At 46.9% G+C, this 63,059-nt stretch overlaps 3 protein-coding genes across 3 annotated transcripts in view; 1 reads left to right on the top strand and 2 right to left on the bottom strand.

Annotated features, from left to right (window-relative positions):
- LOC144144691 (ribosome assembly protein METTL17, mitochondrial) overlaps positions 1–8,899 on the bottom strand; it is a 36,916-nt gene extending 28,017 nt beyond the window's left edge. The window contains exons 1-4 of the mRNA XM_077676222.1: positions 8,742–8,899; positions 8,329–8,488; positions 4,973–5,104; positions 3,200–3,305 (exon numbers count right to left, since the gene is read on the bottom strand). Coding sequence (XP_077532348.1) covers positions 3,200–3,305; positions 4,973–5,104; positions 8,329–8,488; positions 8,742–8,819 — 476 coding nt within the window. The 5' untranslated portion in view covers positions 8,820–8,899. The remainder of the gene's footprint in view (positions 1–3,199; positions 3,306–4,972; positions 5,105–8,328; positions 8,489–8,741) is intronic.
- A 44,114-nt stretch (positions 8,900–53,013) lies between these two features.
- Positions 53,014–54,279, bottom strand: LOC144144694 (uncharacterized). The gene has a single exon (XM_077676224.1). The coding sequence runs from the start codon at positions 54,190–54,192 to the stop codon at positions 53,179–53,181; it is 1,014 nt and encodes a 337-aa protein (XP_077532350.1). The 5' UTR covers positions 54,193–54,279; the 3' UTR covers positions 53,014–53,178.
- A 1,855-nt stretch (positions 54,280–56,134) lies between these two features.
- On the top strand, positions 56,135–60,149 carry LOC144147310 (uncharacterized). Its single transcript, XM_077679417.1, has 2 exons — positions 56,135–56,345; positions 59,941–60,149. Exons 1-2 carry the CDS (start codon positions 56,135–56,137, stop codon positions 60,147–60,149), a joined length of 420 nt encoding a protein of 139 aa, XP_077535543.1.
- The last annotated feature ends 2,910 nt before the right edge of the window (positions 60,150–63,059 follow it).

The following is a 63,059-nucleotide window of genomic DNA, read 5'->3' on the forward strand; positions in this document are numbered from 1 at the left end:
TTTTTTGACATGGCATCTCCCAAAGTGGGTGTGCCGGGGACGTTGGACAGTCGTCGTGAGGCACGCACACACGAGTGCTCAGCATTCTCTTGTTTTTGCTAACCACGGGCGGTCGCTGAAATCTTGGCCAATCTTTTTAGTGGGTACGCTTGGCTTGACAAACGTGTGCAGGGGATGCTGGGCGGTCATTGCAAGGCACGCACTGTTACGAATCGGCGTTCTGACCGTTACCACTTTTGGGTATAAATAGAGCTGCCCAAGCGCTGTAATCCATTCCTGTTAGGGCAGCGAGTCCATGCTGTCGCTCTGCTCGAGTCCTGTATTGTAACCTCGCCCGTCAGGACATTGTTTTTTGGCTTCGGCTCACCTCTCGCTATGAAGTAAACAGTTACGTTAGCCGACGGCTTCTGGACTTCTTCACGGCTGCAACAGTGGCTGGCCGCTCGCATCATACACGCTACTACTCGTATGTCGGAGGCCTCGGAGCTCGGATCGGGTGCCCCCTCCTGGTCGCAACAATTGGTGTCAGCGCTGGGATGACACGGTTGCAACAGCACACACAAGCGATTAGCATTTTCTTGTTTTCGTTAACTGTCGGGTGGTAGCTGCGAGGCCTGCGTGCATGTGCGCATGCTGGGCAATTTCTTTATATTTTTAACTGCGGACACAAAAAATTACGATTTGCTAAACAGCTTCGCTGTTAATAAAAAAAGTGATAAGCACACGCATTGATTCCGAGATTTGCACGCAGCTTGCAATCTTTGAGATTTCAACGCCGCTTGTTCAAACTTCTTTCCACATAACCAGGTGGCAAGAGGTCCAACCAGCTGCCGCTGCTCTCACATTGTGCCCGTGTTTAGTTCCTCAGCTGCGCATTTCAAATGGGTCCGTCGGAGCAGTGGGTGGTCTAGCAAGAGCAGGGGCGGTATTCTTGAGTTTTGTCCCTTTTGCGTTCCTTTCAGAAGTGTTCCTTTTGGCGAGTCCTGATTGGCTAAAAGCCAACAACCGGAAGTGACGTAACGCGAGCGCGGCAAACCTCCTGCCAATCTTTCTCCATGCTGCCAACGTCCACCTCTTAACCGGAAGTTACGTCACGATGAAAGGGACGCAAAAGGGACGTTTTCAAAAAGGACAGTTACGAGAATACCGCCCCAGTGGGCGATGAAGTAGACTAATGTGTGAATTTGGGCTAACTGGTCGAAAAAGAGTGCACAGAAATGGAACGAAAGACAAGAGACAAATACGGGTGCCGACTCACAACTGAATAAATTTTATAGTGCGCAGGCAATACAAGAAAAGGCAGAAAGAACACAAAAAGAAGAAAAGTTAAAATGGCAGATTATGAAGCACTTTCACAAGATTATGAAGCATTTTCAATGCACGAGCGAGCAGGCATATGAGCCAGTAACTTGATGCCCAAGTTTACTTGTAACCCGAGGAGATAGTATGTCTGACATCTTAACTTTTCTTATTTTAAAGCAAGGTTTTACTACTTTCGTCCAGCGGTTTTGCAGCGGATGCGCAAGTTCACCTTTTGACCTCAGACACACCCCCTGCGACACATCCCTTGAAGCGTATCGCGTGATCCGCCGGGCACGCTTTTGGCGCTGCGCACAAGGCCCCATTTTCAGTCATTCTGCTCAGCTGATCAGCAGCCAACCAACACCACCGCCTCCCACGCATGTGCCACCGGGTCGTCTCGGGCTACCTGACCCCTCTTGCGCCCAGCGAAGGGGAACACTGCGTTCGCCGCGAATGAAAGCGAGGCAGGCCTCCTCCTGTGAGCGTTGCGCGGGACCGAATGGTGCCGAGCCATGGCCGGCAACACAGCTAGATCAAAGGTTAACCAAGCGAAACCAAGGCTCAAACAGACTAAGCCAAGCTTTTACTTTGCATATCCGAGGTTAGCTGAGCTGAGCCACAGCCATTTTTTGAGTTGTTTCTCCCTTTTCTTATATTGCCTGCGGGCAATATTATTAAATTTATTCACACTTGTTAGACAGCACCCATGTTCGTCTCTTTCTTGTCTTCCATTCCATTTCTGTGCGCCGTTTCTGTGCGCTGTTTTTCGCCATAGTGAAGTGGAGTAGTGGACGGCATTCCTAATGCCCCCTGCTGCGGGGAAAACACTGGCTCTGTTTTACCGAAATGTGCATGATGGATTTCTGGTACTTCCCTACCCCCTATGTGCTCTTTCTGATAAACCAATTACCGACAAAAAGATGCATGAACCGCCTAACATGCAAAATTACTGAAGCAGAGCTAACCAACAGGCGGAAATGCAGATGAGTGAGCTCTTATTCAATCGCCCTGCCAAAGAAAGAGCCCAGTTTCACGTGCATGCGCTGCTGACAACTGATCGTAACTTTTTAGTTTTGCACTGCTCTTATGTGTAGATGTATTTTTTTCCAAAATAAAACTGCTGGTTCAGCACTCTTGTGTGCTTCCTTCTTCAGCCCTTGTTCCTGCTGGTCTGTTTTTTTCTGTTTTTGTTGTTGTTAAATATGTTTCACCAGCCCATCCAAATAGCCAATTTAGAAGATGAGGTTCTCCATATCACAGGGAGCGAGCAGGAAAAAATAGTTCACCTCCTCCCCATTGCATGCACACGTCAGAAAATCCGCAGGGAAGGCTGCAACGATATGACGACAAAATGGCGGCTTTCATCAGCCACATTCGTCAATGAAGCAGTTAGCCCATACACTTGTGTAAATGTGCGAACATGGGACGGAATTCCTGAAACCACAAAATTTCATATTTGTATGCTGCAGAGAGATCTGTCACTTCAATCACCTGCCGCCATTATGGCTGACAGTGTCCAATTCGTACTTGTCCTGGCTTTTGACATGGCTTCTTGTGGCTCACGATGACACATGTAAGAGCAGGGGGTAATCTCTTCTTTCTTCACGTTGCACACCGCTTTAAAAATTCCTGATGGAGAAGATTTTTTTATCGGCTGTACTTCGAACTGATAAAACAACTTTACGTATCTTTTAACAGCAATATTCCTGTTTTTGAGCTTGTTCACAGGCCATGCCAAGTAAAAATAAACAGCTTTCAGCGGTCAGATATGCCACACTCATAGCAGTGTGGCTCATCTGGCTGAACACTACTGCCAGATTTCCTTGTAATACACTGTAGTACGGAACTTTCTGATTGAAACTGCATGAAGCAGCAATGTGAAACACGCTGCACTCACTTGATTGGCTTCCACAGCCTGATTCGCTTCTTCAACTTCTCAAACACTATTCTTTTCACGTCCTCTTCGATGTATTCTCTTTCCTCTGGGCTCATCCTTTCGAGGGCTGGAAATAAGGATGCAACGAAGTTAGCCCCTTGCACATCCGTCAAAGAATGCAATTCGTGAAGGCACCTCAGCTGTCCCAAATGACAGAGAAATACAAACGAGAAGCAGCCGCAGTGAACAGCTCTGAATGCCATAAAAGGTGCTGTCAGTCATGGAGCAGTTGGAGTGGCCTAAACTACCCAATTTATAATGAAATGATGCCGATTTTAAACGACAATTGATAGACTGTCACGGCAGCAGGTATTCAGGCAGTGAAAGCCCACATATTTCAAACTACCTTTTTAAACGAATAGGGTGTTGCGTTACCCCAAGGCTCACTTTAAGTGACCTCCATTGTGCCAGTATATCTTTTCACTTGTTGCCATATTTTATTCCTGAAACACCAAGACCCCTAAGTTTACAAGCTGAAAGCAAGCATCAACAAAATAGTGTGTTTGCGCTACTACAGCAAATCAGTGACACAAAATGAGCTGGACACATGCAATTGCCAACCGGCCGTCAAATCTTTGCATTAAATGTCTAGCCTAATTCCACTTCTTCTCTTTGACTTCCCTCATAACCACAGCTCATAGCCGCAGCCGGCTGTTCCGCCGCGCAGCACGAGTGCGCTACTGTGAGTACTTTGAACATGAAGTAAGTCATTTCCACGACTTTCTGAGACTTAATCTTCTCGACGACAAACAAACTATGCAATACAAAAGCAGACGATTTCATGCATTCAGCGCAATATCCTTTCAAAACGCATGCACACATTGACGTCTGGCTCCCTTGTTTCTGCAGAGTGGTAAACTGCATGAGCTGTGGCCGTTCTTCACTCGTACCTGGGTATAGCAGTCTGCCAATGCTTAAGGGAGAACTGACATGAAAATTTTATGATTCATTTTTATTGCTTTTATCGATCTCTAATGTTCTGGCAAACCCGACACAGCACTTTAAATACTTCAGTGCGCGATAATTCATTACACTGGACGGCTTGAAAATCGTTTATTTCAATTTCCCGCGCTTTCAGCCCGGAAGGCACATATGACAGAATCCCGGTATGACCTCACCGCTTAGTGCGGGCGTCAAAACACTGCGGAGGCCGGTGGGGGAATTGTTTCGACTGTGCCGCCGCTGGAGCTGAACAGCTGAGATGCCCGAAGGTGCTAGGCGAAAATTCGATGACCGCTTTCAATAAAAGTCCCGATGGCGACTTCTATTGCGATTCCGGGCTATATTATCGCTTCCTTTCCAGTGTGTGGAACTTTGCCTACAGTGCCTTTCTGGGCAGCAGTTATGCCTGTAGCTCTGGCTACGTGCACCTGTTTGTGAACGCGCCAGCCGCTCGAGTTTTTGACAAGCGGTGTCTGCGTCACTTCTTTTGGCTACCACAGGATGATGTCACGCTGATGTCCATTTGCTGAGTGCCGCTCTACGTGCTGTTCCGTCGGCGTGATAAATGAGATCCAATTAAAGTATGTTCTTCACGTCGCAGGCCGCTCATATTTCAGCCAGGGTATTCTGTTGAGCAAAGGAAGCGAACTGTGCAATAATATTAACGCCAAAAATTGGTGTCAGTACTCCTTTAAAGATTAATGTTTCTGATCGTCGCGCACATAAACATTTACAAGTCCCATACGGGAGTTTGGTTAGCCCCCGTGAAACAGCAGGGGTTGGGCAGCTTACAGTTTCCCAGGAGCTCCCGTTCGATGCTCATAGCCCTGGAGCGGACCTCCTCGTGTTCGGTGGGCAGGTGCCGAGACCAAAGCTGATTCCGGATCAGCAGTGCTGCCTCGCGCAACTGGCTCATGTCTTCAGCTTTGGTGGAGGAACAAACAGGTGCGACACCAAATTAGACACACACAGGACAATCTAAGACTTACCTCCTCGGATTACGATAAGGCTATCAACTGACTGTTCTATTTCTGCTGAGAAACTGAACGAGGCTTGACTTCTACCATCTTAGTAATTCTTGTCTTATGAAACCAAAGTGGCGACTTTCAAATGCCTTGGAACTGAAAAAAGTTTGATTCGGGCTGAAATTAGTGCTTTTCTATTCGGAGGACTATAATCAAGCTTTGGTGAACTTGAATAGACCCTTGAGACTTTGTTGTATTACGTACTATTAATGGGTAGATTATTTCTATTGATATTTAACATTTTCTGAAAGCTGAGCCAAGGGGTATGTCAACAATATTAATAAGCTAGGCTTGTTTTTGCAGGTTCAATAAAGCAAAAAGAAATAATTTTGTACAGATTTATGAAATGGCAAGCAGACTTTCTAGGAACCATCGACATTTTTCTTAAAAAAGGATTCTGATGTATTTATCAGATAATTGCCTCACTGATCACAGACGACTTTTTAAAATATTTTTTATATTGTATACCTGAAACACGGCTCATCCACGTGGCAATTCATCTGCCCGGTACACAATTAAAGACCACCAAATGAATATGCAAAATGTGGAGACATTTCAACAGCTGAAGTCCTTAATAACACACTAGAAAAAAATCAAAGTAACACTTTGGGAGCTCCTTTCCTTCCTTATGGAAGTTTCAGCAGCACATAATATTACCCCAGACATCCAGGCCAGAGCAAAGCCCATCAAACACAAGTATGGTTCAATCCCCAGCAATGTGTGCATAATAGAGCAATACATACACAGCTTGAAACTTTTAAATACGTCTTTTTTTAAGTTGTGGCCAGCATTCCATCCAGTTGGAACGATAGCCACCACACAAGTTCCACTCTGCCACACAATACAGTTAAAACCCAATCTGACAAGTCACCAGGAACACTGAAGAACTCCGCAGTTGTTGACTCCATAAACTCTATGTCTAAAGGGATGCCCACCCCAGCAGCTACCATGACACTGTATTTGCAGTGGCCACCACGCTCGCCTGCCAATAATTCAGCAACAAGCTAAAAAAAGTGTGTGGTGAAAATAATAACAATAAAACGCTAGGCGTTCTGGGAGAAACAAATTTGTCTTGGCAAAAAAAAAAAAAAAAAGACCGCGATTTCTGCCTGCATGCACTTCGTTAGCATTGGGAGGACAGTTTCTCGTTTTTGTAACACGCAAGTGTGTTCAATGCGTCCTCTGTTCTTTCGCAAGTCCCAGCAAAGCAAGTCAGTTGCGTCCGTGACCTGGCCTGGAGCGGGTACAGGAGCATCAGCAGTTTCTGAATTGTCAGCATCCTTTGACACCTCTGGTGCACCGGAAACTAACTGTACGATTTCTTCATCGTTCAAAACCTCCGTCGTGTCAGCGTCCACGTCGGTGCTCAAATAGTCGTAGAAGCTCGGATCTGCTGCCACATCATTAAGCCAACGAAACTGTTTCCAGGAACTGGGCGCAATTTCTTTCTCTTGCTCGTGTTGAGGGATGGCGGAACTCGAAAAACTTCATTAAATCTGAAATGCACTGATTCTATTTGGTTAGTTCGAGTTCATAAAACCATCGAGCCGTATAGGCACCTACGGGGAATCTAAATTTGTTTATTAGATAGGAAGTTCGTAAGATCAGGTTTTGTTAAATTGAGTTTTGACTGTAGTGACGCAGCAACCAAACCCAAAGTTACCACACTAAACTACTTTTCGAACCATTTGCGCCAAATGCGAGAATCGCATTAAGGGTACGGAGCAAGAACATGTGGGAGCGGAAACAACCCATTGTCGCTGGTGCGGACAAGCGACCAGATAGCGTCCCAATGAAAATCAACGTGAAGTACAAAGCGTCGTGGCTGCCACGGCGAAGGAATGGGTAGCAGCATCTGATGGACGAAATAATGGCCGCAATTGATTCCGGGCCTATGCAGTGAACTGCCGATCCTGGCCAGGCCGCGCTGTTACATGCCAGATGCTGCTTGACCAAGCGCTTGTGACGTTTTCTGGTTGCACAAGGAAGCTTCGCTTCCCCTCCCGTCCTGCCTCAATGATTCTTTGGGTGAAACAACAACCAAAAGCAAATGGTGTGATTTTGGTGAGTGACCTTATAAGCGTAGTTCAATACAACACAGAAAGGCCAATTGGCAGTGTACTAATTTTGCCGCTTGTCACTGTCATGCACGCTACATGTTTGCTGCACCCATTGAATTACACTTGTTGCGTCGCTCACAAAAAATCATTCTGTGTGGTTACCCAGCCGCACAACAGAAAAATAAACGAGAGAGAGAAGAATAGTTAAGAATTGCCTACCATAGATGGACTGATTGCGGTGTTTAATGCGCCGACGCTTCAGGCGATGAGGCGCCTTAGTGGAGGGCTCCGGATTAATTTTGACCACCTGGGGATCTGCAATGCACGCCAAAATATCGTAGGCACGGGCGTTTTTGCTTTTTGCCTCCATCTGAAAAGCGGCTGCCGCAGTCGGGAATCGAACCCGCATCCATCCTCGTGCTCAGCAGCACGTCTCTGCCAAGGAGCCACCGCGGCGGGTAATTGCCTGCCATAACCCCACTCAGCTCAAAGCAGTGGCATAGTATGACACCTTTATGGAATGCTGCCAAGTAGGGACTTGTAGGCAAACCAATGCATGATGAACAGAAACTTGGACAGAAATGGTAAATGTTAAATAAAAAAAAATGTAACGGGGATCGGAACTGGCCTCTCTTTGTCAAAGAGCAGAGACGTAATTAGTGCATCGCAGACTAGCGAAGATGGAGGGTGCTGTCAGTGTTATTTGATGCGGGTTTCGCTCCACCAAAAGCCCACCCCTTACTGCCCTCGTCCGCCGCCGCCGCGACAGAAGGGTTCCAGCTCCGCCTAGATGGAGCTCTAAAAGCAGTTTATGGCACCCTAGACATTTCCCTTCATCTGACAAAGGCGAACTGTGTGACGTGCAAATTCACCCGGCATCTTACGGCAAACTCATGGAATATTGGCCAACCAACTCTTTCCCCCATGAAGAAAACTGACTGACTGTGCTGGTAATAACAGTTTCGGTTTTGCAGGCTTGCTCGTACAACGTTCCAATGTACTGAAATTTCTTCCAATTGTTGCAAGCAACTTTTCGCCACCAGAGAGAAAATAAGGAACTTACATTCAAGGACTTTACTGGCAGCCGCAAGCAGTTTCTCCGGTAGCTTGACTTGCAACCGCTTTCGTACACCGGGATGCTGTCGGTGTTTGATCTCGGATGCTTCAAAAGCGTCGTTGAGGTCACTCGGAAGTGAGACGGCATTGCTCGCCCTCGTGATTGACTATGCAAAACAACGAACGGGTGGATAAGACAACGTTTTAAAGCAGTTTATCTGAAAGCACTCAAACACGGTCTCACTCTTTAACGCCGGACTCACTTACTTCATTAGTAAAATTTCAAAAACTATTAACGCGATAAAAAAATTTTTACAGAGGACAAGTAGTCCAACAACGTAGTGCGTGTCAGAAGAAACCGTAAGAAATGCGTAAAGAGCTTAAACGGCTTCAAAATAATCGCCAAAATAAGGAACCTACCCTAACGAGGCAGATACACGAAGGTGTTCTGACGCACTTCACTAGAGTCTGGAAGTGATTCATAGCTAACGTCTTCATTAACGAACAGCGAGAACCAGCAGCACAAAAATCACACACCACGCCATAAGCACGCTGAAGACAACGAGATTTTAATACTGGATTATTTTGGATTGGCTTTGGCTCGTGCAAAGTATTTTTTGTTTCAGTTTCGGAATTGATTTCACACAGGCTGAATAGTTGGTGCGTAAAGATCAACGAAATACGCAATGTGCCACCCAAGAACTTTTGCATTCGGAACCTTCGTATTATCTGACACTAAAAAAAAACTAATATTGAAAACCATTGGCCAGAGTAATGGTAGAGTGTACTAGAAGGAGTTGAGTGTAGGCAGACCTGTGCGCCGCCGCGCCGCGCCGCCGCCGTAGCTTCTTTTTGGCGCGCCGACTGCGCCGCCGCCGAAGTTCCCGGAATGCGCACGCCGCCGCCGCCGCCGAGCAAAAATTGCGGCGCGCCGCCGGCACCGCGGTATTTCTTTTCTTTGAGGGGGGCTCGCTGAAGGGCGATTCTTCGGAAGGACGAGGGAATGCGTCACTCCACTGGAAGTTGTCGTTTCTCCCTCTTAAGCAACTCACCATGGATGAACAGATAATTTGTAGTGGCTGCCTCGAACCAGTCATTATGCTGCTCATGTAGGAGAGATTTCTATGGGAGTGCTCCCCAAGTAAAGGCGGTTCTCCCTTCTTTCTCCTTCCCCCTCTTCTCCCGTCCGCGCCCCACCAGTCTTACCGGTCCTACGAACCTTCCATGCGTACCGCGACGACGCGACCTTGTTAACAAAGGATAAATGCGTGATTGTCACCGTCTTGACCGGCTTGACTCAAAATCCTCTTGACGCGCCCAGGCTTGCGCCGCCGCCACACAAGCGCCACATATCTTTCTTGTTTTCTCCGCTTTCTTAGAAACTCTAAAATGACAGCAAGTGAATTCGTTCCTGTCCAGGCACCAACCGGTTACCTGGTCTCTCTGTGCCCAACCAACAACCTTGTTCCCCTCTCTTCTCCAAAGGGGCATGGGGACGAAGACAGGAGCAAAAGAATGACCGAAAGTCTTTGACTTCCTTCATTCTTGAGAAAGGCCGGTCTCCCGGCGTGTTTATAACATCGTCATTCAACGGCGATAAAAGTATACATTGCAAGAAAAACAAAACACTAACACAAAAGATGCGGTAGCAGAGAAACTGACAAGAATAAATGCGTTTGAAAGAGAACGACCGGAGTACACAAGTCTCCGAAATCAGCGTGTTAGCTCGCGACACTGCCGATTCTCGCAGAGAGATAAGCAAACCAGTACATTAGAGGAACGCCGCTAATATATAGGAATGAAACAAGATAATCAACACGGGAACAGTGTTGATTATCGCAGTAGCAGTAGCTATATATCGCAGATTATCGCAATAGCGCGCAAGCTTGAATGGACGCAGATTTCAATAAATCACATGTGCAGATACACGGGCCATTGAAAGCGCAGTTAGGATGTCCGGAAGTGTGGGCCTGGCTCAAGCATTCACAACTCATTAACGTCAGCAACTTGTTACTTAACGAACGTGAAATTTATCCGCATCACTTCAGCTATCCAATGTCATAGCTGACCACTGTAATAAAATAGCGTCCCCGATGTCAGAGGTTCTGCGCTGGAGGACAGTGAACAGAGAGAACTAGAGAGAGCCAGTGAACATTTTGAGAAAAACAAAACAAAGGAAATGGTGAAAGGTACCATAAAAAATTTGCAGAAATTCAGAGGGTTGTCTACTACAGCGTAGTATTCTTACGTATCCTGCCTTCGTTGCGAGTTCTTTACAGCAATATTTGGCTGAGTGTCCAAACATGCTGAGTTTTTTTTATTGTTTTAAAGATCTTTTATTTTTTTTCGCCATTGAGGCACATTTACACTGTGATCGCAATTGGGCTTCGTAACTTCGCCAATTATGCATTTTTCCGCAGATGAAAGGCTGGCCCATTTTCGCAATTTCATGTTTTCGCCGATCTTTTCCGGCTTTTGTTGTCGTTGTTTTCGGTTCCAGAAATTGGGCGCCAGTGTAAGAGCAAATAAAAAACGCAAGTGCGATCTGACGGGTTTGAACCCACGTCTTCACAGCCTTCGCACGTTGAGAACAAAAATTGTCGTTCCTTTCTTCGTGACACATACACTTTTGGCCAGGAATTGATAGCTTTGAGCGGCATGTGCGCGCTTCACACGATTTGAAACGTAAAAGTTGTAATTAATGACGCGTGCTGCGGGACTGGATGCATGATTGATTGATTGCGGGGTTTAAAGCGCCGAAGCTACACATATATGGGCTATATGAGAGAGAAAAAGAATAAACGTTTTTATTAGCAAAAAATTTCGGAATGGTGTTCTCAATGCAGGACGCCATTCGGGGTGCCAGCTGTGACGGCCCTTTCCACCAACCGAAGCTGGTCATCCGGACTGTAACTGATGATCAGAAGTAATCAGGAGTACCTCGTAGCCCATTCGTTTTTATCAAAAAACACGGGCTCCGGATTAGTTTTGATCACCTGAGGTTTTTAACATGCACTGAAATCTCGACACACGGGCGTTTTCTCTTTTCGCCTCCATCAGAAAAGCGGCCACCGCTGCCGGGATTGAACCCGCGTCCTTAAGTGGGCTCTGCAGCACAACGCCATAGCCACTGAGCCACCGCGGCGGGTCACACCTGAAAATGATATTATGTGACTACAACACGTGAATACCAGCCGCGCAGAATCCTTTTCTAAGGAAGCTGTGGCGTGTCTCAGTTAGGGTTACCAACCATCTCGAATGTTCATACAATGTCCCTAGTTAACATTTTTCATGTTGTACAACGCACGCCCAACAAGGCGCGTCATGATACGGAACACGTCCGAACTTGTCTGGGCAGATCCTTCAGGTAAAGCAAGCTTAACTTCTGCACAAAGGGCGACAACTTATTCTAGAGCAAGAGAAAGTGTTGCGAGCAGCACGTAGACAGCTGAAGTACCATTTCAAGAGGCCGCAAAAATAAAGAAACAATGGATTTGTCTGGATACAGCAATAAAGGAAACTGATTTTGTCCGATCCCTAAGTTAGTGCCCCCCCCCCCCCCCGCCACTCATCCTGACTTCCTTCATTTAAAAATTGGTAACCGTAGTCCGAGTCTGCTGGCTGACGTAATTAGCACCGTAAGATAGACAAGCGAAAGCGAAGAAAGAAACGCATACAAGGTGTAGCTTGCTTTCTACATGCTTTCATTTCGTACTGACAGAAAACGGATTCCATGGATTGTCGTGCCAAACGCTAAAGAAACGAAAGCCAAGAAACAATCCAAATGCGATGTTGCCAAGTGCTGCAACCTTTTCGCTATTAAAAAACTGGAGCAGACTTAACAGCTAGCCTGCGGGGATTGTTTTGTCTCGGATCCGGACATTTCGATGCAGGACATTTCGGTGCAGGACGTTTCGGTGCGGAAATTTCGGTTTACTGAATGTCCCAGGCATTCCTTAACATTGTAGCATTAATAGTTTCACTTCGTCAGGTACGAGACCATTTTAGCATTCGAGAGTTGTGCGTCGGCCGCACTGCGCGGAAGCGAAAAGTAAACCTATCCGGAGAATCCCTGCCTCAACCCACGTTTTGACGGCAGATGTAATAATTACGGTGGTTCATTTACTCGCGTTTAAGTTCTTTTTATTATTTTTATTATTCATCTGAACAGCCCCAATCCTTTAATCAAAGAGTTGCTGAAGCGCTTTGAATACGCTTCCCGACACCCAAACAGTTGCGAGAAAACGAAAGGAAGGACACCAAGCTAGCTTTTAAGCACGTGTGCATACCCCTTTAATGATTTTCTGTATTACCCTCGTCGTTGCATTCGGTGTCGGTTCTATTTAAAAATAATCAGCGATCGCACCTGCAGTGGCCGAAAACTGAAAGACGACTGCTGCAGCTCTCGCCACACTAGACTATTCAAATTTTCCTCCAATTATAATCCAAGAAGGCGAGGACAATTCTGCAACCAACAATGTCCGCAGTGTCGATGTGCGGGGCTTGAAGAGTTAATTGCCGATGGGGCAACCGGGGGCGAAGAAGGAGCGATTCCTAAAGATAGGCCGCCGTCGGTATGACTGCGACGCGCGAAAGGGTGCAGCGAGCCAGCTTGTTCCTCGAGGGGGTGTCGCAGGGGCCAACGAGAATGGTCATTGTGTCCTCTGGGGCCTCTTCAGTGGCTTTTTATTGAGCACAAGAGAGATTAACGTTTAACAAAAGCAAAGACACAAGCCGCTATAGTACAACTCTATTGTGTGAGCTCATGAGAATGTATAGCTTTTCTTGCGTCTTTGCGGTGACGCGTCCGAGGCCGTGAACTCCACTCGGCCTGTCATATTTGCAAAGGAAATCGAAAATAATACACTGAAAAGAAATCTGGGGGAGATTGAAATTTGAAGAAGGGGGCTGACTGCTGGGACGAACAATTATGATGAGATGAAAGTAAGCGTGAAAATATGCATTGAAGGTTCGTGTAGAAGACCTATCTCTACAGATGAAGTCTTGTGAGGGGGGATGGGACCCAGGAATCCTACTACGTATGAGACAATCGAGCCGTCGCAGTTTTTTTGAGTTACACTCTCCGTGCGAACACGACGATCCGTAAAAAAGGAAACTGCTAACAACAGCTGATGAGCACAACCCATACAAAACAATTCGTAATATTTTATGCATTACGGGAGCAACAGCGCATTTTTAAAAGCTGCTTTCATTGAATAGTTGGAATGTGCTTTAATTTTAAAAAAAAGTTATAGAATGCATTATACGTACCATCCTAAACATCGACTGATGGGCGCTTAGCAAAAAAAGAGCGATTGTAGATTAACATAAATTAAGAATATCCGCAAAAGAATGTAATTAGTTGGTTGAATAACACGAGTTTTCTGAACGGAGTTTTCTGAACGAGGCATCAATCTAAATATGCCATCAGTGGATTGTTTTTCATAACCCACACTACGCGGAAATGAAGGCGTAACGGCTGTTTCAGACAATCAAGCACACGTGCACGCGATAATCCGTTTGCCGAAAACTCTGTTCACGAAAATGTTCGCGCACCGAAATGTCTGTGCACTGAAATGTCCGTACACCGAAAAGTCCGTACACCGATATGTCCGTGCTCCGAAATGTCCGCACCGAAACGTCTTCCACCGAAACGTTCGGCACCGAAATGTCCTAGACCCATTTTGTCTACTTTCTGTGGAGAGATGTGTGTGATGGACATGTTTGATTTGGTAATTAAGTTAACTTTTGTAATTTTCTAGTTATTATATTTTTGCCCTATTTGGTTTCTTGAGATTTAGTGCGACCAAGTATCTTCATTCACGTGATTATAACAATTAAATTAATCATTTTTGTGTAAACGCAGAGTGGTACGCGCTTGGTCCGTTTTCACGATTGTTGTTCTCGATTCCCCGTTTTTTGCTCTTTTTTTAATTTTCGCCTTCGTATTTGGAGGGACGCGTAAAAGATGTCGCCCACAAAGACCGGAATACCAGCCCCTCAAGCGCATGAATCATGTTTCACCGAATGCTGGCTGAGCCGCTTGCAATTGAACTATCTTCGAGCGCTCGTCGGCAGTGGGAGAAACGTGAACCGTGGCGTCGGCTGGAAGTCTTTGTTTTAGCTTTCCTTAAGTTTATGTTTTTCTAGTCGCCATGGTCAGGGACATAAGATCAATGTTTTTTATTACGTAACTTCCATATTTTTTTCGCAGTGTCTAGAGTTACGTCCGACGGAACCCAAAATTGAAAACTAGAGTTACGTCCGACGGAACTTTAAGCCAGTTTCTAAAGTTACGTCCGACGGAACCCAGAATTGGGTTACGTCCGACGTAACTTTAAGCCAGTTTCTAGAGTTACGTCTGACGTAACCCAAAATTGAAAACTAAAGTTACGTCCGACGGAACTATAAGCCAGTTTCTAGAGTTACGTCCGACGGAACCCAAAATTGAAAACTAGAGCTACGTCCGACGTAACTTTAAGCCAGTTTCTAGAGTTACGTCCGACGGAACTTTAGGCCAATGTTTTGAGTTACGTCCGGCGAACGTAAAGCATTAAAAAAACGCAGTGTCTAGAGTTACGTCCGACGGAACCCAAAATCGAAAACTAGAGTTACGTCCGACGGAACTTTAAGCCCGTTTCTAGAGTTACGTCCAACGGAACTTTAAGCTGGTTTCTAGAGTTACGTCTGACAGAATACCAAATTGAAAACTAAAGTTACGTCCGATAGAACTTTAGGCCAATGTTTTGAGTTACGTCCGGCATAACATAAAGCACAAAAAATTTACAGCTCTTGAGGACTCTTGAACCAATTTACACGGTTCAAGAGTAATTAATAGGGTTGGGTGTCAGTTAATATTTCAACTCGATTAATTGGCATCGATTAATTCGATTATACATGGATTATTTTGTTGTGTGGTTTTTTTAGAAAAAAATGACCAAAAATAATTATGTAGGAGTACATATCAGATCAATATGCTCATACACTTGTTCAGACACATTCCGTATGAGGTAAGTACGTCATCATCACGGCGCATGATGCGGACGCGACGCTTATCAGCTCGTTCGTCACTCACATTTTTTTCTCACGCCGCGCTTTGTCTTCGGCACGAACAGAGGCAAGGGGCATCTGAACAGGCGAAAAGCATCTAAGAGCCGGATTTCCGGATTACAATGTTCTCAGTTTCTTTTACTTGTATTTTCTTATATATTATCTGCGGATGAATCGTGACCGCCGCACGCAAATGGCGGCAGTTCTCGGCCACACTCGGCAAGCATGATGCCAACTCCCATTTGGGCGGGCGAGAAAGTTCAATGAAAACTACTCCCCTTGCATCTGTTCGTGCAGAAGAAAAAGCACGGCGTGCGCGTGACGTGTACAGCTCTGAGTGCCATGAGCGCGTGGGCGTGGCTTTGCGGCGCTCAGCTCCCGCACGGAGCCCGCTGTGCGCATCTGGAGAGCTGAGGTTCTGAGCGCTGTGGCTCTGCACGCAATTACAATTTCAAAAATCTAATTATCGATATCGGATGGACTCATGATCCTTTACAATTTCCCTATTACAACCAAGCACCTAACTAGAATAAATAGAAAGTTAATTAATAACTTCTAGTTAAGTATGCCATGGCACTTGAAACCGTTTTATAGCTCCCGCCACGGTTCCTGTTCACTTGGCGCAATTAAAACAATTTTAGCTCCGAAAGCCTATTTTTAAAAATTACTTCGTCTTCCCGGAAACACCCAGTATATATATCCGCCGCTGAAAATCGTTCGTCTGCGTCCACGGGGACGACCTGCTGTATCCTAGCGATATACAGTTTCGATCTAAAAAACAAACGCACGGGGAATAAGATGAATACTTGACGTGTTGAACCCTCGATTTGCTACAATAAAGGCAAGAAAAAAATGCTGGTCATACACGACATGTTAAAGCGAAGCTTTTTATGGACACGCGAAAGGAACATCCGGCGCTGCCGTGTACGCAGAAAACTCCGCCGGCGCAACCGCATGCCATACGCTAAAAAAGAAATACAGGCTGGAGAGGAGTTAGAAGTAAGGGGAGAAAGATTGGCTGAGTTTGTAGATGACGTAGCTATACTATCGCTTCTACCGACCCTAAGTGGGAACGGCGCATCGGACGGAGCGGAAACGAGTCTCTCTGGAAGCAGAGCGCGAGCGCAGCGCGCTATCTACGTGAAGCGCAGCTCAAGCGACAACGGCGGGTAGGTTGTAATAAATAAAAAAAATGAATTATTTAATTGAAAAATCCATCAACCCAGCTGGGATTCGAACCCACAGCACTGCATCGTACATCGTACGTCGTGTATCGTACAAGTGACAGATTACACCTATGGAGCGGGGAGGTTCCCGTTTGAACCCATTCCCATTTCACCCTTCCCGCTTGTTCCGTCCCGTTTCAACCCGGCGCAAAACGACCTTCCCGTTTCGTCCTTTCCCACTTGGCCCGTTCCCGTTTGAACCCGTTCCCATTTTAACCTTCCCGTTTGTTCCTTCCCATTTCAACCCGGGCGAAAGAACCTTCCCGTTTCACATTTTCCCGTTTAGCCCCTTCCCGGAATAACGTACCCAGTTTATGAAACGTTATAAAACATTTTCATATTGTTTTTCATTTATTTCCGTTTGTTCACAGCCGCTGCGATAGCATGCTCAGTACATCCAGAGTCCTCAATTGACTGCTTTTCAAACGTGGGCTTCACTTTTTGAATCTAGAGACGACGACATTTGGTTACAATTCGTCATACCAATTCACAAATCTTTTAAATTAACAAAGCCTAACAAACAAAGTAACAATTAACAAATTAATAAACAAATCTTTTAAATTAACAAACAAGTCTTTTAAACTAACAAACCAAAAAATGATAAAATAAAAAAGCCAAGAAAAGCGCCGCGGAAGCACAAATAAAAAATCGCAAAAACACCCTCACTTTGAAAGAAATCGTATTTGGCGGACTAACACATGTAATCGTTATAATAGCGCAAGTGTACATCAATGTCGAAAAGAAACACATGAAAACTATAAAAGATAAAAAGATGTATAAAAATAAAGTAACCCTATGTATCTGGATACATATGCCACATCTGGCTATAAAAAATCGCAGTCATGAGAAGCGGCGAAAAATATAAACTTAGCTTTGCGTTTTATTGATTCTGTTTATTCCCGTCACTCCGGCGTACTCAGTTTGCATAGTAGGGCAAACCATCAAAAACTTAAGCAGCGCAGGGTCGTCTCTAGCCTAAATTTTCTTTACTAGAGAAACTTAAAATTGTCGCGGGAATACTACCTCTAAGGGCCTTTCAGACGTTCAGCGAGAAGACATCATAGTAAGACTATTAGGCAGCCAACCAGCTGAACGGGAAGGTCGTTTCGGGAACTGGCGCACACGGGACGGGTCAAGCGGGAAGGGCGTTTCGGGAATGGGTTCAAACGGCAAGGGGTCAAACGGGAATGGGTTCTTTCGGGCTACACCCATTGATTGTGGCTTGCTTTGGATTTCTGCCTCAGTCTTAAGGCGAGCTGCAACCAGTTTTGTGAAGCGCATATCGCCACTTTGGATGCAGATAAGCCCGGACTGAGCACTTCTGCAGTGCAGCCTCAGAATTGCTTCACCTCGTATACGTTCATATGCCTTTGTAGATATATGGGGCTGAGAACAACACAGCGACAAGTTGTTTCCTCGGACCATGTCGGCCTTACTTTCTTAAAATTCCTTACTTGTTCAAGCAAGAATAATGCGGAAGACACGTTTTCAGCGGCCTTTTGCCGTATGTACGAAAGGTCCGCACTGAAGGAATCCTCTCTCAGCTGTTGCAGCGGTTTAGTCGCACAATTTGACTCATGAGGTCGCTTTCCTTCCTCTTCCACTTAACTTTTTCTGTAGTCAACAAGGTTGACGCCGATCTGCTGTCAATATAAACACCTCCATCATGCTTGTCTTCAAGGATCACCGCTCCAGGCTGTCCCGAATATCCATCTGGTAGCGTGCCCACGGGGGTGTCGTCAGGCAGGGTTTCTGTTGTGGCAGCACACGGAAGCGGGATAGAGCGAGATGTAACAGCTGACGAAGCGTCAGCGCACCCTGCGTCCCCAAAACGAGCCCTTTTATTCGAGCGCTCTTGATGTTCCGGCGAGCTCCAGTCCGGTGCTCTGGCTGCAGAAAATTGCATGCAGATGACAACGAACGCGAAAAAACGATGAGAATCAGAGCTCTTCGCCTTTCCCATTTCCCCTGTTCCCATTTGAACCTTCTCGTTTGTTCCCTGCCGCTTCAACCCGGTACAAAACGCCCTTCCCGTTTCGTATTTTCCCATTTAGCCCCTTCCCGGAATAACGCACCCAGTTTCGACTCAGGTGACTCGAACCGAGGCGTGCGATTTTTAAAATTAAAGTTGCGTCCGACTGTATTTTAACCTCATGTTTTGAGTTACGTTCGACGTAACCGAAAGTCAGAAACTTGCGCCCGCCGTAACCTGAAAATTAAATTGAAGTTACGTCAAACGTATTTCACCGTAAAAAAAACGTTACGGCTGGCGGAGCCAAAGTATGAAGACGCCCTATGAACCTGCAGCCTTTTTGCAATGGTCCGTTTTACGATACGCGGCGCCAATTAAAAAAAATCGCGCCAATCCACCCCGTGAATGTGGTTGGAAAGCAAAGCTGTAAACGGCACCCATAACGATTACCCATGCGACGTCACTTAAATTCACTCACATCGCTCTACAAATAGCAAAGCCAGAGAGAAGTGAAATGCACTTAACCACACCATTTATTACTTCAAAGAGACATTATTGTTACGGTTAAATCAATGCATGAAGCATGAACGGTGTTTGGTTGAGTTGTATTGGTGTAGCACAAGAGTGGAAACTTTTTTTATAAAATTAAAGTAAGCTCCAACCCGGTGTTAGACGATCTGTCTTCTCCGTCTCTGCGCCGCGGACGGAGGCGACGAGATTTGCGGCAGAGAAGGAGGAGGGGGAAGAAATACTTCTGTTCAGATTTCTGAACGGCCCAGAGTGCAGCCCTGGGGAGTGATTCCTTCTTCCGTGGGGCCCATATGCAGTCCGCGCGCCTGTGTTCTGTCCACCCACTGAAGCTGGGTAGGTAAATAGGGCCTGGAGAGCAGCATCTCCCATTGCTCTGGTTGGGTAGTTGACGGAAAGAGAGGAGGGTGCTCAAGGCTAAAGCCGCACACCCCGATTACGGGGCGGAGTGTTCCTACTTCTGAGCAAAATTTACATTCAGCGTCGTAGCGATTCGGATGCGTTAAGTGAAGACGCGTTGGCTGTGGGATGGAGCCCGGATTGTATAAGCCGTAGGGTAGTTTGTTGTTCTCTGGAAAGGTCAGGGTAAGGCGAAGGTACGGTCTGTCTCAGAATGCGATAATGCTGGGTTATCTCCCTGAACGTGACAAGCGGGTGACTGACCTCGTGCAGCTCCATAGCATGGGAGGTAAAAGCACAGGCTTGTTGGGTGGGCGTATTTGTTGTCCTCCATTGAAGTGTGAGGGGGGTGTCCAGATGAGCTGAATGAAACCGTTTGGGGAGTGGTTTTTTAGCACGCGCAGTGCAGGTCAGGACACCCAACCCTACAGGTAATTCCAGTAGGTTTGCTGGGAATCAATGACTACCCTCCGAACCCCTGGTTGAGCGAGAGCCAAGGTGATGGCTGCCTCTTCTGCTGGCGTCATTTCTTGGGTCCTAAGAGAGGTACACGCAAGGAGGTTGGTTCTGAAGGTAGCCACGATAATGGCGTATCGCTGCCCGCGATGTTTGGAGGCGTCTGTGTAGATAACTGCATGATTCCCATCGAGGGTGGTGTTTAGCGCTTGAGCCCGTGCTTTTCGGTGACCCTCGTCATGTGAGGGGTTCATATTTCTAAGCAAAGGGAGCATCTTTAGTTTTACTTTCCAAGAGTCTGGGAGTACGTCAAGCGGAGTGACATTCTGGGCTGCCCAGCCAATCTGGTGAAGCATGCGGTTACCCATCGCAGTTCTGAGTCGGACCTTATGGTTAGAAAGATGGCCTTATATCAGCTCTTCCACTGTGTTGTGGAGCCCCGTGCTAAGCAGCGTCTGTGTGGACGCACTCATAAGAAGACCAATGGCCTGCTCGACCGCCTTTCTAATCATTATATAAAGCGTCTCTATGTCTTCCTTGTCTAGAAGAAGACAGGGGGTTGACGTAAGTAACTCTCGAGAGGACAAAAGCTTCAATTAATCGAAAGGTACCGGATTCCTTTAGGCCTCGCTTCTTGGTGGCAACTCGCCTGATCATGTGTATGATTTGATTAATGCTGTTTTTGAGGCGCTGCAAGGAGACGTCACTCCTGATGTTAGCCTCGAGATGTAGGCCCAGCTAGGATCTTGATGCTGGGGCTTGGAGTGATGGCCTGGCCATCAAGGATTATTTGAGTGTATTCCTTGGTTTGGCGTGAGGGCGGATGACAAGGAGCTGTGATTGTTTACGTGAACACTGGATGCCACAGGCTTTAGCACATTGGCGTAGTAGAAGTGAGATGTCATGCATTGGTGTGAGCTTCCTTTAATTTTTGTAACTCTTAGCACATGGGTTAGGTGCGCACAGGGCCGCTAGATGGGCGTCACTGGTCGCGTGACGCTTTCACGTGGCATTCAGCGAGAACGCAGGGGGTAAACCCGTAGATGTGCTTGGTTAGTACACCACCTGTCTTCCCAGTCTTCGTGTGGGCTCGTAGCTAAATCGGTAAGACAACGGGCTCTCGCTTTGTTAGTCTATTAGTTCCAGGTTCGATTCCCGGCGTTGCCAGTAAATTCTTTTATTTGTTAGCTGGAGTTTTCTGGTGACACCAACGGTCGCGAAAGAACCCTTGGGGGGTAGAGGTAAAAAGCTTTGCTTTAAAACAACACGTACGTTGCTGCGTTACGTCCGACCCGGTACAGCACACCTTCCGTCTGCTTCTGCGTTGGTCGAGCGCGGTCTGGAACGTGTTACTCGCATGCGTACGCCGCGGCAGCAGTGATGGTGCCAGTCCGTACGGTTGCATAAACGAATGCACTTATATGCAACGCACACAAAAAAAGAAAGAGCGAGAATTAACAAAATAGAACCTTTCCGCCGTCGCAGTGCCAGTCTGTAGCGCCCGCAGCTCTTCTCAAGAATGAAGTTGGGGTTTTAACAAATGCAACTATTAATTTATTAGGGGTAGTACAGGTATACTGTTTTATTTGCAGGAAAAAGATATCGCGAAATATTATTACCAAATCTTAACTAACTACAGAAAAAACTTATTTTATGAAAACGAGAAAGGGCCAAGCCATGGTGGTACGATCCATTTTAATGTGTACGTCGCTAACGGTCACTTTATATGCAAATGTCTTAAATGCAAATGCAAAAGACAGCTACGCCGCAGTGCCAGCCGCAGGATGGCACGAAGGCGGCAGCTGTCTTTCAACAAGCCCACAGTAAGACAGCTACGCCGCAGTGCCAGCCGCAGGATGGCACGAAGGCGGCAGCTGTCTTTCAACAAGCCCACAGTAAGACAGCTACGCCGCAGTGCCAGCCGCAGGATGGCACGAAGGCGGCAGCTGTCTTTCAACAAGCCCACAGTAAGACAGCTACGCCGCAGTGCCAGCCGCAGGATGGCACGAAGGCGGCAGCTGTCTTTCAACAAGCCCACAGTAAGACAGCTACGCCGCAGTGCCAGCCGCAGGATGGCACGAAGGCGGCAGCTGTCTTTCAACAAGCCCACAGTAAGACAGCTACGCCGCAGTGCCAGCCGCAGGATGGCACGAAGGCGGCAGCTGTCTTTCAACAAGCCCACAGTAAGACAGCTACGCCGCAGTGCCAGCCGCAGGATGGCACGAAGGCGGCAGCTGTCTTTCAACAAGCCCACAGTAAGACAGCTACGCCGCAGTGCCAGCCGCAGGATGGCACGAAGGCGGCAGCTGTCTTTCAACAAGCCCACAGTAAGACAGCTACGCCGCAGTGCCAGCCGCAGGATGGCACGAAGGCGGCAGCTGTCTTTCAACAAGCCCACAGTAAGACAGCTACGCCGCAGTGCCAGCCGCAGGATGGCACGAAGGCGGCAGCTGTCTTTCAACAAGCCCACAGTAAGACAGCTACGCCGCAGTGCCAGCCGCAGGATGGCACGAAGGCGGCAGCTGTCTTTCAACAAGCCCACAGTAAGACAGCTACGCCGCAGCGCCAGCCGCAGGATGGCACGAAGGCGGCAGCTGTCTTTCAACAAGCCCACAGTAAGACAGCTACGCCGCAGCGCCAGCCGCAGGATGGCACGAAGGCGGCAGCTGTCTTTCAACAAGCCCACAGTAAGACAGCTACGCCGCAGTGCCAGCCGCAGGATGGCACGAAGGCGGCAGCTGTCTTTCAACAAGCCCACAGTAAGACAGCTACGCCGCAGTGCCAGCCGCAGGATGGCACGAAGGCGGCAGCTGTCTTTCAACAAGCCCACAGTAAGACAGCTACGCCGCAGTGCCAGCCGCAGGATGGCACGAAGTTGTAGTTGTAGTTGTAGTTGTAGTTGTACCAGGAACGCCACCGTCCCCCGTCGGTCAACAGCTGCGTTGGCGACGAGGTCCTTCCGCAGCATCCCCAGGGCACGGCTCAGCAGCTCGACGACATGAATGTGAGGAGCACCATTCACCGTTCTTCGCTCTCCCGGTTGCAATCAAGACGTCTGGCGGAGCAGCAGCCGCATGTGGTGGCGCTCACACCTACCCCGCCCAGAGAACGAAGTGAGGACGGGTCCTACCACTTTTCAGACATCACGACGCCCACATCCTTGAACAAAGATAACGTGAGCCTTGGAATGGAGCCCTGCAAGAACTCCAAGGTGCCGGTGAAAGACCACATTCCGCTTACCACGATGGGTAACATGAACTACCCCAGGAAGAGAATCTTGTGCCGACCAGAAGGCAAAAAGACGACCGATACCAACATCTTGGGAAACTCATCCACAAACGTTTATGAAGAATCCATTGAGGATCAGGACATCGTTTCAGCTAAAAATGATGAGGCCGAAGCCAGCGGCGAGGTAGCATCAAACGCCCGAACGAAAGATGAAAAGCACGAAGAACATAAGGATACACCTGCTACAGACAAGGATGCTTTTGCGACAATTACCGATACCGACAACAAAAATCTTGAAGGCAAGCACGTGGACAAAAGACGGACTTACGCATAAATGAAAACGAGAACCAAATGACCATGAGAGGGAGGAATACCTTCAAACAAACGGACAGCATTGACAGCAGAACACGCCGCTTAGAAACGCCGGAGAGGATCTTTCTGGAATATGCAGTGAAGAATTCCTCATCAATGGAAACAAGCTTGAGAACCGAACCACGAGACATAACCAACGGGAAGAGACCTGTAACGGACTCTTTAGCCTTTCGTGGGTCTGTCGAGACAGAGCCAGGGGCCCACGCAAACAGCTCGGTGGTGCACCTCTTTGCAGTGTGGCCGAGTGTAGAGACGTAAAACAGCAAGCAAAAAGCTGAGACCTAGGTCACCGGCCAATCCACTACCAAACCGAGGAGGACAGCCGCCGAGTGGAAGTGAAGGAAGAAGCGGGGAATCCGTCCTGGGGAGAACAAACATGGCGTCTTGAGAATCTGACGTGGTGTTATATATATATATATATATATATATATACATACATATACATATATACACATATACATATACATATACACATATATATAGTAGGATTCTACATTTCACACACTAGTTATTTCCCACCCCGCAGCCATCCGCGCTCAGCAAACATGCCTTGCGAGCGCCGGCTGCGTACGGGTCCGTTGTTTGCGGAGGCAGACGAAGGCAGGAGGCGGAGAGGGCAAAACACCATATGGCAGCATTTATTGCAAAGTGCAAATCAAATATACTGCATACAGACTACTCGTAGGCCATAACGGTAACACTGGGAGCGTGGCATTAAACAACGCTAGAGATCGAGATGGTTTGAATCACCTGGCATACCGGAGCAGCGGAGCGCTGCGCGTGCGAGCGCGGTCGCAGTCTCCCAGCTCGCCCGGACACGTCCCATTGTGGCGCGTTTCCCAGGTCCGGACTGGCCGCCGAAACGTCCGCGCGCCACCGCATCCCCAAGACAAGAGAGCGTCCTCTCGTCATGCGACAACCCACCAGACCTCGCCATTTGGTGGCGCTAGTGCCGAGGAAGAACTGGTTCTCAGGTAAGGCAGAGGGGAAAAGGGTCAACGCCTCCACCCTGGCGACAACGAAGACTCCGGTCGCTGGCGCCCTCTCGTATGGTTCCCGTCGCGCGAGTGAGGCGCATTGTGCAACGCCAGCCGCGATGGGAAGCTAGCCAGAAAGGGGTTCGCGTGAAAGTCGCGATCCCCACATCCCTCCGTCCTAAATTTCTTGCGTACGCCGGCGAGAGCTGACTACAGGACTAGAGGCGACGGAAAGTTCGTTCGTCGATTAAATCGTTAGTCACTGCATAGCGTTCCCTACTCCGGCTTCCGCTTGCCCAATGCCACCGCTGGCAATGTTCCAGCAGGTGCGGTCATCACCCGCTGATGTCTGCAGGCAGGTAGATCCATGAAGAATCGCACCAGCCAGCCCAAGCAAGCGTTGCTAAGGTGGCGGTGCATCCGTGATGGCCCGTGGCCGCAAAGTAGAGACTGCCGACTCCCTCGGCCAGGCTGCACCACTCCGCTTCAGCAGGCTCGCCAGCTGCAGACGACCCGTCGTCCGGCGCAGTAGTCAGCAGCATAAACACGCTCCATCATGTGGTCCAAGCCTGGGTGGCTCAGCTGCACAAAGAAACTCCCCGCACCTTCAGTGTAGGGCAGAAAAATAGCTCTCCGAACGCACCGCCTTTGTGGCGCGATGCTAATGACAACTGCCAGGTTGTCAGCATTGTCATCGCTCTGTTAATGTCAACAAAACCTAATAAATTGTCCAAACCCTAAAATGTATACGGCGGGAAAAAACAGGACCGCGTAGCCCCGTAGGAAAAGGGCGCGTGCGCAGGTCGCTATTCATAAAGCCGGTCGTGCTCCGGCACACCGCGCACTCCGGCGCCGCTAGAGCCATCTTATTGGCCGGCGAGTCCTATGCCGTGCGTGCAATGCTTTTACTTTTTTTTTATTAATGCGTGCTCGATTCGAAGACGTTTGTTGTGCACTTTCGGCGTTGAGAGGCCGCGATATGGATTTACGCGAACTATAGTGCGAGAGCAGTCTGGAAAAACTAACCTGACCTGGGCAATGGTCGTGCTTGCGCGAGAAACGCGCAGCGCCCCGCGTCGTATGTTGCACCTGGGCGTCAATATTTCTGTAAAGCACAAAGCTACATAACAAGCTGCCAGCCGGCGCCCGCGCGACTGCACAAAGGCAATCATAGGTAAAAACTGTCGGCAGCTTATTTTAAGCAACGCACGTACATACCGCGGTTTGCTTGTGCATGTTTACGCCATTTGTTTAGATACTCTTATTTATCATCGCTAGGTAGCTACTCCAGGATACTGATTATTAAAACCAAACAAGCCGCGGATCTCGTTAGGGGATCTGATAGTACGGTGAAGCTAGAATGTCTAGTTCATATCGTAGCATCGCCCCCGCTACCCCGCCGACCTAACGCTTGTCATATTCGACCCGCAGCCGTAGGACACCACGGGACGCTGCCGCTTCCCACCATTTATTTAGCCTACGCAGGAATTTAGATCAATGGTCATAATATAGTTTTACACCTACAATTTCATTACCCAAACGCCGTTGCGCAAGATTATTCAGCTTACATTTGAAGTGACCCCAGTTTGCGAACTGTAGTGAAGCAATATTCAGTCAACTGGGGCGGGTGGATCGCCATATCCCCCCTTAACAACAAGTACAAATCTTCAAGCCTCTTCCTTACACAAACCCCTACCAACTCCACAATTCCGTAAATATTTTAAAATGACTGCAAGCCAAGCAGCCTCATCAAGAAATGAGCATTACTAAGCCCTAGGAATACCCATGCACGCTCCAAACGAAAAATATGACGCGTTGGGTGCGCGCAACACTTTCGAAGAACAAATCAAGGTGCAAGCCGTGCAACACACTGCGCACCTGGAGCACCTCACCAAGATAACCGCGAGCAGACACCTATTAGACAGCCTCCGCATTTTACATGAGAAGACCGCCTTCGACAAGATCTCCACCCCTGCGGAGAGAGCTGCGAGTCCAGGAACTCGAGGAAATCTGCACGTTGTTTGTATTGACACAGCCACGTGGAGCTATGGTTTCAGCCGCCACCGACTGCTCGAGCAAAGTTCTTGACCCCTGCTCCACCCAAACCAAACACCCCAAGGAGGACGAAGAACTGGCCTTTGCCCTAGCCCGTTCTCGTTCTGCACGTTGTAGTCCATATTTTCATGTTCGCGTTTCATTTGATGCCGACAGTACATCCCAGCATGTAGTGCAACTAGAAATGATCACTTCTTTCGCACTGTGAAGCTGAATGTGTAAACCATGCGATATGGGAAGCAGATCTTGCATTTCAGTATTTGTTTAATTAGCATTATTTTTAATTGGTTAGCAATAGTAGTTCAAACCTAGAAGTTAGAATTGGTGTAAACTTGTGTGTGATTGCAAAACAAAAAACTGCTTCCCATGTTTCATTCTCCACAACTTCTGGTGTCTATTCATGTCTTGCTGGCAATCTTGTTGAATAGTTTTTTTTCTACTGTTCTCATAAACAACCAATGAATTTTTTTAAAATTAACACAGAAACTAGTGGCCTCACATCAAAACTAATTAGATATTTGAAATCAGCTAAAAAAACTGAACAAGCCTATGAAGTTTCATCAGAATTGGTTGGAAAGCAAAAAAAAAAGATGTTTCTGGAACCAGTGTTTCCATGGAAAGCCTACAAAACGGCCCTTCACCTGCCCACCTTTACACCCTCACAAAAACTCTTGGGCACCCACAACACAAACTCACTCAAGTTCACCTTCAACTTGCCACCTAGCATAATCAGAAGTTCCAAGCAGGAAAATTGACCCAGAATGCAATACTGCACCGGCTAAGGAAATGATTACACACACTTGGTGAAGGGGCGTGTTGGCTATTGAAATGACCTTTACATGAAGTTTTATTCACCACGCATAAAATTAAAGGTAGAAACTAGTAGACACACTATGCAGAAACTAGCAGACACCCGAGACAAACTATGTCACTGCGATCGCTAATCAGCTATAGTGTCAGCTCTCAGATTTTTTAAAATTAAAATTCGGGATTGGATGGGAATAATACACACGCCTAAAATGCGATCTCAGTACGCATCCCCGTCGCCAGTGTGTTTTATGGTTCCAGGTGAAGGTGGGCCTTGTGAATGCGTTGTGGCTTTCTACTTAGAAAGCCGACTCGGTAGCCGACCTGCAAACCTAGCAGCTACTGTAACTGCTGAAACGTTTATGTACGTATTGAAAACCTTTCAACACAAGTATTTGTACAATGTTAAATTGTATATGTATTTCTAAACATTTTAAAAATTCGCAGATCTAAAAATTTCGATTTAAAAAGTTGTAGGGCGTTATCAGCAAAACCGTTTCTCGTCAAGGTGCTTTAAGTGATGCCCTTTCATTTGGGATAGAGAATATATACTCGACAATAATCGGTTGTCTGTCCCTTTAAGACGCCTCACTTTAATGCACCATGAGTTGCACTTGTAAGAAGGCGCGTGCTAAATGTAATGGGGAAACGTATTGTGGCGCGGAAACTATCAAGGCCGCGCCATAATTGAGGACGCATGCACCTATTGCTTCTGTAAGTCAGGTATGAATGAGCACAGCAAAAGTTACGTAAACTACGCAGCGATTCGTGCTGGCACGCATACGAACAAATCAGGAGCAAGGATAATCAAACGGCCCATATTCAAAGCTTTCATAGCTTGAGACTTGTCATATGGAACTACTCTATTCAGAAGTTGCTTGAAATCGGTCGGCCTGAATTTGTAGTTGGGATAACATACTCTGCACGCGAAACAATACTATCACAGCCGTGATATACTATTATAGTTACAAAAATTGGCCGCGTATCTGCTCCTTTCGTTGCAAATGTCGTCAAAAGACGATAGTCTTTATCGGCTATTGCGAAGTAAATGCCTCCCTTCGCTTTGCCGCTCACCTCTCATGTTGTTCCTCTTGCGTCGCGCTCCTCCCAAGGTAAAGACGCCAAAGGTTTGCTTAAATCATTTTAAATTTCCCGCGTTATACTGCTCCAAACCGGGCGTCTCGATGCGAACGCTGCTGTACGGCGGAGACGCGCGTTAATCGAGGCGCCCTACTTCAACGTTTATAGAACCGCGTTTCCCTACTCCACGTGCGTTGCAAGCAGAACGTGGAACCTATCTAGTGGTACCTTGCGTAACTGTTGCCGGTTGATTTCTTCAAATGGCGCAAGAAGCTATAGTGGCGCGGGCGACAGTAGGCGACGGCGAAGTGAATTCTTTTTCTGCAGTTGATGAAGTATTTAATTTCGCAAAAGCAAGCATGCTTGATTTTTTTATAAAGGAACACTGCAAATATCACTTCTGTATTGATTTGCTGTCTCATATTTGCGTAATGTCTTGTTCTTCTTCAACAATGTTGACAAGTATGAACCTTACACCGGACATAGAAGGGTAGATTTAGCTGTGACTATATAAGACTAATGGGCAGGCATTGTTTTGCTTTGGCCGGGTGGCTGAATCGAGTCACAGACAGACAGACGGGCAGACATACAGACATACAGACAGACCAAAATTTCTGGGTTTAAGGAGCCCAAGAAAGACTATCGTCTTTAAAAAACATCACTGTAGAAAGGACCAATTAATAAATGTAGGTACCACCTCCAGGGAGGCCAGGAGCCGTTGCGCATTACTGGCTCTATGGAGTGGAATCATGGGCATGGGGTGGAATACAACACATACTGCAGGCATTTTAAAGACGATAGTCTTTCTTGGGCTACTTAAACCCAGAAATTTTGGTGTGTCTGTATGTCTGTCCGTCTGTCTGTCTGACTCGATTCAGCCACCCGGCCAAAGCAAAACAATGCCTGCGGAATAGTCTTACATAGTCACAGCTAAATCTACCCGTCTTGGTCCGGTGTAATGTTCAGACTTTTCAACATTGTTGAAGAAGAACAAGACATTACGCAAATATGAGACAACAAATCAATACAGAAGTGATATTTGCAGTGTTCCTTTATAAAAATTCAAACATGCTTCACTTTTGCCAAATTAAATACTTCATCAACTGCAGGAAAAGAATTCACTCCGCCGTCGCCTGCTGTCGCCAGCGCCACTATAGCTTCTGGCGCCATTTTAAGAAATCAACCGGCAACAGTTATGCAAGGTTCCACTAGATAGTTTCCACGTTCTGCTTGCAACGCACGTGGAGTAGGGAAACGCGGTTCTATAAACGTTGAAGTAGGGTGCCTCGATTAACGCGCGTCTTCGCCGTACTCCACTGCTCCAAACGCTGACGGTTTGGAGCAGTGGAACGCGGGAAATTTAAAATGATTTAAGCAAACGTTTGGTGTCTTTACTGTCTTTACCTTGGGAGGAGCGCGACGCAAGAGGAACAACATGAGAGGTGAACGGTAAAGCGAAGGGAGGCATTTACTTGGCAAAAGTCGATAAAGACTATCGTCTTTTGACGACATTTGCAACGAAAGAAGCAGATACGCGGCCAATTTTTTTTACAGCAAAGCTGTATACCTCTACCCCCCCCCCCCCCCCCCCCAACGGTTTCATCGACGTAAGCAAAAACGATCCCTGTGGGCAAAAAATGCCCGCCAATCCACCCTACGAAGGTGGTTTGAAAACGAAGCTGTAAACGACACCCACAGTGATTACCCATGCAACGTCACTTGAATTCACACACGTGGCTCTACAAAAGATGAAACCAGAGACAAGTGAAATGCACTTAACCATACCCTTTCTTGCATGTTCTTTGTTAAGGTTAAATGAATGCAGGATTTATGAACGGTGGTTGGTTGAGTTGTATCGGTGTAGCACATGAGTGGACACTTTTTTTGCAAAATGAAGGAAACTCAAACCCGGTGTTAGACGATCTCACTTCTGTTTCCATCGCTTCCGACAGAGGCGACGGGATCGGTGGCAGAGACGAAAGAGAAGTGCGATGCCATGCGTTGTGAGATTCCTTTTATATTTATATATATTAATATTCATTTGGCAGCAGCGGCCACAACCGACAACTTTCTAAGCAACGCATTTTTCCAACACAGGTCCAGCTGTGAAGTGCTGCTTGGCCGCTCTCGGCGATTTCATCGCCGGGCCATCTCTGCATTAGTGCACGTGTCTCGTCGCCTGGCTGATAAGTTGAAGGGTGCAGCGTCCAACCAGGGAACTGCTTCACCGCACGTGACCGACCAGTGACGTCGCAACCACTGCAACGCCGACTGGCCGATAGACGAGCAAGCCGGCTAGAAAAGCCCTGGTGGACCTGCGTGGAGCTCATTTGGCAGCAGCGGCCACAACCGACAACTTTCTAAGCAACGCATTTTTCCAACACAGGTTGGTTTTCTTTATTTTTACCGCTTTTTTCTTTCTATCTTGTTGCCGCTGCTGCCAAGCGAAGTGCCAAGTGAAGTGTCCACATGCCGTCTTTTGAGTTGCCGCCAGAGCTCTCAAAGCTCATCAAGGATCTAAGACAAGAGATGCGAGAGATGCGTAGCGTCATGGAAAAGGAGCTCCGAAAAGACTTCAAAGAACTTAAGCTCTCTATAGACTTTTTCAGTGAACAATTTGACAAAATGGCAACGCGCTGTACCAAAATTGAAAAAGAAAACGTGGGCTTAAAAAAAGAAAATGCCTCTCTTTCAGCGCAATGCCAAGCACTGCAGCAATCTGTAACTGACACAGAGCAACGCATGATTGATATAGAGCAGTATTCACGTAACCGCAACATCGAGATCAAAGGCATTCCGTTTGATGGAAATGAAAACCTTCCTGACCTCCTGAAAAAGCTAGGCAATGTCATCGAGGAACCAATGACCTCAGCTGACATAGACGTGTGCCATCGTTCCCCAGAAGGGATGAAGGATGCCCGAACGTTGTTGTCCAGTTTACGTCACGCACAAAACGTAATGTCGTACTGGAAAAGGCACGCAAGAAGCGTGTTGACACCTCCCAGCTCGGTGCTTCTCCAATATACGTCAATGAACACTTGTGCCCAGCAGTGAAAAAGCTGCTTGGTCAAGTTGTTGCAAAGAAGCATGAAAAGGGATGGAAATACGCCTGGACCAAAGAAGGGAAAATCTACGCACGGAAAAGCGACACAACGCGCTCGTTACGTGTGACTTGCACTCGCGATCTCGACAAAATGCAGTAGGCTTCTGCTGAATAATTCCAGTGGCACCATTACCCGGCTAAAATGGCAGAAAAAACATTTTGCAGTGATGATGTGTCTAAACTTTATGAAACGAACAAACCATCAACCTCTTTCCTACACATAAACGCACAGTCTGCTCGTAACAAGGAAGAAAATCTCGGTAATTTTATTTCCTGTTTGAGATTTTCCTTTGACGTAATAATGCTCACAGAAACATGGTATCAGAACGACGACGAAGTTTGGAAACAACCAGGTTACACAACGCATTACCTCAACCGCCCCACTAAAAAAGGAGGCGGGATTCTGGTAATGACTAGAAACGATGCGAAATGTGACTTAGTTGAGGAATTCTGCCAAAATAATGATGACTTTGAAGTATTAACAGTTATGTGCACACAATACGTCGTCTCTGTTTTATATCGTCCACCTTGCGGTAATATTCCTAAATTCCTAGCTTTCTTGAATAACTTCCTGGGATGGGTAAACGATAATTCCTTCAAACTTGTGTTGGGTGGTGACGTAAATATTAACATGCTAAACAAAACTTCGTCACAGTGCGAGCTTACGACTTTACTGGATTCAAATGCCTGCATTAACGCTGTTACCTCCCCAACTCGTATAACTGAAACATCGGCAACCTTAATTGATGTGTTCATTACCAATATGGACGCAGAAATGCTTCAGTCCGGCGTTATAGGAGCTGAAGTGAGTGATCACTTACCCATTTTTTTAATGTTGGATGGCTCATTAAAAACAACTCCATAAAACCCCCCCCAGAATTAGCTATCAAGATATAAACCCAATCACATTAGAACTTTTCCGCAACGAGCTGTCACTAGTGAACTGGGAAGCAGTTTACAATAAAACAGCCTGACGCTGCCTATGACGCCTTCATGTCAATTTTCCTTAGAATATACAATAAAAATTTCGAGACCAAAACATTGCGCCCCAAGAAAAGCCGAAAACCATGGATAACATGTCACTCATTACAATTGATTAAACAAAAAGACAATCTATACCGACGATTCCTGCAAACGAGAGACCCAAGCGACCTGCGCGCATTTAAAAAATTTCGCAACAATGTTACAGATGTCTTGAGACAAGCTAAACGCAGGTATATAAGTAATTTATTTAGTGTGGAAACTATGCAACGGAGCGATATTTTGTGGAAAAGAATTAACAGCGTTCTCGGGCGGGAACGGGAGCAAATTCAAATCAAAGAACTTGCACTAAATGGAACGCCAACGTCTGGGACAGCACTGGCAAACGCATTCAATAACTTTTTTGTTTCCCTTGATAACAGCGCATCCAATGCGCAGTATGGGAAATATATGCCATCCCCAAACAGTAACAGCGCATTTTTATTACCGACACACTGTGCCGAAATCACCCATACCTATCTTTCTTTTAAAAATAGTAAAGCTCGGGACATTGACGATATACAGATTGGCCCGGTAAAGTACACTATAGATATTATCAGCGCCGCCCTAGAGCACGTTTATAACCTTGCCTTTTCACATGGTATCTTTCCCGCACGCATGCAAACAGCAAAGGTGGCTGTTCTGTTCAAGGGGGGAGACAAAAACAACTTATCCAATTATAGGCCAATATCAGTTCTACCAATTTTTTCAAAAGGATTAGAGAGAGTAATAAAGGAAAGAATGACCTCGTTCTGTGAAAAGCACAGCATAATAACACCTTCACAGTTTGGTTTTCGCAAAGGTTTATCAAGCGAATCGGCACTGCTAACCCAAAAGGAAATAATTTTGCGTTCCATAGAAGAAAAATTCTTAACACTGGGCATTTTTATTGATTTTTCAAAGGCGTTCGACCGCATAAACCACTTAACACTCTTAAATAAGCTGGAACACTATGGATTTAGAGGCGTATACTTAAACATAATAAAAAGTTACCTTTCGTTTCGGCGCCAGAAGGTCGTTATCGATAATGCAGTTTCCGAAATCAAACAAATCACGTCGGGTGTACCACAAGGCAGCATTCTTGGGCCGTTATTATTTAATATCTATATAAATGACGTAGTAAATGTTGACAGCTCTACAAAGTTTGTTATCTACGCCGACGACACTACTTTGTTTTTTATTTCTCGTAATGCCACAGAACTACTAACTAAAGCCAACAGTGTTCTAGCGACCCTTAACGAGTGGAGCATGCTTAATTCCTTGACTATCAACAGCACAAAGACAAAAGCAGTTATGTTTAGGGCCAAAAATCAGAACTACAGTATGGATGGGGACCTGCTTATTGGTGCATCGAAAATAGAGATTGTTGCTTCTGTAAAAAGCCTGGGAATTATATTTGAAGAGCACCTTAATTGGACAGAACATACTGACTTAGTTTCAAGCAGGGTTGCACGTGTTGCCGGAATTCTTGTCAGGTTGCGATTCGTCTTGCCCACCACCATTAAACTACTCATTTACAAGTCTTTATTTCTTTCACACCTTAGCTACTGCTTCTTAGTATGGGGGAACACCACGATTGTTAACATTACAAGGCTTGAACGAATACAGAAGAAAGCGGTGCGTGCGATTTCAAATGTTGCGCATGACGCACATACCCCACCTCTTTTTAAATCTCTGGGCGTCCGCGAAATTTATCATCGGTACAACGACACTTTGCTTAAACGATATCAGATAGGAATGAAACAACATAACAACTTCATAGCTTCGCTATCTAAGTTGACTCTGAATTGCCCCAGCTATCCAACACGCCATTTTGAAAAATGGCACATTCCTTTACCGCGAACAAACTACGGAAAACAATCGCTTCAGTACTCATTGCCATCATTACTAAACAGGCTATCGTGTGACTGAACTTCTTTGTTGTCAGTGTTTATTTCTACAAAACTGTTTTAAATGTATATTCTGGGATTGTTTTGACTGCCTCATTTATTTATTTTGTGTGGTATACAAAGCGTATTTTCCTTGTATGACTGTGATTGTGTGACTGTGACCGTCATTTATTGTCAGCGTCTATTTATTCTGCAAAACTGTATTCAATGCATATTTCACGATTGTTTTGAGTGCCTCATGTATTTAGTTTGGAATACAAAGTGTATTTTTCTTGCGTGACTGTGATTGTGTGACTGACTGTAATTCATTGTTACGGACGAAAACCGGATCATGTTGGATGTTGCTGCTAAACGTCTTGTACATTTTTCTAGTTTTATTTTTGTAGCTTTGAAAAATGTTTTCTGTATCATGTACTCTCAAATTAGGGGGCACAGACCTCGTCAAGCCTGTCTAAATGGCTTTTTGTCTGTGCTCCTGGCATTTGTACCCATGAATGTCAAAAATAAAGATTGATTGATTGATTGATTGATATAACCGCATCCTAGCGCATGCACAAGGAGCGCACACGGCCGCCACACGTGCCGTGAGCGGAGCGCACAGCGGCGCGAAAGGTAGCGTGACGCTATCACATGGCATTCAGCGAGAACGCAGGGGGTAAACCCGATGATGTGCTCGGTGAGTGCACCGTCTGTCTCCCGCGTGGGCTCTCTCCGTGTGATACCTAGCCCTTCGGTGAGCAACATTAGGTTGGGTTTTGTTACCGACGTCTCCATCATGACTACAGATAACAAAAGTTCCGCTCTTAGATGTACTGCTTATATCTAGAAAAGTAAAAAATCCTCGACTACCAAGCAAATTGCGTTAGTGCTCACATGAAGTCAAACAAGCCGATATCAGTGGGCATGGAAGTGCAGCAACGATGCGCATCTACAGCGACCCTTTCGCTTTTGTTGTGCAGATTTTGACCTTCCTTGCCTCGTGGAAAATTCTTCCGCTCCCGGCTAAGACACTGCAGCCAACTGCGCAACTCGGCGGCAAAGGCTTCCAGGCGTTGCATTCTGCAGTAAACACTCCGGACTGCCAAGCGCAGCAACCGTTTTTGTGGAACGACTCCCCGGCCCTCTGCGCACCGGCGTCATCCAAAGGGACCGACGCATCACCGCAGCTCTACTTAAACAGCTGGGACCCGAGGATCGCCTTCAGTGGGCATGGAAGTGCAGCAACAATGCGAGTCTACAGCAACCCTTTCGCTTTTCTTGTGCAGGTGGGTTCTGCTCCTTCCCTTTATAGCAAAAGATCAAACAATGTTTGCTTGCTGCTGCTTCCATGCCCTTGTGTAATGATTGCTGTGACAAGCGAATGTATTCATGTTGTAAAACTGCTGATCATGTCTGGCGATATTCAATCAAACCCCGGCCCCCCAAAGGATGTTCCTGACAAACACTACAACGAGCTGCTTTCCCTTATTAAGTCATTGCATAACAAGATAGATGTAAATCACGATGAACTGATGGAGTCTATTAATGAAGTGAAAGAGGCGCAATCATCCCTTGAGCAACAGATTACGGATCTCGATAATAGGCTTTCGGAAGTTGAAAAACATGTCAGCTGCCCCGAAGGGCTGCCCACGCAAAATTATCAACCACAAGTAATGGCGCTGAACCAACGGCTAGATGACTTTGAAGATCGTTCACGAAGGGAGAATTTAATATTTCATTGCCTTGCAGACAGCTCTTCCGAGACGTGGGCACAACCACAAGAAAAGGTTTGTGCAGTTCTGAATTCCGTATTGAACTTAAACTTGACTACTAGCGACGACCGAATATCTCGCGCCCACAGGTTAGGCAAGTTCATTCCTGGTAAATGTCGGCCAATTATTGTAAAGTTCTCCTCATCCAAATGAAGAAACAGCATCTTGAATTCCAAAAAAAAGCTGAAAGAGTCTGACGTGGTCGTGAACGAAGATTTTTGCAGGGCAACGAGGAGCATGAGAAAAAAGTTGTACGAGTACGGAAAGGATAGCGGCCAGCAGTTTACCATTCGCTATAACAATTCTTTACCTGAACAAAAAGTGATATGTCTACTCTCCTGCTACCGATAGCATATGCGAACTGGAAACGAACAAGCCAAGGCAGATCGATGATACGTCCGGGGGTTCAGATACCGTGTCATCCTAACATCTGACCCGCACCCAAAAAATAACGACAAGAACCTGTGAGTCTTATTTTCAAATGTGCGCAGCGTCACTAACAAGCGCGATGACTTGTTTTCCCTTTTTGATGACTGCGCTGCAGACATAGTAGGCAAACTCGGAATTGTTTTGTTGCGATAAAAATTACTTTGTATACCGAGCTGATCGTTGTAATCAACCTGGTGGCGGTGTATTGAACGCTGCAGCCGATTGTCTCACTTCCAGTATGGTGATAACAAATTCAGACTTAGAAATTATCTGTGTTTCGATACACTTAAATAATCAAAACGCCCCGTTTTGCGCCTGTTATCGTCCGCCCAATGCTACATCTGACTTTTGTGACAAAATACATGACGTTCTTAACAACCTGGTCTTGAAATTTCCACATGCGCCGTTGTTCTTGCTCGGGGACTTTAACTTCCCCAAAATAAACTGGTCAGTGCCCTGCTCTGCTTACAGTAATCTATCAGGAGATAGTACTACATTTTTTAACATGTCTCTCGACTTTAATTTGACTCAGCTAGTTGACAAACCAACCAGAGTGGGTCCGACGTCCGCTAACATACTAGATCTGGTCCTGAGATATGTTCCAGATCTTGTGCGACTCCTAATTTTCCTTCCTGGTTTAAGCGCTCATTGTTTCATTCATTTTACCTTAGAAGCTGAGGTTTCGCGCCGGCTAACACACAGCAAAGCAATAAGAAATTACGCCAAAGGAGACTACGCTTCCATTAATACAGAACTCGAATGGTTTATCGATGCCTACATGGTAGGCTTTTTTGATCGCACGGTTGAACACAGTTGGCACTTGTTTAAAGAAAAAGTTACATTTTTGACTAACAAATATATTCCTTTAGTTGTTATTTCTGGCAAGCAACGCTCACCTTGGTTCACATCTGATCTAAAACGACTGCAAAACCTAAAGAAACGCTCATTTCGTGTAGCCAAACGCAAAAATGAGACATCCCGCTGGTTTGCTTACAAAAATATTTCCGACGCTTATTGTGCAGCCATAAAAAAAGCAAAGGACGTCTTTTTTACAAACACTCTCCCCTCGCTTCTCCAAAGTAACCCAAAAATGTTTTGGAAGACAATTAGACCTAATAAAAAAGAACTTATATCTCTTAGATATGCTGACAACCAGGTCATGCGCAGTGACGAATGTTGTCGCGTTCTGAATCAAGTATTCGCCAAGTCGTTTTCGAATTGTCCTGCGGATGTTGTGCCGCAATTATGCGATTACAACTTTTTTCCAATGGATCCTATTGTATTAGATCCTGTTGGAATTATGAAGCTGATTCATGACCTTAAACCTTCCAGTTGTGGCGTCGACGAAATTAATCCCAAGCTCTTAAAAAACACCGAAGTTTATTCGTCACTAATCCTGCCACACATCTTTTTTCAATCCCTTCAGTGATGTGCTGTGCCAATTGATTGGAAGGTGGGGAAGGTCGTCCCTGTTTTCAAATCCGGTATCCAAAGCTCTCCTTTAAATTACCGGCCAATAGGCAGTTTTAGCATATCGTTACCGTGTTTACGTTACCGTTTACCGTGTTTGCGGGAGAAGACTGTGCAGCGCGAGAGTTGCCGCGAACGGCAACTTACCGGCACAGGCTTCACCGTCGTCAGCGCTTCCGGCAACACGGTAAACGGTAACGCAAACACGGTAACGATATGCTAAAACTGCCTAATATCGTTAACGTCTATTTCCTGTAAACTTTTAGAGCACGTCATTTATTCTAACCTTCTATCATTCCTGGAATCCAACTCCTTTTTCAGCCCATTTCAACATGGCTTTCGGAAAAATTACTCATGCGAAACTCAGCTTCTAACATTCACACACGACGTTGCATCAGCTCTGGATCGCGGTTCATCTGTAGACTGCATCTTTGTAGATTTTCAAAAAGCGTTTGGCAAAGTGTCTCATCAATTATTACTTCTTAAGCTCAGTACCCTAAACATTGACCCTAATGTGGTTAAGTGGATAGAATGCTTTTTGACCAATCGCACCTAATTCGTGACTGCTAACGAATGCAATTCTCTCCCTACTGATGTTAAATCCGGTGTACCACAGGGTTCGGAGTTAGGTCCTCTGCTATTTTTAATATTTATTAACGACCGTCCTAATGGTATAAATTCCTCCATAAAATTATTCGCTGATGATTGCGTAATTTCGCGAAATTTGTGACCGAACTTTAATTTACACGCCGACCTCGACACTGTCTCTAAATGGTGCAGCAAATGGCACATGATACTTAACACAAACAAATGCAAAAGCATGACCATTACGCGCAAACGTTATCCCCAGCAGCCCTTTAATTACAAAATTACCGGAGCCACTCTAGAATACGTTACATCCTACAAGTATCTTGGTGTTCATATCAGCAATGACTTAACATGGCACACAGACATTAATTATGTCTGCAGCAGCGCAAACCGTTCCTTAGGATATATTCGCCGTAATTTCTCTCATGATCCATCCCCCCTCAGGTTAACACTTTATCGGACGCTAATTCGCCTTAAACTAGAGTATGCCTCGGCAATCTCGGACCCTGCACAACAAAACCTAATTTCTCTTCTGGAATCTGTACAAAACCGCTCAGCTCGATTTATACTTTCCGACTACTCCCGTACCTCCAGTGTTTCACTAATGAAAAATAACCTGGTTCTACCAAGCTTGCACCATCGCAGAAAAATTTCACGACTCTCTCTGTTTCACAAAATCTATTTCCATAACCCATCTATAAGACGCGACCTTTTCTCACGGCCCACGTACATATCATCCCGCATCGACCATCCGTTCAAGGCAACAACGTTCCATCTGGCCGCACCAACGCATTCTCAGATTCATTTCTCCCCAAAATGTCTGAGGAATGGAACCACCTTCACCACCACATTGTGTCCATTGAAGATCCGGCATCATTCAAGAATGCACTTTCTGTACATGTAATGCAGTAACCTGGTTTCCGGAAATATGCTTGTGTTTACATACTGCCTGTACTTCTACACTGTTACCTGTTTTCATGCACTGTACCCACCCCCTCTGTAACGCCGTAAAGGCCCTGAGGGTACTCTAATAATAATAATAATAAAACCGTGCTCTCACCAAATCCGACGCCAAGACCAACGCCGACGTATACGCTCCCTTCCGTCGCCACCGCTGCCACCAGCTGCCTGGACGACCGCCGGCTTGCCCAAGAAGGGAGGCGACGCACGTAGTTCCAGCAACACAATGCCCGTCGTTCCTTTAGCGACGCCTATTTTGTGCGCTACCTAGCCAATCAGAGGGTGGCAAAATAAAAAAAACGAACTAAGCGATTACAACAGCCCGAAGACGGGACACGAGAAAGGAGGAGACAAACATGTGCACTGACTATCAACCACATCTTTTTTATTGCATTAGGGCGCAACCTTTGTACGAAAGAGTCAAATCTACGCAACAATAAATAACAAATAGAAGAAGGCGACGGTGCTGTACGAATTCTTAAAGCACACAATGATGGTAGGAAACCCGTATCAATTCGAAAGATATGCGATCCCTTTTCCGTTCACGCGAGACACTGGGCATACGAATACACTCGTCGCAGCATTGTGCGATACAGAAAGCCTCGTGGGTCACGCGTGCCCTTTCTTCTTTTTTTTTCCAATGCACAGCAAGCTGACTGCTAGCATGACCCTTTGAGAAAGTTCTCGTAGTCACGCAGGCGATCGTCAATGCAACGTCCTGACAAGACAGCGGGATTTTGTAAACAATTCTGTGCCTGCATTCCACAACCGAGCATATTTCTTTTCGCAAGACTTTTCTGCGTTATGCACTGCGTTCCAAAAAAGTGCGGGCCAATTCACCCTGTGGAGGGCGTTTCGAAAGCGACGCTTTATACACCACCTACCACGGGTGCCTACGGCCCGGTTGCGTTATTCACACGTTACACTGTACCTGTAACACGTTATTTATTATTTCACTTCAGCACAATGTTCAGAACGGACTGATGACCGGTGTGATACGCACTCAGACTTTGCGTTTTCAGCGCAGTTATATTATTCGTGAAAGTTAACTCAAAGCACATTCCACGTATGGTAGTCGGTTGTTTGGTATCGGTATTGCACACGAGTCCAAACTTTTCGAGGTCTACCTGGACAAACCACTGGTGCACACGGCCGCCACACGTGCCGTGGACGGAGCGCACAGAGGCGCGAGAGGTCGCGTGACGCTATCACGTGGCATTCAGCGAGATCGCAGGGGGTAAACCCACAGCTGTGCTCGGTGAATACACCGTCTGTCTCCCCTGTATCTGCGTGTGCTCGTAGCTCAATTGGTAAGACAACGGGCTCTCGCTCCGTTTCTCTATTCGGTATATGCACGAACAGGAAGCTGTCGGTTTTCAGAAGGTACCTTATGCAGGAAACACTAGAGTAGGTGGTGATAGAAAATTCCTCATACGTCTCCTTCGTGAGGAACTCGCTTGGATCGCCGCAACTTCTTTTAACATCTTCCAAATACATAGGCATGGTAACCTCCAGCCACTCAAGCCTGTCATAGTCAGCATCGCCGTAGTGCCGGACATCGGGGAACTTTTGGCGCAGGTGCCGGGTTGTATTGCTCATGTCCAGAAGTATGAACTCCTGATAGAAGTTCCTCATGAATGTGATGGTGTGGCCTGCAGTTGCGAACAATGGGCTGCATGTGTGCCTGGCTTGTTCTTTTAGGTGTTATAAGGCAGCGGTCACAGCCGGAGGCAGAACTTGAATGGTCCTTCTCACGTTCATCTTTTCGATATTATTCGTATGGACGGGCTTTCGGTGTAGATAACGGACCGGTTTCACCGTCAGGTTCTCTTGCAGGTCATACACATACTTTAGGTAAGATACCTAAATTTTCCCCTTAGGTCCTACGTCATGAGCGTGCGTTCTTCATTCTTCAGCACATCGCAGGAGTCGAAACTTAGGAGTACAGGTTTGTTACAGTCGCACGGGGGTTCTACTTCAAACGCCAGAGTGCCCTGGTCCAGCATCTTCATTTTGACTCGGTGGTGGTCGGTGACAAGTTGCACTATGCGAACCACAGGTTTTTTTCCTTTTTTCATCACAAAGAGTACTAGCTCGGGAAGCTGACTACCCGTTGGACGTTTAGTGAAGAAGTAGCCTACTGGGATTGCGTACGACGAAGACAATCCACTTAAAACGAAGCAGTGGAGGGAGTGGGCTAAAACAACATCGTTGCTGCTAATCCAACATCCGCTTGCCTAACAAAGCATGCAGTCCCGCTGCTTGTTATACTGAAGCTTTTTCCTAAAGGCCAACTGCACTCAAATTTTCGACGGCGTAAGAATAAGGCCATCCAACAGGGCCAATAAAAAAAGTGCGACATGCAAATATACTGCGTTTCAAGCGTGAATGCGCGCGACGCAAACAGCTCGTGAAGATTGGTGTTTTGGGAACCTAAACTGAAAAACGCGGCCATTACCGGCGGCCGGGCGTCACATAGGTGATGGAGCGGAAGCATGCGCATCAGAATCAGAGGCCGCTCACAGCAGCCTCCAAATGCGCGTGATAACGCCGCGTGTCCCATTGTTATTTCCACAGAAGAAGTCCCACTAACGTCTGCCCAAGCTAATGAAGTTAGGCGCAATTCCAACACCACGTTGCTATCGATCAGGATGAAGAAGACCGTCCGACATTAATTTTTGCATCAGAAAAAGTTGCAGTGACATGTTGGACGCGATAGCGTTACTTTGACGCCGAATGAGCGTTTTAGAAGGGAGTTGCTGCGTTTACAATTTCTGCTTTCCAGTTACCGAAGGTTAGCCAAGATGGTTTTAAATTGCCCTGACACACAAATAACAGACGCCATCTACGCTTGTGTGGCTGAACATGTGGGAGTGAAGGTTGCGGCTGCTTGATCTTGGTCAGTTTCAGCGACAAGGCGACACTATCTGTCGTACAAAGCGCTTATTCCCTCATGCCGTGGCTCGTCTAAGCATTTTGGTTTTGGTTTTTACTCTACGCTACCTCGAGCAGTATTCGCGGGGTGACCAGTTTTGCCCTTGCGCGCTAGAGGTCAAACCACACCCCCTTCCGTAAGCGCCCGGCAGCGTATTCCCAAACCATATCCCGTAAGGGACCAGGCCGACCCCCCCCCCCCCCCCCTAAATAGCGCCCCAGCATCGTGATGTCACCGACGTCACTTCCACTGAAGCTGTAGCCAAAATGGCGGCGCCCATTTGAAAGCAGTCCTGCTGTGGTGTCTCAGGCTCTCAGGCATTGCGCTTGCTTTGGATCCCAGGATGCGTGCTTTGACAAACTACGCGCACCGCTACGTATTGCTCAAGTCGTCGCTACGCCTTTGCGAAAGTTCGCTGCACGTTTGCTTTTGTCGTGAGAGGAGCGCAGCGCTGGCGCAGTTAGAATCTCGGTGATTTGCACGTAGGAGGCATTTGCACGCAATCTTTTGGCTGATACCTTCAGTGCTAGGTGCATCTACTCCAAATCATTACGTCCCCAAAGCACTGGAATCGCGAAACAGTAGCCTATAATCGATATCGGCGCTCTGCATGTAGGTAGGGGGTAAGTGATTGCTATCACATGTACTCGCTCGCACGCGTACGGAGTGAATTGGCGTAAAGCTTGCCGACTTACCGCACAATTATTCTTCCAAATCTCCGCCTGCGCGTCGCTTAGGCCTGGGCGGTGCTCTATAAAATAATTTTGCCCTATTTTGAGCATGTTAGATGCGTTTTGCAATAGTGGCCAATAGGCAAGCTCTGAAATTGTTCGACACGTATGCATATTGCGTAAGAATTCTGGCCTGGTGCAGAGGTAGTGCAGAGTGCTTCCCCTTCTCTACACACACGCCCACACAAACATTTTGCAAAGTATATTTCACCTTACGCGCTGCGCTGCAACGGCGTACCCGTACGAAAGCAGTCGCTGTTCGTTTTAATCGAGACAAGCTGCTTTCTCAAGCTGGTCCACTTTCAGGCGGGAAAACTCTTTATTCCTTAAAACAAACTGAACGTCTATATGTACCCTTGTTTCATCTTCAAATAGGCAGCGTTGGTATAATGTTGACACATTTTATAGCAAAGTTTTTTTAAAGCAAAGCTTTTTACCTCTACCCCCCAAGGGTTCTTTCGCGACCGTTGGTGTCACCAGAAAACTCCAGCTAACAAATAAAAGAATTTACTGGCAACGCCGGGAATCGAACCTGGAACTAATAGACTAACAAAGCGAGAGCCCGTTGTCTTACCGATTTAGCTACGAGCCCACACGAAGACTGGGAAGACAGGTGGTGTACTAACCAAGCACATCTACGGGTTTACCCCCTGCGTTCTCGCTGAATGCCACGTGAAAGCGTCACGCGACCAGTGACGCCCATCTAGCGGCCCTGTGCGCACCTAACCCATGTGCTAAGAGTTACAAAAATTAAAGGAAGCTCACACCAATGCATGACATCTCACTTCTACTACGCCAATGTGCTAAAGCCTGTGGCATCCAGTGTTCACGTAAACAATCACAGCTCCTTGTCATCCGCCCTCACGCCAAACCAAGGAATACACTCAAATAATCCTTGATGGCCAGGCCATCACTCCAAGCCCCAGCATCAAGATCCTAGCTGGGCCTACATCTCGAGGCTAACATCAGGAGTGACGTCTCCTTGCAGCGCCTCAAAAACAGCATTAATCAAATCATACACATGATCAGGCGAGTTGCCACCAAGAAGCGAGGCCTAAAGGAATCCGGTACCTTTCGATTAATTGAAGCTTTTGTCCTCTCGAGAGTTACTTACGTCAACCCCCTGTCTTCTTCTAGACAAGGAAGACATAGAGACGCTTTATATAATGATTAGAAAGGCGGTCGAGCAGGCCATTGGTCTTCTTATGAGTGCGTCCACACAGACGCTGCTTAGCACGGGGCTCCACAACACAGTGGAAGAGCTGATATAAGGCCATCTTTCTAACCATAAGGTCCGACTCAGAACTGCGATGGGTAACCGCATGCTTCACCAGATTGGCTGGGCAGCCCAGAATGTCACTCCGCTTGACGTACTCCCAGACTCTTGGAAAGTAAAACTAAAGATGCTCCCTTTGCTTAGAAATATGAACCCCTCACATGACGAGGGTCACCGAAAAGCACGGGCTCAAGCGCTAAACACCACCCTCGATGGGAATCATGCAGTTATCTACACAGACGCCTCCAAACATCGCGGGCAGCGATACGCCATTATCGTGGCTACCTTCAGAACCAACCTCCTTGCGTGTACCTCTCTTAGGACCCAAGAAATGACGCCAGCAGAAGAGGCAGCCATCACCTTGGCTCTCGCTCAACCAGGGGTTCGGAGGGTAGTCATTGATTCCCAGCAAACCTACTGGAATTACCTGTAGGGTTGGGTGTCCTGACCTGCACTGCGCGTGCTAAAAAACCACTCCCCAAACGGTTTCATTCAGCTCATCTGGACACCCCCCTCACACTTCAATGGAGGACAACAAATACGCCCACCCAACAAGCCTGTGCTTTTACCTCCCATGCTATGGAGCTGCACGAGGTCAGTCACCCGCTTGTCACGTTCAGGGAGATAACCCAGCATTATCGCATTCTGAGACAGACCGTACCTTCGCCTTACCCTGACCTTTCCAGAGAACAACAAACTACCCTACGGCTTATACAATCCGGGCTCCATCCCACAGCCAACGCGTCTTCACTTAACGCATCCGAATCGCTACGACGCTGAATGTAAATTTTGCTCAGAAGTAGGAACACTCCGCCCCGTAATCGGGGTGTGCGGCTTTAGCCTTGAGCACCCTCCTCTCTTTCCGTCAACTACCCAACCAGAGCAATGGGAGATGCTGCTCTCCAGGCCCTCTTTACCTACCCAGCTTCAGTGGGTGGACAGAACACAGGCGCGCGGACTGCATATGGGCCCCACGGAAGAAGGAATCACTCCCCAGGGCTGCACTCTGGGCCGTTCAGAAATCTGAACAGAAGTATTTCTTCCCCCTCCTCCTTCTCTGCCGCAAATCTCGTCGCCTCCGTCCGCGGCGCAGAGACGGAGAAGACAGATCGTCTAACACCGGGTTGGAGCTTACTTTAATTTTATAAAAAAAGTTTCCACTCTTGTGCTACACCAATACAACTCAACCAAACACCGTTCATGCTTCATGCATTGATTTAACCGTAACAATAATGTCTCTTTGAAGTAATAAATGGTGTGGTTAAGTGCATTTCACTTCTCTCTGGCTTTGCTATTTGTAGAGCGATGTGAGTGAATTTAAGTGACGTCGCGTGGGTAATCGTTATGGGTGCCGTTTACAGCTTTGCTTTCCAACCACATTCACGGGGTGGATTGGCGCGATTTTTTATCATGTTATCACAGGATTCTCTGTGATGCCTTTGTATGTTCTAACCTCACAAATAAAAACTTTTGCATAGAACAACTTCAACTGTTGTTTTGTTCTTCGGACACCTGACAACTATTCGAATTCATCTTCGCAGCGCACAAATGACAGGACAAAGAGGAGGAAAACACTGGACAAGCGCTGAAGATGTATCCTGCCTTTCCTCCCCTTTGTCCTGTCATTTGTGCGCTGCGAAGATGAATCTGTACCAACTAGCCCGGTTTTCTGCGCGACTATTCGAATTCACTTCGAAAATATTCGAACCCAGGACTATTTGCTTCGAATTCGCTTCGAACTAAAATAACACTATTCGCACAAGCCTAATATTTTGTCATTGCAAGATGCACAATTTTGCCAAATGGTCAGGTGTCCACCACAAAAAAAAATGTTCTATTGTGGGTAGTAGCCTGGAAGAGAATGCAGCCAATATTCCACACCCCCTGTGTTTGTGTTGCCCCTCTTCTAAATTTGCTTTAATATTGTGGAAATTGATGAAATGATTTTATGCTGCTTTATATTGCCTAAAATAGTTGTCAAGCAACGTTTTACTATTTCCTACAACTAATTTGGATTATTAACCTGACGTTGTCATATTGGGCATATTATTGGCATCTTGCATAAGTGGCACTCTGAAGCCTCTTAAATGTATACCCACTAGCCCCCTTCCCCTATCATCAGTCGCTGTTGACTTCCCCTACCCATGGCCTTCCATGTATCAAAAGAATGGTTCATTAAAAATTTTTTCAGCAAGAGTTCACTGGTTACCTGTAAAATAGTAGCTACCTTAAGCATTTACCTTTGCCCTGCCTTGTGGTCTAAAAAAGTCTCCTTACACAAAAATGTGTCCATCGGGTGTTTCATTTGGGTGCGTGTCTGTGTATACTCAGATTAGTGTGTTTACCTCATCGCAGGAAGGTTAACCCTCCGTCATTGGATCAGCCTACCTGGATTTCCAGCACTTCAAACATCTTCAAGACTCGGCCACTTTGAATAGGTTTTCACTGTAATGCACATGTTTTGATATATTTTCGGTGATCCCTAACTTATTTTTTATGATCAGTCTTTTTAGTTCTTGCAGTTGACTTTTTTTTTGCTATAACATTGAAAGGCTGAAAGGCATTCAGTATCTAGTCATTTTTTATAAGCATGTTTTAATTGCTATGGCAGCCAAATAGAACGGGTTGTTTCTAATTTTTGCCTTTTATGCATATCAAATTTTTTTTACTGCCACATCTTTTGGCCACCTTTTATTCTATTTTGACTTGTCATGTGTATTTTGAATAATAAAATTGCTAGTCTTGCAAAAGTTGCTCAGTGTGCTTATTGCTGCATTTAAGGTGTGTCTAGACGCTTTAGCTCAGTCAGATTTGTCAGGCCACACGAAATGCAGTAAAATGTGGTTATGCTGTCCCATCTATACAATATCAAAGTTGTTTTAGATGAAATAAGTTATATATGTGCACTCTTATTCTGATAATCACATTTCTATATACCCCTGGGCGTAAAACAGGAAGAGAGCTATAAGAGTCGTCTTGATGACATCTTAATAAGATGATAGCAAGATGGCTACAATGCCGCTGGCGTAAACTGCTGTGAGAGGTTTTCCTTTATGTCTCCACAATTACTAGAAAACATCTTCACAAGACATTATGTCTCTATCTGGCATGCTTAGAAGTCTTCTCGTAGATTGCTATTCAAAATTTTTGAGAATGTCGTCAAAACGGAGAATAAACGTTTTGTTGCTTTCAATCCAGATAGCTATGAGGTGTTTAGTATTCGTCCTGTAAACGTCTTGTTGGAATTTTTAGCAGTCTCTGAGATATCATCAAGAATATCTTGCTCAGGCATAGCGTCGCGTTAGCCGAGCTACAGGATGGCTATCTCCAGTCTTGGCAATGTCTATAAAAATCTTCAGGTGTTGCGTAGACATCTTGGAGGTCTTGCCCAGATGTCGTATAGAAGTGTGGTAGCTGTCCTAATGTGCAGATCAAGATGTCTTGGATAGCTACACAAGATAAGTTTGAGAATTCTACAAGACGTGCTTGCGTTCACTGGGAAGTGAACTGCGAGCTCAGAAACTTATCTGAGCTATTCGAAGCGGGCGTTTTGGGAGCGGGTTGAAACGGGAAGGGTGTTTTGCGAACGGGTTGAAACAGAAAGCGGCCAAACGGGAAGGGCGTTTTGGGAACGGGCGTACACGGGACGGGCCAAACGGGAAGGGCGTTTCGGGAATGGGTTCAAACGGGAATGGGTTGTTTCGGGCTACACCCATGGAGCTGACATGGTATTTGGTGCCGTTAGCTGTAATTTTTTAATGCTTTACGTTCGCCGGACGTAACTCAAAACATTGGCCTAAAGTTCCGTTGGACGTAACTCTATAAACTGGCTTAAAGTTACGTCGGACGTAGCTCTAGTTTTCAATTTTGGGTTCCGTCGGACGTTACTCTAGAAACTGGCTTACAGTTCCGTCGGACGTAACTTTAGTTTTCAATTTTGGGTTACGTCGGACGTAACTCTAGAAACTGGCTTACAGTTCCGTCGGACGTAACTTTAGTTTTCAATTTTGGGTACGTCGGACGTAACTCTAGAAACTGGCTTAAAGTTACGTCGGACGTAACCCTAGTTTTCAATTCTGGGTTCCGTCGGACGTAACTCTAGAAACTGGCTTAAAGTTCCGTCGGACGTAACTCTAGTTTTCAATTTTGGGTTCCGTCGGACGTAACTCTAGACACTGCGTAATTTTTTTATGTATATTTGTGTGTTGGAGTTTTTTAGGTCCGTTAGATCAATGCTCTCCGTTTACGTTATTACTACCATTAAATGTGTTAATACGCCGATTAAGCATTTCTGTGAAAAAAAAAGTAAATGCAGGGCGTCACACAGTGCTTCCTTTTTTGTGATTTTATTCCGTGGTTCAGTCGTTGTTTCCCGGCATAAATTTTCTCCCTCGTTTTTTTTTGTTTTTTTATATATATGATTCTCATCCCCTCACTCTCGAATCCATCCCCCCTTCCCCCCTCTTCCGCGCCACGCCGCCGCTGATCCGGTGACCCCCGCGCCGTTTACACGCCGCCGCCGGAGGCGGGAACACCGGCGCGCCGCCGCCGGCGATTTCTGACCGGCGCACAGGTCTAGTTGAGTGGGACGAACGGAGCGCTCCACCCGAAGCGGCAAATGTCGACAGTATAGAGGGCGCTGCGGGCGAAGTGGATTCTAGTCGACTGAGCGCGCCGATGCACGCCAGCCGCGCTTTTCGCGTTTCGCCTGAATTTACTGCTCACGCAAATGCCAAACCGATTGCGGGGTTAAAAAGAACTCGTCAGGATAAACTCACAGATATTTACACAGGCTTTCCAATGATATTGCGCCCTGTTTTTTGTTGTTGTTCCGTGCTCCATCGTCGAAGCGTTGCGCGAACTTTCATTGCGCCGGTGTGATTCCTTGCTGAAGCCAATAAGGGAATCAGCTTGTATTTCAATGTTACGCAAATTTTTAAGCACCGTTCTCTACGAAATAAAACATTTAATGATGTTGTGAAGCTAACTTCCGTGTCACACTTTCTACTACACGAATTTGCAGTTGTGGCCTTCAGGCTGTCCGGAACGCCCTTGAGCGATCGCTGCCAGCACCGCAGTGCTTTTCTCAGTTCTTTGTACGCCTTTTGAAACTGCCGTTTGATATTCTTAACCTCTTTACTTTTTTCTTGTGACCACGACGTTCTGGGCGTACCAGCCCACTACTAGGGGTATGCTACCGTTTGCTAAGGTATAGCGAGATATACATTACAACACTCACATATTTTATTGAAGAATTCAACGCTTTTACGCATGCTACGCAATACTACTAAGATATAGTGATATGTATGCATTACCGTTACTAACATTTTATTACAGAATTTTAAGGTTTGAAGAAATACGGTGCTTAACGCGTATTGATGCTGAAAAGGCAAAGAACTAGAGTAGGGAGTGCGGAGAGACGGAATAATTGAAAAGGCTGCCTCGAGAGATGTGAAGATTGCTAAAAATGTAATTAAATCAATAAGGTACAATGTACATCTAGATTTGAAAAACAAGCCCCCTTGTCCATTCATTGCCAATGGACCGAGGTCACCTAATTTCAACCGTTTATGTCGAGAAAATAGCATAGTCATACACAAGAACTGCTACATCAACTGATCAAGCAACAGCAGATCAGCATGTTTATTCATAGGAACAAAACGGTAAGCAACTTAGAATTTGATGTGACGACTTGCATTGGGACATCACGTGCACCTGCGCACTTTTAGAAGCTGGGCCATTTTGCGCCTTTCTTCTTTTGCCCTGTTCACACCTTTTATTAGGAAGTGTAGACGGGTGACAATGTAGAAGCGCACTATTTTAGCCTTCAAGTCAGCTTCATGCGCAGCACAGCCAACAATTTTGTCTTTGCCCTTCACAAGTGACAGCACATCCAAAATGCTGTTGGCATGCAGGCGGTTCAGGCTGAAGCAGTCCGTGAAGATACTCTCTAGGTAGTTGACAAAGTCAAACAGCTCGGCCGATGGATACAGCAATCCACCCTTATCACAAAAACTTGTAAAAGCAGACTCGACGTGTGTCCTCCCCTCTGAGGCAGGAACAAGCAGGAAGGCACGACATGTGTCACACCCAGACTTCTCCACACACTTTTTGGCAACATACCCTGCCATGTGGTAAACCAGGCGCGAGTCACTTTTCTTTTGCACAAGGCTATTATGATCGACAGGGATAGCCTGCTCCTGGCTCACAGTATCTCCCTGACTGTCAAGGTCGCCTTGTGCAATGAGCTTGTCAATTGTTTCTTGCAGGCTAGTTGCTTCCGGGTACGCATCTCCTGTGTCCAGAAGTGCTGTCAGTACCACTGGCTCCACACTAGAGCCAGTCACTGGCCTTGCCAAACTATAAAAGCTGAGGCAGTTAACAGTAATGAGGAACTGCTCTGGTGTGGGATGATCATTACAGCCCGATGATTGCCGCACAATCCCGAACAGGTTCTCGACGGGGTCCTGGCTAAGATTCGCGGTCATCAGGTACTTGTAGCGGAGCTCCTTTGTGACATACTCAAGCAAGGACAGCACGCTTGACAGCGTCACACTTAAGCCGACAGCTGTTGTTTCGCTGATGAACCCAACACCACCGGCGGCGCACTCCCACTTTGTGATGTACTCAAGGAAGCTTGACAGCGCAGCTGCTCCCGCTGAATTGGGCCACAGTGCTTCAGACTTGAAGCGGGATGTCATGACCTTTATCAGAGTATTCATCATTCTGAAACAAACAAAAAAAAAGCAAGAAAGTCATGAGTATGTGGGTTAGGAATACGAGGTAACATTAGCAGGACAGCAGTTATACCGGGTATAATTTTTAAGACCACATCAACCACGACTTGATAATCTCCCCAGCAATCTAATTACCTGAAGAATACTTCTGTTGCATCTATGGCTCCTCTTCCATAGTCTGATTCTAAGGTGCCCTTGTAGTGATGCAGGCCACGCAACACATGGTCACCGAAGAGCTGGAAAGCCAAGGAGACTCGCATCTTTTCAAAGCTACTTGGCTCGAAATGGCGAGTTGTCAATCCTGGCATCGCCTTCAACGTCACATTGTTCTTGTCAAGATTGAAGGCTTCCTTGACGAAGTACGTAGATACCTGCATTGTTAATAAAACCATGCTAAGTTGCTTCCCACACATTTTAAGTACACCCATAAAAAGAAAAGAACCCTTACCCGTCCATCTGGTGTGGTGAAGCCACCCTTCAGCAGGGAGTTTCGAAGGCATTTCACCAGGTGGGGGAAATCCGACAGAAAATGGAGGTTTCTCTTCGTATCAACAGGGTGCTGGACTCTGCAGATAATCTTCCTGGTGGATCCTCGAATGCCCATCAATGTCCACATCTTCCTATTCCAGGTGGCCCCATCGCAAGTCACAAAGTGGATGAAGAGTCCTGCTTTCTCGGCCAAAATTGTCGCCTCAACAAGAATTTTGCACAGAAGCTCGCCTTTCACATTTCCATTTGCAGCGAAAGCCCCCAGGATCTGGGAAAACTTTCCTGCAAACGGAACAAACATCACCACCATGCCATGGTCGCACGGAAGGTTAGCATCCTTGGCAGGCGTGAAGGGTCCCAAATCCACGAAGCCACGCAGCTTTCCAGTTTTCTCCATTGAGAAGTGTTCAGACAACTTCATCTCGTCAACGAGAAGTCCGCCGTGACGCTTGAAGGTGTCCATTGAGCTTGTTTTTGCTTCTAAAGCTTCCAGCATTTTTTTTACAAAAACCAAAGCCTGTTTTATAAGCAGCAGTGTACTTCTTCAGGGTGGTGTTGCTGGGTAGTACGAGGATGTTTTGCTTCCTAATGTGCTTGTACAGTCTGGGACTCTTCATTTTCATTAGGATGCACACAAGAATCCATTCCTTTGTGAAGTGCATGCCCCTCGTGCTTTTTCGCTTGGAAGCTGCAAAACAATGACACACACTCTGTTGCTGCTTTCTTGGTAGTAGGGCGATATTCTCTTCGAATGCTTCCCTTTTAATTTTCGCGTTTGCAGCCTTCATTCTTTCTACCTGTCCGTTCAAGCTCAGCACCTTCCTGCACAAGCGCCTTTGCCTTTGTAATGCGCATCTCAGCTTTTGCGCCGCTGTCATTGCTTGTTTTCGATGGTGATTCCTCAGACGAGACATCCGAGTCAGCAGGGCCTTGCGTAAGTAACGGCACGAAAGACATGGTGTTCCTGAAAAAAAAAAATACAAATCTTACTTGTTTGGGGAAAAACAATCCTTGTTACTGGTTATGTATTTGGATGCTGTCGGTCACACCCAAATTTTTATGTATGGACTTTACAGTTGGAAATCAAGACTTCACCATTCCAGGTGAGCCAGCAGAAACTAGACCCAGAAGTTGCTTACGGGCTCTAACATAGCACGCGTCATATCCTAGGTGTTATTACACAAGTAAGTTGTGCAGTTTCCTCATAAATATACCCCGCAACTGTGTACAGGTACCTATTATGTTATGTAATTGTGCGTAAAAACAGAATGGACGTATTGCCGGGCTAGGTAAGGCATACATACTGCGGAGCGCATCAAAAGGCAGTACCTAAAGGTGAACGCAATGGTTTTTTAAATGTTTACGCTGAAATTCGGTTTGCACCTTTCGGTAATTACCGCACAAAGCAGTCACTTCTTGGGAAGAATGCAGTACACATTCTATGCAATCATAGAATCTGCATGCGACCTTAATGCCATATTTACCTTCGCTAGCTGTCATCCCTGCGCACTTCTTGTTGTAGAAAGAGCCACGAATGACATTTGTCTGACTCAGAAGCTTCGTCGTTAGGTCCCCTTCGGTTACAGCAGAAGTGGAGAGCGCACCTGGACACTTCAGTAGTTCAGATGCGTGAAGAAGGGCTTGCTCTGCCTGCAGCACAGTTCTCAAAATTCCTTCGGCGACGAGTTTTCCATTGAGGAATGTTTTGAAACTGGCCTGCTTGGCCGGGCTGAAATAAAAGAGAACTGCTCTTTCTGACGTAACTGTTCCGGAGCACGTTTCCAAGTTCGAGAGTGCGTACACAACGCCGTCAAAGCCAGGAAACTGGTGCACCGACCAATATTTAGTCGGCGTCTTCAGTTCTCGCAAGTTGTCGAGCCCCACGGGTACACAGTCTTCACTTTCGAGGCACTCGTCAACAGTAGTGGGCGCGTCATTGCAGGCTTTCTTCCCGTTGTGTGTTTCGGGCACGGCAGGCGCTTCCCGTTTTCGAGGAGCGCGTTTGGGCGGAGCTTTCGAGCTCAGATATTTCGGAGCGTTAGGCAAGACTGTGGGAACTGCATCTGGCGTCAGCGAGGGCACACCGCGGGCGATTCTAACTTCTTGGCCGCCGACAACGTGCACATAGTCACGCTGGATGAAGCGTTCCTCAAAGTGAAGCTCACATACCGCACAGTTCTCTTCAAGCGGTTTATCACCACGATGAAGGTTTCTTTCCCATATTTTTCTCCTGTTTTCATCCTTCGGGACGCTGAAGAGCGACAGCTTTCTCTCCGTTTTGACGCCTGCGTAGCCGGTGCGGCATCCCGGAGCGTAACAGTGCCGATGCCTTGCTTTAGGCATTACGAAGGTGTCGAAACTGGTTATCCAAACCTCATCACATCACAAACAGAAGCAGCGGACCCGCACAGGTTTTAGACAAGCGACTGAGTAGACCTTTACTGCCTTTACAACACACGCCAAGCTCGGCGCACTCCGATATCCTATGCCACCGCTCGCAGTTCAGACAGGCACAACCCAATCCACTGCGACCGCAGCGCCGCCACGCCAACTTTCCATAAACTGCGCTTCACCGCGAAGCAGGCGCGGAGCCGGCTGCTCGTCCCACTCAATTCCTTCTAGTTCACTCTAGTAATGGCTAAGATATCGGTTGAGGTGGACATAGGCAACGTTACTAGAATACATAGGCGGACAGCAACCAAATCCAAAAATCGTCCCGGTAAGGCTGACTAATGTTCTCGATTTCTTTATTGATTGTAGGGTTTAACGCGCCGACGCAACGCAGGCGATGAGGCGCGCCGTAATGGAGGGCTCCGGATTAATTTTGATCACCTGGGGATCTTTAACGTGCGCCGAAATCTCGTGCACACGGGCTTTTAGCTTTTCGCCTCCATCAGAAAAGCGGCCGCTGCGGCCGGGAATCGAACCCTCGACCTCGGACTCAGCAGCGCAACGCCTTAGACACTGAGCCACCGCGGCGGGTCTTCTCGATTTATTCTAAAGGACTGTAATTTTTATTGGGCATTCTGAAAAGAAAAAAAAAATTGGCCTGTCTGTCAATATGATCGGCCAGTAACGCTTTCGGGGAGCCTTCTCAATAGTTGGTGACTGGACTGGTGGGTATTGGGGAATAAGCGATTGGTGAGGAAGAGAAGAGTGCAGTGGGGGGAAGAATGGGAAAGGGAGGATATCGAAAAGAATGGTGGAAGAGGAGTGCGATTAGAGGGACAATGAGAGGACGAAGAGGAAGACGGGAAGAGGATTGATTTGATTAATTGTGGGGTTTAACGCGCCGACGCTGCACAGGCAATGAGGCGCGCCGTAGTGGAGGGCTCCGGATTAATTTTGACCACCTGGGGATCTTTATCGCGCGCCGAAATCTTGTACACACGGGCGTTTTTGCTTTTCGCCTCCATCAGAAAAGCGGCCGCCGCGGCCGGAAATCGAACCCGCGTCCCCGACGGGAAGAGGAGTGTCGATAGGGGCGTAGGAAGAGTGGGACAGAGAAAGGAGAAAAGAGAGGGAAAGAAGATGACAAAGCGGATTTGGGGAGGGGAGAAGTAGGTGGGAAAGGGTGAGGTGGCGAAAAAGAGGAGAGAATGGTTAAATGGAAACTATGGAACTAATTTCCTTCAACCGCTATTTTCGTGGTGGATATATGATCTGTTCCTGCTATACGTAACCATGCTGCAAGAAACGTATACGCACCAATCCTACATGTATGTACCCTTATTTTGTAAGCCATAGTCAAAATCATCATAATCGCCGTCATCGTCATCTTCAGTGTGCCTTCGGTTGCGTGTCCAAGCAGTGATCGGGCTCCCAGGAATTTAGTTACAGCCGTCCACACCAACGTCTCAGAGACTAGGCGCCTACTCGCCTACTTCGTTAGCCGCTCTTCTTGTACACAGGCAAAAGAAGAGCCTGTTCTTTCAAATTCCTGCATTGCCTTTTCTTGCAAATTCCTGCATAGTGGGCACTTTTCTTCTACAAATTCGTGTATTTGTTGTGCGATTATTCTAATTAACTTTTTTCTACAAAACTTAGTTTCCTAAATCGGGCACATTAACCCCAAAAGCTCCCGATCCTGGCCAATCCAAGTGGGTATGCGCCACAAACAAAGGAACCACAACAACAACAACGACGACGACGACGACGACGACAACATCGGGCTCAAGGCTGCGTTCCGTGAGGAACAGGCAGTCAAACAGACCAGTAGCGGTAGCTAGAGTGATTGGTACAGCCGTGCTCATCCTTCAGTAGGCCGCCCTCATTCACTACTAGCATGGGCTACTACTGCGAGTACGTGCTGACGGCCAGCGGGATCCTGAAGCTCTTCCAGATGCTCACCGGCGCCGGCATCATTTACGTGCTTAGGTTGGGATGTCTGGGCATCGGATGTTTCCTCTACATGCGCCTGGATGCACGCATCCTATTCCTCGCCTCCATCGTATTCTTCTGCACTTCGTTTCTCATACTCGTCTGCGGGATAGTCGGTGAGTAGCTGTCCACACATGCACAAGACCGGCTGTGCCGGGCGCCAAGCTCAGACTACAAATTCTGTGAGGAATTCAAAACGTATGTACAGTTATTCAGCCTGATAAACTTTCGAGCCCATGGTGGTGGTGAGCCTGCAATCTGATTATGGAGCCGTGCGATGCTGCATACGTCAACCGGAAGGTGTGGCGAGTTTCCAGAGTAACACTCGGTATTGTTCTGGCGACTTCTGGCGGACAAACACGATATTTAGTGTACGACTCGCGTATTTGAATGCGTAGCCGTATTCCGGGACCGTAAATTCTCTTTCCGTAGAAGCCCATGTATTCGAAAGTAGAAAGCGATACCCGCTGCGGTGGCTCAGTGGCTAAGACGTTGTGCTGCTGAGCACAAGAAAGCGGGTTCGATTCCCAGCAGTGTTGTACGTAACGGCGTTCCAAGGAACGGCGTTCCTGGAACTAGTTCCTTTTTGGAGGAACGGAGGAGCACCACCGTTCCATTAAGGGTCGGTGGAACTGTAACGGTAACTCGGTACGTTTACGAAGGAACGGCAGGAACGGTGTCCCTTCTGCAAACGTTACATTGCTAGGATTTGGCTGTTTTTGATGCCAAGGCTCGAGTACAAAAATCCACAAGTCGCGACTGTGTTTCACTTCCTACAAGCTGGCCAATTGGCCCGCGCACTTCAGCGGAACGTGCTTCCTCGAAGTCCAAGGCAGAAGAATACCCACGCAGCGGGCCGCAGCTTGTGCTTGCTTTCATTGTGCTTTCAAACACACTGAAACAGCCTTGTAAAATCCGGTTAAACTTGGCCTCACCCCTCAGCGGTCATCCTAGCTTAGCAAGAACATTTCAAAGCCAAACATAACAAAACTTAGCAACCCCGGAAGAAACTAGGTCGACCCCCAGCTCCGCTGTTCTTTTTTTGCAACTGAACACCTATTTCACACCGTTTGAACAACCTACAGAAAGCCAAGCGTGTTCCAGTAAGTAAGCACCCTTTTCGCCGCACGACTATTGTCTTTTTTTTAATTTTGAAGGTTCAAATTCGTGTTTCACGTGCCAAAGCTAAACTTGGGGCGTGAGGTGCACCGCACATTGAAGCGAGCGATCATTGCATACGAGCAATTATTTTTCTTTTGCGTTTGAAAATTCCTTGCGGATGTCTTCTTCGTTACATGTCTTCTTCTTTACAGAACATAGTCTTATTCAAAGAACAGCTGAACACCTTTTCCACACCCTTTCAACATCCTAGAAAAATCAAGGGTGTTGAAGTTGATCCACACCCTTTTTTTTCACACAAGAACGGTGTAGAGCTAGGAAGAGGGTGTTGAGATTCAAGAAAAAGGGTGTAAAGGCCTCCCAACACCCTTTTTCCACTTATGCTACACCCTTTTTAGCGAAAAGGATGTAAAAAAGTTTTGGTGTGTGCACCGTATCTGTATATTGTCAGGGGTAATTACCGCATTAGTTCGCGCGAGGCGCGGGTGGGTTGCTGTCTTGGGAGTTGTGCTCGCGGTGAGGTCATTCGAAGGGTCACCGGCTGTCAATAGGGCTGGGCACGCCGCAGTGTCTCGGGGCCCCGGAGCTGCACTGCTCGAAGTTAGAGTACGCACGCAGTTCGTCACGGCGCGGTCTGCCGCCGATCTGGCGGGAATGGGTCGACATGAGTGCCAGGTGCTTTTGTATTGCACGCGTCGTGTTGACAAAGGAGAGGAATTTCGTCATTGTTGGGCATAATTTCGTCGCGGACCGTATGGACAATACCTGAGAGAGGCCTCCCGAACGTGGACGGCCAGCCTTCAAAGGATTTTTAGTTTGTCGGTTTCAACCTGTGCTTTGATAATTTTTAGTGTAAATGTTTTTTACGTACGTAATTTAGGCTCCGCGTTATTTATTGTGCTTTTTCCTTATGCGTATTTCTAACCAAAGCAACTTATTTGTGCGTCGTGTCCACATATTTGGCTATTTTTGGTTGTTTGTGTTCGGTATACATTGTAATTCTTGCGCGTAGATTTCATGTGTGACTGCGCTGTCAACTTTTATTTTTTTTCTTGTTATCGCCTTCCCACTTAAACTTGTATTGCGAACCTCGTAGCCATTATAGTTATTACTTGTGCTGTGTTTTTTACTCGCCAATTTGTGCTTTATGATCCGCAAAGCTTAACTTTTGTAACCCCTTTACTCAGTTCCCTGCAAAGGGCCTGTAAAATATTTTAAATAAACTGCAATATTGAATAACCATTCATTGAACGCCTATCTATTGTTCCTTTCGACACAGTTTCTTAAAAGCAAGAAATCAAATTATGTTCATGCATGCGAGTAACTTTCTATCTGCACATCTGAAGCGCAGTAACCTTACTGCGCATTTGTAAGACCGAAGTGGGAAGTGCTCTATGTGTTGCACCCATAATAGACGAGCCCCAAAATCACAGTTAGACATGTCTGGAGTTTGCCCAGTGCTCCTCGAAAAAAATCGTCTAGGAGCGTTTCTTTGGATTCTTTTTACCTTTAGATAAACTGCTGCCGGCGGTGTTCATATTCATATAATATACGTAGTTCGACGTGAGTTCTAAATTTCTCACTTTATTTTGCCTCAGGAATCTGACACCATATTTTAATTAAAAAAAGGAAATGTAACGTTAACGTAACGACACGTTCCTATGTTCGAAGTGAAACTGGAACGCGTTCCTTTCGCAATAAAGGAACTTTTAACGGGAACTTGTTTCAAAATTGGGAAGGAACGAGGAACGAGCTTTCGTTCCTGTTTCAGAGGAACGTGTACAACACTGATTCCCAGCCGCCGTTGCCGCTTTTCTGATATAGGCGAAAAGCAAAAACGCCCGTGTGTACGAGATTTCGGCGTGCATAAAGATCCCCATGTAGTCGAAATTAATCCAGAGCTCCCCACTACGGCACGCCTCATCGCCTGCGTTGCGTCGGCGCGTTAAGCGCTACAATCAATCAATAGAAAGCGATCGAGCATTCTCGACCGTTTTTGCTACTATACCTAGCTTTCTCGCTCAAAATTCCGACCTCTCAGGAACCTAGCAAAACACTTGAGGAAAGTGATATTTAGCATAAAGCAAGAAGTCAACGTTAAGATGAAAACACTAAAATTATTTTCCAGTAATATGAATAGTTGCTGTGTTATTCGTTGTCAAATCTTACTCCCCATGCATTTCTATGGGATACTTTCCATGGCTCAGGAACTTAGTCGCGCAACGCGCGAGACGTGAAACTGTGCGCAAAGCAAATTTTCACCGTCAATATTATATTCGCAAAAATATTTTACATTTAGTTAAATAACTACAAAGTAATCACTGTTGAAAGGACTTTAATGAACGGGAAAGCCGCACATGAAGTTACTGGAAGCTTGGAATCCAGAAAACACTGTAGTTTTTTCAGCAAAGAAATTAACAGTTTGCTTCAAGGTATACGTGCGCTGGTTAGTTAGTTGAAAGTGACTTCACAAAACTGAGTTAATGTATACCCCACCATGGTTTTTTCTCCAGTTTGATTTGCGCTTAAGGGTCTTCACAGCAAGGACACTTCAAAATACCCATATACTTCGCATTCCGTTTTGCAACGCAGGTGCACTGGAGATTCCCGGTTCGATGGTGTACCGGATAAACTACATCTTGGCCACTTTAATTTACGCGCCGGCCAGCATCGCATACCTGCACATCGAGAGGCGGGAGGGCGTCTACACCCAGGGGCCGATCGCCGGCAACCTGGGCGTCCTCAACAGCCTCCTGTTCCTGGCGGACGCGGTCATGGCCTACCACCCCCGCGTCGTCTGAGCCCGCAATAAATTCCCGCTGGCGCCAAGCGCCCACTAAACATTTGCCGTCACATGTTCGAGGCCTTGTGTTTTCTCATAGGGACCAGATATCGTGCGGAATTTTCATTAAACGCGTAGAATAATGTAGTGTATAGCCGACCGTTAATATCCCGATGCTTATACAAACTGATTTGTTTAGCAGGAGCGGATTTTTCATATGCTATTCATATAGCCTCGGTGCATACGAATTTCGTGTGCTTTGCCGATACTGATTAGTTGCATATGCCTTACTTTTCTATATACAGTCAAACCCGGATATATCGAACTCGCAAAAAATGGTCATTGGTTCGATATATCGTATAATTCGATATATAATGTTTAAAGAATTTGACAATGCACAGAACGTACCTCATCACTAACTGTTGTTTACTTGCAAGATACATGCTCCGCGGGCACACTAGCGCGAGAAATAGTCTCCGATCTTCTTTTGCTTCATCATTTTCGAAGCATTGTTGAGCACACACTTTTCAACATTGTCAAGTGACTCGAAACAGCTGAGCCCACAGCCTTCTATTGCCGCGCAGTGGCGGCGAAGAACGCTCAGCGCGTGAAGAGCATCGGAACATGGGGGCGGGGCGGAACTCGTCGAGTCCTCACAGTTGAACACAGATGAACAAGGCGTACCGATGCGTCGTCAACCGCGAAAACACGAAAAGGGAAGCATGCGTAGAAGCGAGGGGAGAGAGAGCCCGCCGCGCGAGACTGGCGAGACAGCGGGAGAGTGTGGTCCAACCACTATTTCCAGGGGGTGGCTGTCAGAGCGAGCGAGAGCGCGAGCGCTTGGGCTAAGTGACTTTTAAGTGCGAATGCACTTTATAAGCGACCCCGAACCTTCCGCCGTCCGCATAGCAACAGCTGCGGGTGCGCGCGCTTTTCGTCTTCCTTAGCAAAGGGGGGAGATGGGCGCGCGCTGCCTGACCGCTGACATGGCACATACCCACGTGGGAGATTGGCCAGGAATAAGTGCGAATGCACTTCTTAAGCGAGCCTGAATCGTCCGCCGGGGAGGTGGGGGTCCCGCTCACCTTCCCGATCTAAACTCGGTCGAAGAGCGCCTCATCTCGCCTCGCCTCCCCTTCATGGCCATCAGGCGGCTGACTCGGGGCAACGGTCAGTACGGCATTAAGGGACAGATCGTGAAGCCCATCGACGTTCCGAGCGTGGTGGAGTGTCTTCCGCGGCTGGTTCCCGAGGACGTTGCGATAGACGTGCACGTGAAGCGGAGGCTGGTGAGTCCGGCTACGTACAGGCGCGGACTAGTAAAGCGTGGTAGCATCTTGGCGTGGTTGAAGCACCTGGAGCATGCGCCGTTGTATGTCGCTAGCGGCGTGCGCATCGACTGGAGTCGGCTGGGTCCGGCTCCGATTGCCCCCACCTCCCCGAAGGGAATCGTGAAGGGAAGGGAAGGGTTAGGTTTGCACTCACCCTCGGCGCGCGCCTCTCCCCTCGCCTGACAGCTCCCCCTCGCCGGTACTGCGCCTCTCAAGGCGATGGCACAATTACTACGCCGTGTACTCTCGGCGCAAGAAATGCATTCGCACTTCCTCACGATTCCCTTCGGGGAGGTGGGGGCAATTTTTTCAAACTGGGGGAGGAGGCGTAGGCAGCTCGCCCAGCTGCCGCGCGGGAAAGCCAACTTCGGGGGCAATCTTGCGCTGCCGAAGTTCGATATATAGGTTGCGGCTGCCTTTTTTGTTCGATGTAGCCGTACTTTTTGCTATATATTCTCCCGGTAACATTATAGTGCACAATAATTGTTCGATATATGGGATAATTCGATGTAAACGGGTTCGATATAGTCGGGTTTGACTGTAGTAACTTTTTTCTGCATGGATATAAGGGCTGAAAGTTATCCGGGCTACATCGTTGCGCTGTGCACTATTTTGCCCCCCTAGCCAATCGCATGGTTTGGGAATAAATAGCTGTGTTGGTGCAATAAAACGTTTTTGGGAGCGCATAAATATCGAATGTGATACAGAGGTGAACAGCAGATAAAAGTGGGCCACGTTCAAAGTGGGATCTAAATCAGCAGGCCGGAGGGAATTAGTTGTACATAACGTTTCCTGCCATACGCACATAGATTGAATGTTATGAAGATTACACGATCTCAAAGAAACAGAAGAAGCACGACACGCACAAATTCAACACTAACAAGCTTAAATGCAACTAAATGATGCATGAGAGAACAGATGAGAGGGCAGGGGTGCAAAACGCAAGTGTGGCGTCAGGGCTAGCGTGCTTAGTGAATCATTTTTGTCTGCCCTCGTAGCTTGTTTCATTGTGCACGATGGTAACGATAATTGCAGGCTGCAGTTATTTGGGGGGTACATCGTCTTTTAAAGCACAGCTGTAGTAGCACACTAGGCGAAATCGAAAAAGCACGCGTCTGCGCACGCTTCTCCCGCGACAAGAACCGGTTCGGCGGCCGCGTACATCAACCTTTCTCGCGCGCGTACAAACTGCTACATATTTTGCCTCGCCGCGTCCATTTGCTCAAAATCACATGTCTGCCGCTTTAGCCATCTTTGTTGCCCGGTATTGCCCGTAAGTGAGGAATGGCCAGGAGTCCAGATGAAGATGACTTTTCGGCAGAGTTGATGCTTCGACAGTAGTTGAAAGTTGGCCGGGCTAGCCTCCGATAAAGCGGCCCGTAAAGGCCTTCTCCCCTGACGCTCTTTACGAAAACAAGCTTCTGCTGCAGCGCACCGCTTTGCGCTAACTGAAAGAAACCAGATATGGAGCAACCCACAGAATAACTGCTATTTTTACACGCATTACTCCCAAGACTTCCAAAGCAAGATAGCCAAGACAGCTCCCTCGTAACCCGGAAACTTTCTACCATCGCATACGGCTGAATTCTGTTTACGCA

The sequence above is a fragment of the Haemaphysalis longicornis genome, unplaced genomic scaffold (genome assembly GCF_048455015.1).
Source record: "Haemaphysalis longicornis isolate Haplotype H1 unplaced genomic scaffold, Haemaphysalis longicornis Haplotype H1 scaffold_7, whole genome shotgun sequence".
In the NCBI taxonomy this organism is placed as follows: Eukaryota; Metazoa; Arthropoda; class Arachnida; order Ixodida; family Ixodidae; genus Haemaphysalis; species Haemaphysalis longicornis.

Bases quoted from the DNA above. Each gene is read 5' to 3' on its own strand.
- LOC144144694 (XM_077676224.1), bottom strand. From the start codon at position 54,192: ATGCCTAAAGCAAGGCATCGGCACTGTTACGCTCCGGGATGCCGCACC.
- LOC144147310 (XM_077679417.1), top strand. From the start codon at position 56,135: ATGGGCTACTACTGCGAGTACGTGCTGACGGCCAGCGGGATCCTGAAG. The intron at 56,346-59,940 runs GTGAGTAGCTGT...TTTGCAACGCAG, and splicing joins ACTCGTCTGCGGGATAGTCG to GTGCACTGGAGATTCCCGGT.